This window comes from Simochromis diagramma, unplaced genomic scaffold, assembly GCF_900408965.1.
Source record: "Simochromis diagramma unplaced genomic scaffold, fSimDia1.1 OVJJ01000321.1, whole genome shotgun sequence".
Taxonomy (NCBI): domain Eukaryota; kingdom Metazoa; phylum Chordata; class Actinopteri; order Cichliformes; family Cichlidae; genus Simochromis; species Simochromis diagramma.
Genome location: NW_024386772.1, coordinates 12,523,230 through 12,582,489, shown reverse-complemented (window position 1 = coordinate 12,582,489; position 59,260 = coordinate 12,523,230). Strand labels below are relative to the sequence as shown.

At 41.9% G+C, this 59,260-nt stretch overlaps 4 protein-coding genes across 4 annotated transcripts; 3 read left to right on the top strand and 1 right to left on the bottom strand.

The window, feature by feature from the left end:
• The first annotated feature begins 6,845 nt into the window (after positions 1-6,845).
• LOC120739276 lies at positions 6,846-36,478 on the top strand. The gene is made up of 18 exons (XM_040040995.1): positions 6,846-7,140; positions 7,240-7,402; positions 7,486-7,635; positions 8,688-8,848; positions 9,194-9,373; positions 9,457-9,598; positions 9,694-9,878; positions 9,979-10,120; positions 10,202-10,386; positions 16,741-16,947; positions 17,482-17,641; positions 17,730-17,879; positions 22,502-22,662; positions 23,274-23,453; positions 23,537-23,690; positions 24,543-24,724; positions 34,243-34,384; positions 34,500-36,478. The coding sequence occupies exons 1-18, from the start codon at positions 6,946-6,948 to the stop codon at positions 34,685-34,687; spliced, it is 3,027 nt and encodes a 1,008-aa protein (XP_039896929.1). The 5' UTR covers positions 6,846-6,945; the 3' UTR covers positions 34,688-36,478.
• On the bottom strand, positions 34,980-40,408 carry LOC120745012. Its single transcript, XM_040049634.1, has 4 exons — positions 40,296-40,408; positions 38,814-39,449; positions 38,552-38,662; positions 34,980-38,175 (listed from the first exon to the last, which is right to left on the bottom strand). Exons 2-4 carry the CDS (start codon positions 39,426-39,428, stop codon positions 37,204-37,206), a joined length of 1,698 nt encoding a protein of 565 aa, XP_039905568.1. The 5' UTR covers positions 39,429-39,449; positions 40,296-40,408; the 3' UTR covers positions 34,980-37,203.
• Positions 40,409-40,463: 55 nt separating this feature from the next.
• LOC120745033 (RNA-binding protein with serine-rich domain 1-like) lies at positions 40,464-45,484 on the top strand. The gene is made up of 7 exons (XM_040049643.1): positions 40,464-40,567; positions 42,544-42,690; positions 42,786-42,965; positions 43,074-43,179; positions 44,562-44,715; positions 44,809-44,950; positions 45,061-45,484. Coding segments are annotated over exons 1-7 (837 nt in total). The 5' UTR covers positions 40,464-40,565; the 3' UTR covers positions 45,167-45,484.
• A 735-nt stretch (positions 45,485-46,219) lies between these two features.
• On the top strand, positions 46,220-58,605 carry LOC120745023 (arf-GAP with dual PH domain-containing protein 1-like). Its single transcript, XM_040049637.1, has 11 exons — positions 46,220-46,580; positions 48,294-48,424; positions 48,869-48,960; positions 50,716-50,798; positions 55,331-55,443; positions 55,647-55,793; positions 56,114-56,197; positions 56,636-56,698; positions 56,815-56,886; positions 57,180-57,408; positions 58,521-58,605. The coding sequence occupies exons 1-11, from the start codon at positions 46,490-46,492 to the stop codon at positions 58,547-58,549; spliced, it is 1,134 nt and encodes a 377-aa protein (XP_039905571.1). The 5' UTR covers positions 46,220-46,489; the 3' UTR covers positions 58,550-58,605.
• Positions 58,606-59,260: the final 655 nt, after the last annotated feature.

Below are 59,260 nucleotides of genomic sequence, written 5' to 3'. Positions count from 1 at the left end.
GAAACTGAACTTTCCTCTGTCTGTGTGTAATGAGCACAGTGGCTGGCTAGCTCTCCTTTCCTTATTAAACCAGCCAAGATTTGAGCTTCCAGGGAAACTTTATTGAACAGGTTAACTGCTGCAGTTTCACTACTTGACAATAAAATCCCCCCCCCCACCTGTCCCGTTTGGTTCTTTTGCCATCAGAATTATTGTCTAAAGGCAAAGAAAGATGCCCAACAGATTTACTTTACCAAATGGACCATCCCAGCCTTGCCGTATTGGTCTATTTGATTCACCTTTGCTTTTATTGTTTATTTTATCTTATTTTCACTTGCTAAATATGGGACAGATTTGACTGGGGAAAAGAAAGGGGAGAAAGAAAGAGGGAAAGAAAAACAGCGGGGAAGAGGGACGGGGATAAAGGGCAAAAAACAAAAACCAACAAAATAAGCAGACAAAAAATACAAATATCAATCACCTGGATCACCTGTTGAGAAAGAAAAAAGAGAAAACAAGCAAAAAAAACAAAAAGAGCGCAATATAATAAACAACATCATCGCGATGATCTATGTGAATATAACAGTAAATACTAAATGTTGAATATTATTGTGCAGCACGTAAGATCGACAGCACACAGTGTGCTTTGAGGTAGGAGCCAAAAAGGGTGTAGTTTGTGTGTGTGAGCACCCGTGTGTACACCTGTGAGCATGAGCGCGCTTGTTTTTAAAAGGTTCTTTCATGTAATGATCTGTTAGAGGGTGTGGGGAGCCATAGCCCCTTCCCCCAGGGCACGAAGCAGGTATGGAGGAGATCCAGGCTCCAGACATTCAGAAGCCCTCAGTGCACAAGAGACCAAGGAAGACCAACAAAGGGGCAGCCGCGCCACTATCCCAGAAAGAGCTGAGGAGAGCCCCAGATGAGGGGTCATTCAGCAGCCACGGAGCAGAAGCCAGGGGGGGTTGCAGTGACGTGCCCGTGAGCTCCGCCAGCAGCCAGCTGTGTCAGAGTGACTGAGCCTCAAGCTGAGAGGCCGAGGGCACCCTACCCCCGAAGGGGCCCGAGTGAGCCCCAGGCTCCAGGACCCAACAAGCAGCGACCAGGAGTGAGCCGGTGTGTACCTGGACGCCCATCCCCAGACACAAAACCCACCAACGCACCGATGTCTGAGGGCGCCTGCCACTGGCAGGGGAAGTGGTGGGGGGAAAATAGGCCTCCATACCTTGGAGGGCCTGAGATGTCCCTAGAGAGGTGGCGTCTGATACCCAACCTGACATATAGACACAGACAAACAGGCACACACAGATACAAACATCCATTCCCACCCTCATGCTCTCATATGCAATTACTAAGCACTCACCCAACGTGGAGACAGACATAAAGAGACACTGTACACACAATCACACTCCCCAAGCGTACTCTAAGCCCCAGGTCTAGGTACCCTTGCCCCTGGAGGGGGAAACTGCACCCAAACCCAGGTAGTGTTACCCTCCTCCCTGGGGTGGAGAGAAGCAGACCGCCCCGACTCTGCAGCAGCAGGGAGGCCCCACATTCCAGATCCCAATCAGACGGCCAACTCCTCCTTCAGGGAGGCAGCTGGAGATGGGGAGGGAAGGAAGGGAGGGGCCAGCTCCCTCGCTGACACCAGTAGGCACCCCCATACTCTTCAACCCACCAGGGCAAGGGGGCCCAGGCCCATCCGGACCGGGGCCCAGTTCAGCAGTGCTGCCCGGCCCCACCACCCGACCCCACCACAGAGAAAACTGCACCCACCCCGTCATCCACTCATCTTCCAGACTACACAAAACAATAGATACCCAGGCTGAGTTCGTCCTCCACCTCTCCTATATCTCCCCCACCTGCAGAGTGAGTTCCTGGAGTTGTTGTACTATACATATTGTACTATATTTTCTATTTCCATGGACTGTTATGGAATAATTTTATATTGTTCTGGGTTTAATATTTATAAAAAAGAGCTCTATCATGTTAATTGGATACTGTAAACACATTTGGACAAAGTAACTCTTCTAATGGCTTTTAATTTTCGTCACTTTGGGTATTTTGTGTTTAAAAATAATATTGTTAAGAAAAAATTCCAAACACATTCACATAAATGATTAAAGTATTAAAGATGGAAAAAAGCATGTTTAATCTACTTTTGAATTATGATTTTGTAAATGGCTATTAATAACTATGTTTCAGGAAAATAAAATTACAAATTCTTGGCATCAAACTAGAATTTAATGTATAAAATATCAGATAAAATATCTGATATTAGGCCAAATTGAAGATAAAAATTGATTTGGCTAAACTTACAAATGCGTCTTTTACATTTGCAGATCATTCCAGACAAACGTCGAGTTGGTGTTGAATTCTCTTGAAATAAATAAATAAAGTGAAACTTCTGGTATTAAAATTCCTCACGACACCGTTCAGCCCAGCCAGTTTTTATTCTCTGCTGAAATAAAGAAAAGGCAGAGATCAAATTTCTGATGTTGAAAAGGGACATGGTATACAATTAGAGCACTTGTGAGTTTTCTTTGTGTTGTTTTCTTTCCTGTCACCCTTTTGAATCTATGAATCATTAAAATGAGTACATCCGGACAAAACAAGTGCATTCCATTTCTTCTTTTTTTTTAGATTACCCTTTACTGTCTCTGAATTTATCTTGGACAAATGTTTAAAACACATCACATAAGATAACACACACACACACACGCAAGCCCGTTCAGCTATCTTAGTGAGGATCTTCATTTACATAATAGTTTCCCTAGCCTTTTTGAGAAACAAAAAGGGCTTCAAACTTGTGAGGACCGGTGAGTGTGTCCTCACAAGTGATTGTTGGTTCTCACAAATATAGTAGAATGCAGATTTCGGTCCTCACAAAGATAGCTAGACAGGAACACGTACACACACACACACACACACACACACACACACACACACACACACTTTACCTATTGCCATTGAAACATTTTCTTGATAATACCACTGGAGAAAATTTACACCTATTTAACTTACAGTTTGGTACCCTATACTTTCTTTTGAACAGGTTTAAAAAGTTTAAGTTTTTCCTCTTCTCTATTTGCAATTTTGTTAAATAAATGGTTAAAAAACCCCAAATCATTCTATTTTTAGAACAGTTTTTCTTCTACCAGCTATTTATTTGTAGATGCTGTGTTAAACAGGGTAGAAGATTTGCTTATCCAAATAAGAGTGCCATTAATTTCCACTCACAGTGTGACTGGTGAGTTTGGTCTAGTCTGTAACGTCACCTGCGTTAGTGTGTATGGAACGCCAGGACTGCCATAATGAATTAATTAAATACACCATTAAATAATTAATTAAATGTGGCAATAATTAATTAAAATTGGAATTAATTAATTAAATAAATAGTTATGACACATGTAATTAATTAATTATTGACACATTTAATTAATTATTTATGTATTTCACATTTTAATTAATTATTGGCACATTTAATTAATTATTTATGGATTTCACATTATTAATTAATTATTGGCACATTTAATTAATTATTTATGTATTTCACATTTTAATTAATTATTGACACATTTAATTAATTATTGACACATTTAATTAATTATTTAATGATATATTTATTTATTTCATTTTGGCAGTCCTGGCGCCTGGCTCTCATCATGAAATAATTTTATCTGTCAGCCTCACCCATCAAACTCAGGGGGCGGGGTTAACGCTGATCGAGTCAAAACCATTGCTTTGGCCTGGTGGCCATTGTTTCTAGCACACAACAACCGGCATGTGGAAGCTAACAGAACTGAACTTTGAAAAACCCTGTTTGTGTGTCACCAAATACCATTTTAATATTTTTTTAGCCGAGAATGTAGTGGTTTAATCTTCATGTGTCTGGTCGGTTTGTCAAGATACAGCCTCTTTGCAAAAGTGCTTCGATGATTTCGGAGATGTCTGCCCAGTCTCACGGCAAAGCGTGGGATAGACCCGCTCGCCTCGCAAGCAATCCCACCGACAAAGCGCAGGCCCCGGTACACAGCTGTAGTAACCCCCGCTGACTTCTTTTACTGAGGTTATATTTATCGGTGTTTTATTTCCTGATGTTCTTATGTGTCCTACGTGTTTCAATCGCCAATTCTGAATTATAACTAACATTAAAAACATGTTTAAGGAGGAGAGAGAGCAAATAAATCTGTTTAACATCTGATCTTTGGGTTTTTGTTCAGTAATCAGCGTGGCCTGTGTATAAACGCATAAAAGAGATAACGTTGGTGTTTCCGTCATGTAGTAACTGCTGGCTTTAACTGTACAAAGGTTGTTCGACACTATGAAACACATACAGACTTCATGATGTTCGGCTAATATTTTTATTGTGAATATTAATCATGAGGGTAAACGGCCCTGTACACCACGGAGCGAGGTCAGCATGTCCACGATATCCTCAGCTCCATGAGTTAACACAGAGTTTCCCAGCTGACTATCTAACTGCCAGCTATTCCAGAGACGTGAAAATATACAGCATAAAGAAAAGTGTAAGAGACTCAGCAGCAGATTAGAATAACAGTTATACATTTAATAAATCACCAAATGAATCCAAGAAACGAGCAAACCTGTTCCGACAATTTGAGTTTGTATTCCCTCAGCTGCAGACTCGCTGCTGTTTAAATGTTTGAGAGGAAGATTAGATATAAACAAACGTCAAACATAGACTCAGTCTGCCTTCACATTTGATATGAGGCCAGCACGTATAGTGGCTGTGTCCTGTTTTAAGATCATACATGTAAAATTGTTGTCTGACCTCCGTCGATCCAGCCGCTCAGAGTCCGTGGTTACCATGGTTACTGCATAAGCAGCTATAATGTTAACAGCTGGCACTGAGGAAACCTACCGGCAGCATGGGTGTTTATGTTTTTCATTGCAAAAGAACTGTCTGAATGGTTAACTGAAGTTAACTTGGATAAATTATAGTTAAGGAGTATCACAGATAACGCCTACGTGAGCTGTGTGACTGTTCACCGCTACACTGAAATCAGCAGGCTATTACTGAAATACATGTGCTATATCATAAACTATGATATAAATAGGGAGGTCCTATTAACATGTTTAGTTTTAAAGGACACCTTCCTGCCTTTAGTCTCCTTCATGAGCAGTATTAGTTTTCTTCTAACATCCAGAAGTCTGCACCATGTGTTTCATAGTTTGTAACAAGCCTTTGACAGGTAAACATAACATGACCGAAAAAGCAAAAAAAAAAAAAAAAAAAAAAGAGAGAGAGAGTGTTGACATAAGAAGAGAAAATGCTCTCAATTATGGAGACAGGCAAATGGTTCATTTATGTCTGATGTGTGTTTATTCCTCCCTAAATATCGTCGGTGAAGTTTGCCATGCACATCAGATTTTCCTGCGCATTTTTTATACCTCTGCCAACAGAGAGAGAAAAAAAAAAATCACATTCTAACAGACAGCTGGTGCTTAGAATACAGTTGAATAACTATTAAAAAACAGATGATATTTAGATGATAGTTCAGTCTAACACATGTTCCAGTGAACCATTAAACGTCTGTGAAACTATGCAGTTATGAAACGTAACTTTAACCTCAGCCAAACCGATTTGCTCAGTTGTAAATAAAACAGCGAAGTAAACGTGACCTGACAGACAGAACCTGAGTGAATGAAGTCCAGCGTTTAACCACTGAGAGCTAAAACTCAGCTGAGGTTTCAAAGCTGTGTGCTGGTGATTGGACATCAGCCGCTGATGAAGCTGGTTCGCCTATAAAGTGCTCTGTAAGCAAACAAGCTCCAGCAGCTCTGCGCTCGGGGAAAACACTATATTAACTTATCTTGTGCAGAAAAATGCGCTGACATTGCTTTATATCGAGCACCGGCTGCCCAGTTAAACTGTGACTATCACCAGGTAACGTAGGCGTGTTTCTTGAATTAGCAGCAGGTGCTAAACAGCTGACAGATGAGGAGGAGGATGCATGCAGGTAAACTGAGGGTCTGTTGAGCTGATCGCTGCTTCGTGAGAAAAATGTCAGCTCGTTCTTTATGTTACAGAAGCACAGAGACACAAGACCAGGCGGAAAGAGACGATCGTTCGGTGAAAATGAGAATCTGCGAATGCAACATGTGGAACACGGAGAGTGGAATATGTAAACAAACCGGTTAACGTAACCCCCTGGGTGCACTCTGCATGCTAACTGTTAGCAGAGCTAGTGAAATCTCTGAAAACATCTGAGCACTTTTGCAAACATGTTCTATGTTGACAACCTGACCAGACATAAGTCGCGACATTCGCGGCTAAAACACTGTTAAAAGTGTAGCTGGTGACAGAAAAATGGGGTATTTTAAAACTACACCACCACCATTGCTGCCTGTGATTTGATCTGCATTCTGGGATACCTGGCTGCCCCAAGTCTACACAAGCAATCGATTATCTAGGATCGACCTGTTTTGACTTACTTTGCGCGGCAACCAACCAAATGTTTGAGAAGCTGCATGGGCAGCGTTAACCCCGCCCCCTGAGTTTGATGGGTGAGGCTGACAGATAAAATTATTTCAAGATGAGAGCCAGGCGCCAGGACTGCCAAAATGAAATAAATAAATATATCATTAAATAATTAATTAAATGTCTCAATAATTAATTAAAATGTGAAATACATAAATAATTAATTAAATATGTCAATAATTAATTAATTACATGTGTCATAACTATTTATTTAATTAATTAATTCCAATTTTAATTAGTTATTGCCACATTTAATTAATTATTTAATGGTGTATATAATTAATTCATTATGGCAGTCCTGGCACTCAATAAAAGTGTGGGGCAAAATTTGCAAAACAGGAAATTCTTGTTCTGACATGCCAACTTGCTGCCTGGCGTTTCAGTGGGGAGTGCTTTACACTCAGTGTTAGAACACTTGTGAAAGTGTTTATTTCTGAAAAGCAGAAAAGGAAGCTTCAAGGATAATGCTTGAAGAGCTTTTTAAGTCCTCCACTTCCGTTTTGCTTTTGGGGGTCATCATTGGCCTGTTGATCATTCAGATTCTTTTATCCAGCTTCCGCTCTAAAGAAAGGAGAGAGCCTCCAGGACCCAGACCTTTTCTTCTGCTCGGTAACCTGCTGCAGGTTGATCTCAAGAGGCTCGACAAATCTCTCTTTGATGTGAGAAACTTAAAAAAAAAAAAAATCTTAGACAATACAGTTTTGTCATTGTTGTTTCGGATTATGAATCTCACCTATGTGCACATGATTTCTGTTCAGCTTTCTAAAACATATGGACCAGTGTTTACAGTCTACTTTGGACTAAAGAAGGTCATAGTCATAGCAGGTTACAGGGCAGTCAAAGAGGCTCTAGTAAACCATGCTGAAGAGTTTGGAAACAGAGAAGTCACGCCCGTCTTCTATGACTTTAACAAAGGACATGGTAAGAAAATCCTCTTTGAGTTAGTGACTTTATTTATTTTCTCATTTTCTTCTTGTTAAAAAGACAGTTTTATCTGCTTCCAGGAATACTATTTTCCAATGGTGACTCGTGGAAGGAAATGAGGCGCTTTGCTTTAAGTACCCTGAAAGATTTTGGAATGGGCAAGAGGATTAGTGAGGGAAAAATCATTGAGGAATGTCACTATCTGATCCAAGAATTTAAACAGCATCAAGGTAACATGAGCTCTACTGAACAATTTGACAAGTTCAAACACAATCACATTGGTTAAACAAGTGACTCAATAAACAAAATACTTAGTAACCTTAGCAGAGAGGAATATAAATATACCCACGGCCATTTCATTAGGTACACTATGCTCGTACTGGGTTAGAGACGATTTTGGGCTCAGAAGTGGTTTAACTCATCATGGCACAGATTCAACAAGGTGCTGGAAACATTTCACAGATTTTGGTCATTAACGGGACGGCATCACTGTTGTAGATTTGCCAGCTTCACATTGTGGATTTAAATCCCACATCCCACCACATCCCAAAGGCACTCTCTATTGGACTTTGATCTGTTGACTGTGAAGAGCATTTGAGTACAGGGAACTGTACTCAAACTGTCTGTGCAATCTGTAGCCTTACTTTCCTGTTCTTATCTGACAGGAGTGACACCTTGTGTGCCCATCTCTCGCTGTTAGCCCATCTGCTTCAATGTTCAACATGTTGTGCATTCAGAGATGCTCTTCTGCATACCTTGTTTGCAACACGTGGCTTTGTGAGTTACCATTGCCCACCTCTTAGCAGTTTGAGAACTGGTGTTTGCTGGATATTTTCTCTTTTTTGACAATTTTTTTGTAAACCCTTGAGTAGGTTTTGCTGGAAAATCAGAGTAAAAACGTCATCCTTCATCCTCATTCTGATGCTCATTTTGAACCTCAGCAGGTCTTCTTGACCATGTCTACATGCTTAAATGACAGTGAGATTGTTGTGTTGACAAGCAGTTGAACAGGTGTGCCCAATAAAATGGTCAGTGAGAGGATATTAACATTATTTTGTTCAACTAACAATACATTTACATTTTTGGGTTATGATGTCTAACACTTCACAATAATCCTACTTTAGTTGAAAAAAAAAAAAGTAACCTTAACACTGAGTCAGAACAGCCAGTATGACATTAATGCTACATTATCTCAAAGTGAGCCTAAACTGAGGTATTTATAATGTGTGGCAGTTCATTATATATTTTATATCTAATTATTTCTAACTATTTTTTATTACAGGGAAAGCGTTCAACAATAGGCAGACACTAGTTTATGCTGCTTCAAACATTATATCAGCTATAATGTTTGGAAAGAGGTTTGAATACAATGATCCTGTCTTCCAAGCTATGGTGGAAAGAGACAATGAGTCCATCCGTCTGACGGGCTCAGCTTCCCTTCTGGTACTTATGTAATTTAATGCTGACATGGAAAATCAGTACAGATATACATTTCTTCTGAAATTAGAAATTGTAAGATTTTCCTTATTTGTCTAATGAATTCCTTTAAATGTTAACAAGACAAACATGTTCAATTAGTAGCACAACAATGTGTAGAAAAGCATCATTACACCTCTTCAAACATAACGAAAAAGGCAAATATTCCAAGATTATCAGCATCAGGATGAATATGTCAAAATTTGAAACCCATGTTCAAACAATAATAAGTAAATGAGGCTCAAATGGGGCTCATGATTTTCATAGTTATGTTTTCTGGCTATAATTTATTTGTATTGGTCACTCTAACAGATATACAACATAGTTCCGTGGCTGGGTCCATTTCTTAAAGACTGGAGGGATTTGATGAAAAATGTTGAAGACAACAAGGCGGAGATGAAAAGGATCATAGGAAACCTTAAAGAGACTTTCAACCCTGAGATGTGCAGATGCTTTGTTGATGCGTTTCTGATTCATAGGCAAAAACTGGAGGTGAGGTATCAGCGGTCACTCCAGTCCTATACTGTTAATGTTGTTCATTAACGGCATTTACTCTTCTCCATATGTCGTGCTAGAAGTCTGAAATCAAGGATTCACACTATCATGACGATAACCTGCTCTACAGTGTGATAAATCTGTTTGCAGCTGGAACCGATACCACAGGAAATACACTTCAGTGGTGTCTGCTGTACATGGCCAAGTACCCTCATATCCAAGGTGCAGAAATTCCTCGCCAGGCTTGTTTCAATTTACATGAACTTAAAAAAAGGTCACATATTGTTAAATTTGATTTATATTTCATTTACATGCAGATCGGGTTCTGGAAGAGCTGAACAGGGTGGTTGGAAGTCGACAAGTTTGTGTCGAGGACAGAAAGAACCTGCCGTACACTGATGCTGTTATCCATGAGTCACAAAGACTTTGCAACCTTGTTCCCATGGCTATTCCTCACAGAACCAGCAGAGATGTTTCCCTTCATGGCTATTTTATCAAAGAGGTTTGCTGCTAACATTTATTCCAATGAACACAAATTCGTTTTTCTTTCTTTGTTATATATTAACTTACATTTTGAACATTATGCTTTACTTCTGCTACAGGGAACTACTGTATTTCCCCTTCTCACTTCAGTCCTATACGATGAGAGTGAATGGGAGAACCCGTTTACTTTTACCCCTTCTCATTTCCTTGATCAGGAGGGTAAATTTGTCAGGAGAGATGCCTTCATGCCATTTTCTGCAGGTGCCATTAAAAAAACCCCCAAATAAACAAATATGTTACGCTTGCATATACCTAAGACTATTTTCACCTCTGTCCTTGCAGGGCGCAGGATGTGTCTCGGAGAAGGTCTGGCCAGAATGGAGATCTTCCTGTTCTTCACGTCTCTCCTTCAGCACTTTCGATTCACGCCCCCTCCTGGAGTTTCAGAGGATGAAATGGACCTGACACCAGTTGTGGGCTTCACACTCTCTCCTTCACCTCAGAAGCTGTGTGCTGTCAGACGCCAATGAAAAAGAACCAGAAATTTTTGATAACTGTGTGTTTTTCTTATGAATTAGCATTAGTCTATAGAGTGAAGTACCCGTAAATCTAATGCACAGTGATGGTATTCTATGCACTGACATCTACTTTAGTCTACATATCCTCCTTGATTAATCCTTTCTAAAGACAAATTAAGACCAATAAAAAGACTACTGCTTTCAAAACAGCAGTCTTTTTATTGGTCTCAATATATCTACGCTTATGTTTGTATTGTAAATAAAGTAAATTCATGCTAACACATACACAGTTTCTGTGTTTAACTACTGAATGATATTTTGCAGAAACAGGCTATGCAGAAATGTTGCCATGGCAATATTGCTGAAAGATTGCATCAAGCCTCTGATTTAGGCCAAAGGTTACTACACAGTTACAGAATAGCAGCCTATTATTGCTAAAATCAGCACATTTCAGCTGGGGCCCTACCTGTGTCTGCAGAAGTTCCCCTGCCACTGTTTACTTAAATTACAGAGCCCTGACCATGTTTTTCTCATGACTTTAACTCCAATCCAACAAGCAGAAATGAAGACCACACTAATTCAGAGTTTGGACATTTAAACTGTATCAGTCCTTGTTACAGCATTCGCTTACTTAATAACATAATAACATGTAAGCCACAGACTAAAGTCTCTTTTACTACAGGGAGTGCAGAATTATTAGGCAAGTTGTATTTTTGAGGAATAATTTTATTATTGAACAACAACCATGTTCTCAATGAACCCAAAAAACTCGTTAATATCAAAGCTGAATGTTTTTGGAAGTAGTTTTTAGTTTGTTTTTAGTTTTAGCTATTTTAGGGGGATATCTGTGTGTGCAGGTGACTATTACTGTGCATAATTATTAGGCAACTTAACAAAAAACAAATATATACCCATTTCAATTATTTATTTTTACCAGTGAAACCAATATAACAGCTCCACATTCACAAATATACATTTCTGACATTCAAAAACAAAACAAAAACAAATCAGCGACCAATATAGCCACCTTTCTTTGCAAGGTCACTCAAAAGCCTGCCATCCATGGATTCTGTCAGTGTTTTGATCTGTTCACCATCAACATTGCGTGCAGCAGCAACCACAGCCTCCCAGACACTGTTCAGAGAGGTGTACTGTTTTCCCTCCTTGTAAATCTCACATTTGATGATGGACCACAGGTTCTCAATGGGGTTCAGATCAGGTGAACAAGGTGGCCATGTCATTAGTTTTTCTTCTTTTATACCCTTTCTTGCCAGCCACGCTGTGGAGTACTTGGACGCGTGTGATGGAGCATTGTCCTGCATGAAAATCATGTTTTTCTTGAAGGATGCAGACTTCTTCCTGTACCACTGCTTGAAGAAGGTGTCTTCCAGAAACTGGCAGTAGGACTGGGAGTTGAGCTTGACTCCATCCTCAACCCGAAAAGGCCCCACAAGCTCATCTTTGATGATACCAGCCCAAACCAGTACTCCACCTCCACCTTGCTGGCGTCTGAGTCGGACTGGAGCTCTCTGCCCTTTACCAATCCAGCCACGGGCCCTTCCATCTGGCCCATCAAGACTCACTCTCATTTCATCAGTCCATAAAACCTTAGAAAAATCAGTCTTGAGATATTTTTTGGCCCAGTCTTGACGTTTCAGCTTGTGTGTCTTGTCAGTGGTGGTCGTCTTTCAGCCTTTCTTACCTTGGCCATGTCTCTGAGTATTGCACACCTTGTGCTTTTGGGCACTCCAGTGATGTTGCAGCTCTGAAATATGGCCAAACTGGTGGCAAGTGGCATCTTGGCAGCTGCACGCTTGACTTTTCTCAGTTCATGGGCAGTTATTTTGCGCCTTGGTTTTTCCACACGCTTCTTGCGACCCTGTTGACTATTTTTTTTCCCTTTTTTTTTTTCTTTTTTTTGTGTGTCCCGTTTGGATCTTTAGCCATCAGAATTGTTGTCTTGAGGCCAAGACAGATGCCAAGCGGATTTATTTTACCAAGTGGATCATCATGGCCTTGCCATATTGGTCCATTTGATTGACCTTTATTATAATTATGAATTTATTTTATTTTCAGTTGCTACAAACGGGACAGACATGACTGGGGGACAGGACAGGGAGAAAGAATGAAAGAAAGAGAGGCAGAGAAAGAAAACCAAAGGGGAGAAGAGACGGTGAGAAGGGGGGGAAGGAAGAAAAAAAAAGAAAAAAAGAAAAAAGAAAACAAAACAAAACACCTGGGTCACCTGTATGGAGAAAAAAAACAGAAGAGAAAGCAAACAACAAAGAGCAACATAATAAAAAAAACAGCACCATCACAATAAACTAGCTAGCAGTAGATAACAGTAGATACTAAATATTAAACGATATTGTGCAGCACGCAAGATAGACAGCGCACAATGTGCTTTGAGGCAGCAGCCAAGAAAGGTGTAGTCCGCGTCTGTGAACACCCGTGTGTACACCTGTGTGCATACCTGTGTGGATCAGCATGCTTGTATTCCAAAGGTTTCTCCATGTAACGATCTGCTAGGGAGTGTGGGGAGCCATAGCCCCGTCCACCAGGGTATGAAGCAGGTATGGAGGAGATCCAGGCCCCAGATATCCAGAGGCCCCAGAGTACAAGGACCCGAGGAGGACCACCAAAGGGGGGGGAACCGTGCCACCCTCCTGGGAAGAGCTGAGTAGAGCCCCAAAGGAGAGGTCACCCCGCAGCTACGGAGCAGAGGCCAGAGGGGGTTGCAGTGGCGTGCCCGCGGGCTCTGCTGGCAGCCAGCTGTGCCAGAGAGGACCGAGCTTCAGGCCCAGAGGCCAGAGGGCATCCCACCCCCCGGAAGGAGCCCAGCCGGGCCACAGGCGCCCGGCCCCGCCAATCGGCCACCAGGAGTGAGCCGGTACATACATGAGCGCCCAGCCCCAGACGACAAGGACCACCAACACACCAACGTCTGAGGGCATCAGCCACCGGCAGGGAGTGTGGTGAGGGGAGATAGACCTCCGTACTTTGGAGGGCCTGAGATGTACCCAGAGAGGTTGAGTCTAAGACCCAACATGACATATAGACACAGACGAACAGGCGCACGCGGACACAGACATGCATTCCCACCCCATATGCACAACCAAATACCCGGCACTCACCCAACGTGTAGACAGACACAAATAGACACTGCACAGACAGTCGCACTCCCCAAACATACTCTATATCCCAGGTCCAGGTACCTCCGCCCTCAGAGGGGCAAGCCGCACCTAGACCCAGGAGATGTAACCCTTCTCTCTGGGGTGGAGGCAAGCGGACCACCTCCTTATCTGCAGTAGCAGGGAGGCCCCGCATCCCAGACCCCAGTCTGACGGCCAGCACCTCCTCCCAGCCCCCCAGCCCTGACGGCTAACTGAACCGGGGTGAGTGAAGACCTCAAATCTGTTGACTATTTTGAATGAAACGCTTGATTGTTCGATGATCACGCTTCAGAAGCTTTGCAATTTTGAGACTGCTGCATCCCTCTGCAAGATATCTCACTATTTTTGACTTTTCTGAGCCTGTCAAGTCCTTCTTTTGACCCATTTTGCCAAAGGAAAGGACGTTGCCTAATAATTATGCACACCTGATATAGGGTGTTGATGTCATTAGACCACACCCCTTCTCATTACAGAGATGCACATCACCTAATATGCTTAATTGGTAGTAGGCTTTCGAGCCTATACAGCTTGGAGTAAGACAACATGCATGAAGAGGATGATGTGGACAAAATACTCATTTGCCTAATAATTCTGCACTCCCTGTAATTCCATGAGAAATTGACTTTAAAAGACAAAATCACTTTTGGCAACCAATAATAATGCCCACTGATTTTGCTTTTTCTCCTGCACAGTGACATAATAGACATAAGCCGGGTGCTCAACAAAGTAGCAGCTTAGAATCAACAGACATGTGATGAGGAATGTGTTTCTGTGACACCACGGGCACACAAACAGCCTAGTGAACTAGAAGCTGATACCATGCAGTGGTTAACCTCCAAAACCACCAAATCGCCTGCACACGTCTTCATGTCCTCATCTTTGCTACATGTTAATAAGATGTGTATGTGGCAGCACGAGGTGAGAATAAAGTAAATACTCTTCACAGTTTAAAAGACAACGCCACTCTGGGAATTTCACCCAGAGAATACTGGAAGTAACACTAATCACCAAGAAGGCAGTTAGGTTTGTTATACTCAGTACAGAGACGAGGTTCAATGATAAAACAAGTTGACAATTTATTAATAATTATTTAAAACACTGTATAAAAACACAATCATAAATATCCATGTACAAATATGCTTAAAAAGGTATTCAGAGCTGAGGCTTACCAGTGGAGGGGCAGGGATGCAACGCACAAACTCAAAAAAAGAAAACACACCAAGACACAAGTGCAACACAAAATCACACACTCACACTAATAAACTAAACAAGGCTGGTGTGTACACTCAAAGGATCCCACCACCAAGGCACCCTAGTCTCCTCCACGTCGGCACTCCGCATCTGAATAAAAGAAACAAAGAAATGTTAATATATTACAACAAAAATAATATGTAGCACTGGGGGATAACCCAACTGCAGGACCACACTGGTGATCTGCAGCTAGAAAAAGGGCCTCCCACCAGTGACGTAACAAAAGTCCAAACTACAAATCAAAACAACAGAAAAACAACATACAATCTGGATAAAACTTTAAAATCAGGAGCAAATGGAATCGCCGTATTGCTCCAACTTGCCGTCTGCCCGACTATAAGTTAATCATCCGGTCAATTAACATGTACGCCAGCTGACTCTCATAACCGGCATGCATATGGCCGCTGTCCACGCCGACATCCACTTTAAAAAGCTGGCAGCAGCAGGAACAGAAACCTCACAACGGAACAGACGGTAAAAGCAAAGCAGCAGCACTTCAGTTAGCGTGGCGTTGCGTAAAACTAAGGCCCACACTTCCGAGTAAAGCGCGTCATGAAACATGAGCAGAGTGGCTCATAGGAGGCTTCTACAGCTATGACCAGCCGCGATGGAGGCTTCAGAATGATTTCTGCAACACCAAAGGGAAATCAGGTGACCAAAAAGGAGATCACAGGTAAGCGATCCAGGAATGCTCAAATGGCCACTATTTATACTAGCGCCCCCTAATGCGCCAGGCTGAAAGTGGGTTGAACCAAGGAATAACATTCATCCTGCCACATGTACATGAAGTGTTCCTGAGGTTATCCAATTAATTCATAGTTTCAGATGACTGTGAAAATAAATACGTTCATGTTCATTAAAGGCATTAAGCACAGGCTAAACTGTGTGGCTACAGTAGGCAATATTGTGATTGTGGTCCATGTAACTCATGATACTCAAAGAATGCTTTAATTTAAATAAAACAATGTTTGATTCTGGTGTTAATCATCACTTTTGCACTCTGGTTACTATACTCTTAAAGGATGTGTTAAAAATGTTAAACTAGTAGCTGAGTAATTGTGTGTTGGCCCTGTTTTCAGCTAAATAAATTAAGTATTGTATTTTTACTATGCAAACTGAATCAATGTCATATCTAGTTTTCAGTCTTTTTCACAATCTTGCCTTCATTATAATTTTACCAAATCAAATATTTCATGACTGAACTAAGGCAATGCATTTAAAGTGAAATTAGATAATGAAATAAATGAAAACACACAATAATCAAAATACACATGTTGGAAAAATGAATCAAATTCTGCCCAGCAACCTGACATACCAGTGGCAGGAAGCGGGAGTCTTTTGTTCAAGACAATGAGTCAAATATAGGATGCATGGCACTGTATGTTGGCAGGCCCTGCAGTGATGGCACCCTCTGCAGGCACAGATGCTCTACAAAAGGGGTGTCGAACTCGAGAGCCAGTGTCCTGCAGGTTTTAGATCTCACCCTGGGTCAAAACACCTGAGTCAAATGATTAGTTCATTACCAGGCTTCTGGAGAACTTGTTGAGGAGGTAATTTTGCCATTCAAATCAGCTGTGATGGATCAAGGACACATCTAAAAACCTGCAGGACACCTGCCCTCGAGGTCTAGAGTTCGACACCTGTGCTCTACAAGAATTGTCACTGCTGGATCCATGCTGCAAACCTCAAACCCCATGCTCTGAATCTGATCCAAACAAGTTCAGACTGAGCTCACCTAAACTGCCCTCTGATCACTCAGCATTCCCATGGCCCCAGTGGCTGGGCCTGTGTGTGAATAGCAATAGTCTCAGTAGGCCAGGGTCTGACTGGCTGTTATCCAAACAAGGCGTGTCTGTGTTGTTAATGTTTAATATCGGTTTGACAATAACCATAAGGTCTGTTGAAACACAAGTGTAAGGCAGACTACTCTTGTTTCTAGGTCAGTATGGCTGCAATGGAAGATTTTTTACTACATACTCCGAATGTAACATCTCTGCTCATCACAGTTGTGATCCTACTTGCTTTCTATCTAATCTGCACCAAACTTGCTTCTGAGAGAAACTACCCTCCAGGTCCCACGCCACTGCCGCTGTTTGGCAATTTGCTACAGTTGAATCGTCAGCCGCTTCACATTGCGCTCCATGAGGTATGCAAAAAATCAAATACAGTGCTTGACAAAATTATTAAGCCACCACACAATGTAAAGATTATACTTCAACTGCTCTAAAATAACAGCATTGGCTATTACCAAAATCTTTTTTGAATGTTTCTGTAATTAAACTGACATTCCATGCTAAACTATAATTTATTATATATTTTTTTAAAGCAGATGCTAATTTACGATTATTTACTTGAATTCCTGAACAAAAAATGTTTGTGCGGTTGAAAGTTCTCTTTGAACAATTTCTGACTTTTCCGAGGAGTCCAGTGTGCCCGCTCAAATTTTGGTATAAAACTTTGAATTGAATTTGCCTAATAAATAACAATTGAATTCTAAGTTTTAAACAAGTTTTTGATAGACTTCTAAAATTTAAAAAAATTCACGACATAAAGTTTTTTTGTTTGACGCAGTGTTTGTTGGCAAAGGCTAACAGATTTATTATTAAATGCTACAATTTATTTCCACTCAGATGTGGAGAAACTTAAAAACTTTTGTCTCCTTGTGTTTTACTCACTTCAGCTGTCCAAGAAGTATGGCCCAGTATTCACTGTCCATTTGGGGCCCAAAAAGACAGTGGTGCTGGCAGGTTACAAGACGATCAAGCAAGCTCTGCTGAATGTTGATGCCTTTTCAGACAAAGAAATACTTCCAATTATTAGTGACTTAAAATTAACTCATGGTGGGTGGAAAAAATGTTTTTCTGTGTGTGTATATTGAGGTTTCTTTTTAATATTTGCTTTTCTTCTGGTACTTGAAAAATTCTCTAGGAATTGTTTTTGCCAGTGGAGATTCATGGAGAGAGATGAGGCATTTTGCATTAACAAACTTAAAAGAGTTTGGAATGGGAAAGACGGCAATCGAAGAAAAAATCATAGAGGAGTCTGAGTGCCTGATTGAAGTATTTGAAGAAAAAAAAGGTAACACACCTCTTGACACATTAACTTTTGCTAATAGCTCTGTTTTTACAAATCAGTCTTAAATTTGTATTCATTCATTTAAAATTGTAATTGTAACTCCGAAATGACAACACAGGCACAGCTTCTTCAAGCGCTTCGTTGCATTTATTGAATGCCGTGAAAAAACACAAAGGCTTTAAGTGCTTCAGTCTATCAAAAGTAAGACTTGTGTTTTAACAACAACAAAAAATTACCTTGTGGCCACCTGCCACTTCTAAGGGCCACTGGAAAAAAAATCTGAGAAAAAAGTCAGAATTCTGACTTTAATTTCAGAATTCTGACTTTAATCTCAGAATTCTGACTTTTCTGAGAAAAAAGTCAGAATTCTGACTTTTTTTCTCAGAATTCAGGAAAAAAAAAAAAAAGACGTGCCCACTTTTGTTTTTTCCCAGTGGCCCTAATCCTCTTCTGTAAACTTCGGAGGCCCCAGAACAATAACTTTACAGTCCTATGCATTCTAAATAAAAACATAAAATAATTAGAACACCATACATAACAAATTTTCACAATATTACAATACAATCAGAAGACCCTTATGAAAAGAATATTGAGGGAACAGTTTACCCTGCCCGGGATAGGGTTACCGGGGCCCCGCCCTGGAGCCAGGCCCGGGGAGGGTGCCCGAGGGCGAGCGTCTGGTGGCCGGGCCTTAGTCCATGGGACCCGGCCGGGCACAGCCCGTAGAGGAGACATGGGCCCATCCTCCCGCAGGCCCACCACCCGCAGGAGGCGCCATAGGGGTCGAGTGCATTGTGTGCCTGGTGGCGGCCAGGAGCAGAGGCCCTGGTGGACTGACCCCCGGCTGCCAAGACTGGCAATAGGGACATGGAATGTCACCTCTCTGGTGGGGAAGGAGCCTGAGTTAGTGCGTGAGGTTGAGAGGTACCGGCTAGATATAGTCGGGCTCACCTCTACGCATGGCTTGGGCTCTGGAACCAGTCTCCTGGAGAGGGGCTGGACTCTGTCTCAATCTGGAGTTGCCCCTGGTGAGAGGCGGCGGGCTGGGGTTGGTATTCTAATATCCCCTCGGCTTGCTGCCGGTACGTTGGGGTTTTTCCCGGTGGATGAGAGGGTTTGTTCCCTGCGCCTTAGGGTCGGGGAACGGGTCCTGACTGTCATCTGCGCTTATGTGCCGAGTGGCAGTTCGGAGTACCCAGCCTTCTTAGAGTCCCTGGGAGGGGGATGGGGGGGGGGGTGCTGGAAGGTGCTCCACCTGGAGACTCTGTTGTCCTGCTGGGAGACTTCAATGCTCACGTGGGTAACGACAGCGAGACCTGGAGGGGCGTGATTGGGAGGAACGGCCTCCCTGATCTGATCCCGAGCGGTGCTTTGTTATTGGACTTCTGTGCTAATCACAGTTCGATGATCGATTTTGTAATCGTATCACCAGACCTGCGACCATATGTTCTGGACACTTGGGTAAAGAGAGGGGCTGAGCTGTCAACTGATCACCACCTGGTGGTGAGTTGGATCAGGTGGCGGGGGAGGACGCTGGACAGACCTGGTGCACCTAAACGCGTAGTGAGGGTGTGCTGGGAACGTCTAGCAGAGGCCCCAGTCCGCGAGATCTTCAACGCACACCTCCGGCAGAGCTTCAACAGCATTCCGAGGGAGACTGGGGACATTGAGTCCGAATGGACCATTGCCGAAGCTGCTGCATTGAGCTGCGGCCGCAAGGTGGTTGGTGCCTGCCGTGGTGGTAATCCCCGAACCAAATGGTGGACACCAGAGGTGAAGGGAGCCACCAGGCTGAAGAAGGAGTCCTATTGGGCTTGGTTAGCCTGTGGGACTCCGGAGGCAGCCGACAGGTATCGACAGGCCAAGCGGAATGCGGCTCGGGCAGTGGCTGAAGCAAAAACTCGGGTGTGGGAGGAGTTCGGAGAGGCCATGGAAAAAGACTTTCGGACTGCCTCGAAGAGATTCTGGCAAACCGTCAGGCGTCTCGGGAGGGGAAAGTGGTGCTCTACCTGCACTGTGTATAATGCTGGCGGAGCGCTGCTGACGACGACTGAGAAAATTGTGTAGGGCTATATGTTGTAGGGCTGTCCTGGTTGACACGCCTCTGCAATGTTGCGTGGAGATCAGGGGCAGTACCTGTGGACTGGCAGACCGGGGTGGTGGTCCCCATCTTTAAGAAGGGGGACCGGAGGGTGTGTTCCAACTACAGGGGGATCACACTCCTCAGCCTCCCTGGGAAAAGTCTATGCCAGGGTGCTGGAAAGGAGAGTTCGTCTGTTAGTCGAACCTCGGATACAGGAGGAACAATGCGGTTTTCGTCCTGGTCGCGGAACACTGGACCAGCTCTTTATCCTCTCGAGGATACTTGAGGGTGCATGGGAGTTTGCCCAACCAGTCTACATGTGTTTTGTGGACTTGGAGAAGGCATTCGACCGTGTCCCTCGGGGTGTCCTGTGGGAGGTGTTGCGGGAGTATGGGGTGTCTGGCCCATTGCTACGGGCCATTCGATCCCTATACAACCGTTGTAAGAGCTTGGTTCGCATTGCCGGCAATAAGTCGGACTCGTTCCCGGTGGGTGATGGGCTCCGCCAGGGCTGCCCTTTGTCTCCGGTTCTGTTCATAATTTTTATGGACAGGATTTCTAGGCGCAGCCAAGTGGCGGAGGGCTTTCGCTTTGGTGGCCTCAGAATTTCATCTCTGATTTTTGCGGATGATGTGGTTCTCTTGGCTTCATCGGGTGAGGGCCTCCAGCTCGCACTGGAACGGTTCGCAGCCGAGTGTGAAGCAGCGGGAATGAGGATCAGCACCTCCAAATCTGAGGCCATGGTTCTCAGCCGGAAAAGGGTGGAGTGCCCACTCTGGGTCGGGGATGAGTTCCTGCCCCAAGTGGAGGAGTTCAAGTATCTCGGGGTCTTGTTCGCGAGTGATGGGAGAAGGGAGCCGGAGATCGACAGATGGATTGGGGCTGCAGCTGCAGTAATGCAGACGCTGCACCAGTCCGTCGTGGTGAAGAGGGAGCTGAGTGTAAAAGCAAAGCTCTCAATTTACCGGTCGATCTACGTCCCTACCCTCACCTATGGCCACGAGCTGTGGGTAGTGACCGAAAGAACGAGATCGCGGATACAAGCGGCAGAAATGAGCTTCCTCCGAAGGGTGGCTGGCCTCTTCCTTAGAGATAGGGTGAGAAGTTCGGCCATCCGGGAGGGGCTCAGAGTAGAGCAGCTGCTGCTCCACATCGAAAGGAGCCAGCTGAGGTGGTTCGGGCATCTGACATAGGATAAGCTGGAGGAGGTGGCTGGGGAGAGGGAGGTCTGGGCCTCTTTGCTTAGGCTGCTGCCCCCGCAACCCGGCCTCGGATAAAGCGGATGAAGATGGATGGATGGATGGACAATACAATTATATGAAAATATCTTGAACAGCTGGTAGACTAACCAGGCTTTTGCAGATAGCTCGCTGAACTCCTTAGTGCGATTATTAAACGTGGGCTCACAGCCTATATTATCACGCGCAAAACCTCGCGATAATAGCGGTGTAACAAAAACTTGTTCTTTGTGACAAGATAAACATGTCTCTTGTACAAGAAAATGCACCTTTACAATATTGTCCACAGAAATGTACAAGCAAGAACATTTTAACTGCTGGAACCATCTATTAAACATCTTTATACATAAGCCATTTCTGTGACACTAGCAATTACCATTTAATCAACACATTGCAGCTACAGGAACAGCTTGGCCATTGAAACTCATGCCATGAAACTCCCAGCGCACACTTTTGTGCTGGTGTTAATGCCGTTATGAAGTTTGGAACTCTGTACTTATTGAGTCGGCACAAGGCAATAACTAGCATTTTTAATGATTTTTACGTACTATGTAACTCAGCACTCGCATTGTGCAACCACATTCTGTAACATTCCCCGATAGTCTAAGGAGCTTCAAAAGAAAAGCGTCTTGACTTATGACCCTTCCCTTTATGCAATACCCGACACTGGGCAACAGAGGCACCAGATCCCGATTTATTTAACTAGATTTTCTCAGGCAAATTAGTCGTTAACCAGGGATGTTGGTACACATTTTGCTCTTCAAACTTGTACACTTTAACTTATTTGAACAGGTTGTTGGCTTTAAATTCAAGGTTCAAGGTTCTTTATTTGTCACATGCATAGTTATACAAGTATAACACACAGTGTAATGTAGCCTGACACGCTCCTTGACATGTGCAAAAATGGGGGGGGTGAGGGTAGAGGAAGAACATACACATATATATATATGAAATTCAAGACAAATATGTTTATAAACAACATCGAAAACAATTTCAGTTTAATGAAATGTGATTTGTAATTCACAGCAATTAAGATTGTGTGACTGAATGACTGCAAAATGCCTGACTGCATTTATTTTGTTATTTTCATTTTACTCATAGTCCCAACTTAGCGCTTTCATAAAATGGTAGTTATACATTCATCCCTGGTTGGAGACCTTGAGCAAACATATCAGGAAGGGCTGTGTTGTAACACACAAAACAAACTTGTTCCTGCATCCTGCCTTTGTGAATGTTTATTACCTGAGGCTTCTAGTTCTTACTGTGTTGGTCCTTAAATAAAAACACCTTTCTTTTTCTGTCAGGTAAAGCCTTTGACACTGCTGAGGCTGTGAATGCTGCTGTTTCCAATATCATCTGTTCGATTGTTTATGGTAAAAGATTTGAATATGATGACCCAGAGTTCAGAGTGATGCTGAGTCGAGCTATTAGGAATACTCAACTCCTGGGCTCTGCTTCAGTGCAGGTATGATAACAATCTGACAGAAACAGTTCTTCACATCCTCATTCCCCTGTCACTTGTCAGGTTGTTTTGCTGCTCACTGCTACTTACTACTACTCCTTTACATGTTTGTAATTATTTGTCTTTTTGTTTTGTTTTTGTCTTCTTTCTAGTACCTAGTCTAGTTTCCATTGCTTATAACCTGTTGGAATGGTTTTAGAACCCTTCTTATTGTCTGCCTGTTTGCCTTTCCGACTGCTGACCTCATGAGCCTGATTAACCTTTGATTAAAAATGTAGATTTTGTTTTGCTCTTGTCTCCTGTGTTCTAAGTTCAGTAGATCAGCATTACTATTTACCTTTAGTCAAAATGCAGTTTTAGTGTAAATTCAGAATGTTAAAAGAAGACATTAAGGCCAATAGTATTTAGTCATTACAAAATATCTGCAAAATCATAACCATGTCATCCATGCCCTGCCACGAACAGGATTTCAGGTTCTCTTATCTAAATCGAAGATTAATAGCAACAGGATATCATGTCCAGTTATGCAGTTTTCAATAATTAAACATATAAATACAATGTATTTGTTAAACTGGTAATGTGTGGTGAATCTAACTTTCTTGTTTATTCAACAGTTGTATAACTACTTTCCAATGCTGTTCAGTTGGGTTAAAGCCCGCAAAGAGCTGATAGAGAACGCCTTTGCTAATAGAAGACAGATCGCAGCATTGATCAAAGGTTTAGAGGACACCCTTGATCCACAGATGTGCAGAAGTTTGGTGGATTCATTTCTCGCTCGGAAGATTCAGCTTGAGGTAAGACCTAAATTTGATTAAATACCTTTCCAAAGTAATCTTATTACTGAGACTCATTTCTTCCCTTTTTTTCTACTTGTAAGGCATCTGGAAATATAGATAAAAATATAAGTTCTCACTATCACGAAGACAACCTACTGATTACTGTTGTCAACCTATTTACTGCTGGCTCAGAATCTACATCTGTTACTATAAGATATGGCTTAATGCTCATGGCCAAGTACCCTGAAATACAAGGTAAGAAATATAATACACTTATTTACTGGTGATGCTTCATTCACCAGATATCTGGGCAATGTGGAAATGAAACAAAGGTATTTTAAGTGAAAAGAAAGCAAAATCAAAAAACAACATTTTCATAAAATTTAGACCGGGTTATGCAGCTTTTTCTAACAGGGGAAGAAAAGATGGTGAGAAACACTTACGTCAAAGAAAAAGCAAATGTGAGAAATGATTTAGAACAAAAACACAGTCCTACCCATGGGCAAATAGCCATTGTCTAGTAACCCAGAATACTGTCAAACTGGCTCTCTGGCAATACTCATCATTTCCACTCCCTGGTCTATTTACTTATTAGATTACTACCTACTACTGGGTAAGAATAAGATGGTGGCAGATAAAGAAGGTCGGAAAAAACAATACCAAACACAAAACCAATAACAAACCACAGTAGGCTTGCCATGGCTTCACCGGGAAGGAGTTCACTGTATATTGTGAGGATATATTAGCAATCAAGAAATTGAAGCATATAAAACATAATCAAATGTTTCTCTTTTAAAGTATGTTCTTCATTTTATTTATGAAAGAACTAAATCTCATGACTTCCAAAAACTTATACGATCACATTTGGATATAATTTGTCCAAAATCTGAATTTTTGTTCGACCATTAGTCATTGCTATTCTGACTAACATAGGTTTGCTAGATGTCCCTTTTACTTAGCTCCAGCAGTGTGCAGAATACTGCAGATATAAATATGAACTCAAACCTAACAGCAAATTAATAAATTGCTCTTAAATAGAATAATTTGTGTAACAACACTACTACAGTTTCAATCATTACTTGGTTTGTATTTTTGTTCTTTTTGTAGACAAAGTCCAGGAGGAACTGGATCAGGTAGTAGAAAATCGCCAGGTCCGAGTGGGAGACAGAAAGAGCCTGCCGTTCACTGACGCTGTCATCCATGAAATACAAAGAGTGATTAATACTACGCCTTTTATTGTACGCTGCGTTTCACAAGATGTCACCTTTCAGTCCTACTTCATCAAGAAGGTAAAACAAAAGTCAAACAGTCCCAGTTCTGAACCAATTAGTGACACTGTACACGTCTACATTTTTATTTTTTTTTAAATGACACGTGAGTGCAGAACAAACAGCATCAAGAGTAACATGAAATGAACACACTGGGCTCTATAGGACCCTCACCAAGACGTACAGGCTACTATGTAGGATAATGACTTATGTTCAGACTTCACTGTAAAATCTAATTAGTTCCCAGAACTCAAAAGCATTAAGGAAACTCGTTGCCTCAAAAAAATTGAGTAAAGCTTAGCTAAAAATGACTAAATTAGGACAACTTATTTATTTTGAGTACTCTGTACAAGCTCATTTGTTCCCAGAACTCAAAAAATTGGATCAAGTTTACGTAAGATGACCAAGTTAGGGCAACTTACTCATTTTGAGTAACTGTACAGCCTTGTTAGTTCCCAGAACTCAATAAAATTAAGGAAACTCGTTGCCTCAAAAAAACTAAGTAAAGCTTACTTAAGCTGACTGTTAGCACAACTTATACATTGCAAGTCTGCAGTCTTAAGAATAACTTGATATTTCTGACTGTACAATACTAATTGTTTACCTACTGACAAACATTTCAAGTTCAACTAAATGAAAAAACAATTTGTGGTACCATGAATATGATTAAAAATAATTAACAACACTTTTTGTGATGATGTTAAAATGAACTTTTATTTTCAAACACAACAAAGTATAACAGCCAACATATTGGATACTGTTCTGCTGAACAACAAACAATTATATTGCCATCACGGTTATAATCTCACAATGAAACAAAGTCTCAGATGTAATTATTCTGAAAATGAGTTTAGGCCTACCACAAGTTTGTTTTTTACTTACATTACTTATATAATCAAAATAAAATATTTTTTGTTCTGTCACAAATGCAGTCTCTAATTTAAACAACACATTTGTTTTGCATTCCAACACATGAGCTGGAATGTTGTATTATTTTAAGGATGGCTTGTTTCCAGTCCAGGCCTGAATGACTATCATGGATCGAGGTGATCCAAATGTAAGGTGCAGAAGAAAGTCTTTAACTTCCCTTAAGTACAGTGGATGTGGGTTGGAGATGCAATGAGCTTGAACCTGCAGGCAACCATCTTCACTGACCACACCATCTGTGACGGAGGACTCATCTCTCCTGGTGTCCTGCAAGCAAACAATCATATTTTTGGAACATGAACTTAATTGTTTTCTTAAAACATTTTTTTCTGCATTTGGTAAAAAACAGACACTGGGTAACAGAGGCAATCTCAGGCTCCCTCCCCACCGGAGAGGTGACATTCAATGTCCCAATTGTCAGTCTGGATAGCCGTGACCACCACCCAACATACAATAATGTCATGAAAGCATCATTTTAAAAAGGGCTATGCAAACATGGCCAATAACTTTAATTCTAATGATGTGCAAAATGATTTGGGCACAAAACAAATGTTGCTGTTAGAAAACTTGCAGACTTCACTATATACAGTGTAGACCCTCTAAACTAAGTTTGGGGGATGTGATCTTTCAAGAAATGCAGACCAAACTGTTTGTTTACTTACACAGCATGTCTTGTAGAATTAACTGGAGTCACCAGCAACAGCATAGTGCAGTCATATCTCAAGTCTAATAACAGAAGACATGAAAAGATCAGTACAGAAACTTCCCCAAACCAAAGCACAAATAAAACAATAAGTAAAACGGGTTGATCTAAAGTATGATTTAAGTCCAGCCTGATTAATATAAATGTCACTGACAGTTGCTAATATATTGGAAAACCAAAATGCTTACCACTGAGTTGATGTCTTTCTGTCCAACAACAGGAGTGCTGGTCCCAAGCCTCAAAGACAGATGAAAAAAATGGACGTCTCCGAAAACGTCTGAGCATTTTTGCAAATATGTGATGTCTTGATAAATCGAGCAGATATTTGAACTTTACACAGTGTTGAGACAACGCCGGTCTCTGCGATTCTTTTGGTCCTGGTAGAGATCACGCTGAGATGTTTCCATGTTTTACACAATCCTTTTATTACCCATTATTCTTACAGATCCATCTGGAGATCAGCACACTGCATTCCTATGCAGTCCTATGCTAAAGGCTGATCTAAAGAACTCCACACAACAGTTATAACCTCTGGTCTCCTCCCCCCTACAGTAAACACCCCCACAATGGAAATACACTAGTACAGTGGCCAAGGGTGCTGACACCCTGACCCCCACCTCCTTTTAAGGTAGTGTCCGTTTGTCTGCCCCTCACCCTCAGTAACTCTTGCTTCATGCCCTGGGGGTGGGGGTTGATTGTCCTTCTGCCCTGCACCTCAGTTCTTTGTTCCCATCCCAGGCCTATTTTCTATTTTGTATCCTTACACCCATTACCACAATATTATAATGTTGCAAGCAATCACAACTATATTCTCTTTAATGTTGATGTACATTTGTCATGGTCTGGAGTCTGCGACTCCGTGTTTATGTTTAGTTTATTAGTATTCTGTGGTTTTGGTTACCTTGGGTGTTTGTACTCTTCTGTTTCATGGTTCATGTTCCTATGTTCTGTGTCCCCCAGTCTGTGTTAAGTTGGTGTGTTATGTCATTGCGTGTATGTGTTTCCTGTTTTATTGTGAAGGTCTGCGTCTTATGTGAGTGTTTTCAGTTTTCCTCCCTAGTCTCGTCACGTTAATCACTCCCAGCTGTGTTCCCCACCTGTGTGTGATCTCCCTGTGTTCTCTGAGTGTATTTAAGTTGTGTCTTCTGTCATGGTAGTTGCTGGTTCGTCTGCGTTATTTCCCCTCCGCCATTCTGTGTTTATTCCTCCGGCTTCCTGGTCATTCTCCCTGCAAGGTACCCTCGCTCGTGTTCTGGTTTTGTGTTTAGTTTAGTTTTCCCAGTTTAGAGTTTTTACCGTTCTGTTTCTCGCCACCCTTTTTTGTTGTACTTCTCCGGTTGTAATTAAAGCTCACCCTCCACTTAAGCAGTCTGCATCTTGGGTCCGTTATTAATCCACACGGCCTGCCTCGGCACCCCGTGACAACATTAAGGAATCTATTCTCAACAACAGCTACATTCTCACCTGAAAATATCTCAAAAGTTTATTTTGTGACCCAGAAAAAATAAGTTTTTTAGCCGCGCTCCTCCGCCATTGCCTCGCAACCGTGGCCGACAAATGCGATCTGCCTTTTCCCCAGACTACCCTTTCTGGGTCACAAAATAACCTTTTAAGATATATTCAGCCGAGAATGTAGCTGTGTAATGCTCAAATATCTACTTAATTTATCAAAATATCACATATTTGCAAAAGTGCTTCCACGTTTTCGGAGAGCTCTGTTATCCACCAGAGCAAAAGCTGACCGGGAGGTCAAGGCTTGATAGAGTCCGCGAGCACAGCTAACTCCTGGCATATTGTTTTTAACCCCCCCTGCGGTCTTTTGCTACTCAGGTTAAACATGAGAGAGAGAGAGAGAGAGAGAGAGAGAGAGAGAGAGAGAGAGATAGATAGATAGATAGATAGATAGATAGAGATATATACATATACAGTACATACATACATATATACATATACATACATACATATACACCGGCTAACCAACCGGACATAGTGGTGGTAGACAAACAGAAGAAGACGGCCGTAGTGATCGATGTAGCGGTTCCGAATGACAGCAATATCAGGAAGAAGGAACACGAGAAGCTGGAGAAATACCAAGGGCTCAGAGAAGAGCTCAAGAGGATGTGGAGGGTGAAGGTAACGGTGGTCCCCGTGGTAATCGGAGCACTAGGTGCAGTGACTCCCAAGCTAGGCGAGTGGCTCCAGCAGATCCCGGGAATAACATCGGAGATCTCTGTCCAGAAGAGCGCAGTCCTGGGAACAGCTAAGATACTGCGCAGGACCCTCAAGCTCCCAGGCCTCTGGTAGAGGACCCGAGCTTGAAGGATAAACCGCCTGCAGGGGCGTGCTGGGTGTTTTTTTATTATTTTTTTTATATATATATATATTGTGGTGGACCACTAGAGGGCTCCACTCACACCCAGTGTATAGGAAGTGTGTTCCTGTGTTTTGTGGCGTGAAATGCGCAGTTGATGTTGGAGACGAATAAAGAAGGAGTGAAAACTGAGAGCTCTGTGTCGTTGATGCTTATCTCCACATTGGTGACCCCTGACTCGAGCATACAACGGGCCGCAGATAACGCAGACTCCGCTATGGATGCATCAGCGGCCGCCGGACCTCTGCCTCCTGTTGCAGCTACGTTCACTGTGGCGCTGAAACTGCCGGACTTTTGGCTCCATGACCCCCCGTCATGGTTTGTACACGTGGAGGCTCAGTTCGCCCTTCGCGGCATCTCGGCTGACGACACGAAGTATCACCATGTGGTGGCCTCGCTCGACCCGCTGGCCACCCGTCGCGCGATGGCGCTCCTCCGGGACCCACCCGCCCGAGGGAAATACGCCGCCCTCAAAGAGCTGCTTCTTCGGCGCTATGCCCTCTCCGACGCTGAACGAGCCGAAAAGCTCCTCAACCTGTCAGGCTTGGGTGGCGGTACCGCGCTCGAGCTCATGGAGAACATGCTATCGTTGCTCGGGCCGGATGACGGTGGTTTTCCTCTTCGCCCACCTCTTCTTCCGCCAACTACCGGCCGCCGTGAGAGCTGTCCTCGCGAACTCTCCGCTTCTGCCTGCGAAGGATTATCGCTCCCTGGCTGAAGAAACGGATCGCATTCTCCTGGCTAGCCGCACTTTCGACGTTCACGCCCTGGCTACGGACACGCCGGCGGCACCTTCCACGCCTTGACCTGCCTCCCCCGGAGCATCCGCCCCCCTGCTGACGGCAGGGATTGCTACACGCCGGCACCGCGGAAAGAGCATCTGTTTCTACCATCAGCGTTTTGGCGACAGAGCGTGTCGCTGCCTGCCGCCTTGCGCTTTCACGGCCCAGGGAAACGGACCCGCCAGCGCGCCGTAGCAGCTGCGACCGCTGGCAATACAGAAAGGCTGCTCTTCATAGAGGACTTGCGCTCCGGGAGAGGTTTTCTCGTGGACTCCGGCTCCCAGAAGAGCCTCCTTCCCCCTACCGCTGCCGACAGACTAGCAGCGAACTGTGGGCCGCAGCTCATTGCAGCTAATGGCTCTCCCATCAAAACGTTTGGGGAAAGGTTGGTGACTGTTTGTTTTCATGGCCGGGATTTCCAGTGGAACTTTGTTGTTGCCACTAGCTCTGTACCTATTTTGGGTGCTGATTTCCTGTGTGCTCATGGACTGCTTGTCGATGTTGCTAACAGACGTTTAATCGATGCTCTCTCGTTTTCTTCGCTACCCTGTTTTACTCGGGCCGCCGAGCCCCTGATTCGGGCTAATGTAGTGACCTCCGGGGATGCTTTTCAGCGTTTGCTTTTAGAGTTTCCATCGCTGTCTGTCCCTAATTTCTCTTGCACGGTAACGAAGCATGGGGTTGAGCATTATATTCCCACGGTCGGGACCCCGGTGTTCGCGCTCGCGCGCTGCCTCGACCCCGCAAAACTGTCCGTCGCTCGGGAAGAGTTTGCAGCCATGGAGCGCCTTGGCATTGTACAGTGTTCGAACAGTGCATGGGCCTCTCCGCTTCACATGGTGCCCAAATCGGACGGTCGGTGGCAGCCATGCGGAGATTTCCGCCGTTTAAATAATGCCACGGAGAATGACCGTTACCCCATCCCCCACATTCAGGATTTTTCTGCCAATCTCGCCGGAACGTCGATTTTTTCTAAAATTGACTTGGTGCGGGGGTATCACCAGGTTCCCGTGCGCGCCGAAGATGTTCCTAAAACCGCTGTCATTATCCCCTTCGGCTTGTTCGAGTTTTTGCGCATGCCGTTTGGCCTGAAAGGTGCCGCCCAGACCTTTGCGTGGGCTGCCGTTCGTTTTTGTTTATCTGGACGATATATTGGTGGCCAGCTGCTCAGCGAGCCAGCACGAGTCCCATCTGCGCCAGGTTTTCCAGCGTTTGGCAGAGCACGGCCTGATCATCAACCCTTCCAAGTGCCAGTTTGGGTTGCCTGTTCTGGATTTCCTCGGGCACCGCATTTCCGCTGAAGGTGTGGTTCCGTTGCCCGACAGAGTCCAGGCCGTTTCGGCTTTTCCGCGTCCCACATCGGTTAAAGCGTTGCAGGAGTTCTTGGGGATGATACATTTTTACAACTGCTTTCTCCCCAGAGCTGCCCACCTGCTACAGCCACTCTATGCTGCCTTAAAAGGTAAAACAGCCAAAGATCCGGTTGACTGGCTGCCGGAACGCGTCCGTGCGTTTTCCGCAGCCAAGTCTGCGCTGGCTGACGCCGCCCTGCTGGCCCGCCCGCTTCCGTCAGCGGAGATCGCATTGACCACCGACGCCTCTGACGTGGCAGTGGGTGGGGTGTTGGAACAGCGGGTTTCAGGTCTCTGGCAACCGCTCGCCTTTTTCAGTCGTACGCTCCGGGATGCTGAACGCAAGTACAGTGTTTTTGACAGGGAGTTGCTGGCCCTGCACCTCGCGACACGACATTTTCGTTTTTTCCTCGAGGGTCGCAACTTTACTGCGTACGTTGACCACAAACCTTTGACGTTTGCAATGTCCAAGGTCTCTGACCCATGGAGCGCACGCCAGCAGCGCCGGTTGGCGGCCATTTCAGAGTTTACCACAGACATTCAGCATGTGGCTGAATCACGTCGTTGACTGTCTCTCACATGTGTTGGTTTCTCCGGTGTATGTCGGCATCGACTACGCTGCCATGGCCGCCGAGCAACGTGCTGACCCGGATGTCCTTGCCCTTCAGTCAAGAAAAACGGGCCTCGTGCTGGAGGACACCCCGGTGTGGGACGGCGGTCCGCACCTTCTTTGCGACGTTTCCACCGGCCACCCCCGCCCGGTGGTTCCCCTTTCGTGGCGTCGTCGTGTTTTTGACTCGGTGCATGCCCTCTCTCATCCTGGCGTCCGTGCCTCGGTCAAGCTGCTCAGCGCCAGGTTTGTTTGGCCGGGCCTTCGCAAGACGGTGAAAGAATGGGCGGCGGTTTGTATCCCATGCCAACGCTCAAAAATCCACCGGCACACACAGGCACCCCTCGAACCTTTCCGTGTCCCGTTTCGTAGGCGTTTCGATCACGTTCATGTGGACCTGGTTGGTCCCTTGCCGCAGTCACAGGGTTTCACGCACATTTTGACTGTGGTGGACCGCACAACCAGGTGGCCGGAGGCGGTGGCCAGGGCGACGGTGGCCAGGGCATTTTTGTCAACGTGGGTTTCACGTTTCGGCCCCCCTGCTGACATTACCTCGGACAGGGGCCCCCAGTTTGTTTCCGAGCTTTGGTCTGCTATGGCTGACGGCCTGGGAGTCAAGGTCCACCGCACCACAGCATACCACCCGCAAGCTAATGTGATGTGCGAACGGTTTCACCGGTCACTTAAGGCCGCGCTCCGGGCTTCCTTAACAAGTGGCGACTGGGTCGACCGTCTTCCGTGGGTTTTGCTGGGATTGCGTAGCGCGGTTAAAGAAGACCTCGGGGTTTCCCCGGCTGAACTGGTCCTCGGCCAGCCTCTCCGGGTCCCCGGGGAATTCTTACCTGAGAGCCCTCCCCCATGTTTCGATACCTCTTTGTTGCCTTTTCGCCCCCCAAGATACTCATTTCCTGTTCCTGGTCCTGTGCACCACTGCCTGCCTGACACTTTTGTTCCGAGTTCGTTGGACTCTGCTCGTTTCGTTTTTGTCAGGCACGATGCCCATAGGACTCCGCTGCGTCCACCATATGACGGGCCATACAGGGTTCTTAAACCAGGCAACAAACATTTCATTTTGGACTTTGGCGGTCGGCAGGAAGTTGTCTCTGTTGACAGACTTAAGCCTGCACATGTCATGCAAGAGGATCAGGTGGTCCCGGCCCAGGCCCCTCGCCGCGGCCGCCCACCTGCCGGCTGATGGATTCTGTTTTTTCCCCCAGGAGCGACCCAAAATCAACGGAGTCCGAGTCGTCTGCAGCTTTTTCTGACCGCCAGTGCCAGCCTCGCTCCCGGGCTGGGTTGCCCTCTGTCAGTTCCCCACCCCCCCAGTTCAGCCGTTCCGGCCATTTGCTTAAGCCCCGGGTCCTGGACTAGTTCTGCTGGGTGTTCGGGGGGGGGGGGGCATGTGTGGTGGACCACTAGAGGGCTCCACTCACACCCAGTGTATAGGAAGTGTGTTCCTGTGTTTTGTGGCGCGATATGCGCAGTTGATGTTGGAGACGAATAAAGAAGGAGTGAGAACTGAGAGCTCTGTGTCGTTGATGCTTACCTCCACAATATATATATATATATATATATATTAGTTATGGCTATGGATTGAAAATACCCCCCACCCCTAACGGCTGCACCTCCTGAAGAATTTCGTCTGGGCTCTTATCTCACTTTTTTATTTCAAACAATCAACAGAAAATTTCAGACATATTTTTATGTAAGGTTTTTAAGTAACATGAGCCCAGCCGCAGCAGCAACGCTAGGCTAACACTAACTAGCTAGCAAGATTATAAACCTGGTGCTAAACTAAGAGAAGCCACAAAATCAGTTTGAATAAGAGTAAACATTTACTCACCAAGTCAGTGTATCAGGTAAAGATTCACAGCAATGAAAACAATAATATCTTGAGCTGACGCTCAACAGGTTTGCTCAACATATTCCATAACAAATGCTGGCACCATGAACATGCGGACTGATCCGAGAGGGAGGAGGACGGTAGTGACCGGGCATTTTCAAAACACATCTTTCATCCTTCCGCACTGAGAAGCAAAACTTCCATCTTACTTAGTTTTTCTAAGTTAAGACAACTCAAATAAATTGAGTTTTGCCTAAAAAGTACTGGTAACTTATTTAAATCGAGTTCTAATAACAAATTTATAAAAACTGAGTTCAGCCTATTTAATATTTTTAATTAAACACAATATTACATTTTACAGTGTTTAAGCTGTCGTTGTTCTCAAACTATAGTAGATCTTAGTCTGTTTATTTGGGTTTTTTTTAAATTTTCATATCCATAAATTATCACAAATTGAAATTCTAAATAAGATTTTAGTCTTAAAAAATCACTGAAAACCATGGGTGCTTTAATATATTAAGTTATTTTTTTATTTTTTTATTTAACAACAAATGTGCTGAAATAAACAGTTACAATATGAAAACAATAAGGAATGAATATATTGTATAACATTACTGCACAAAAGATACAAAAGGAACACAGGGGGAGGCTAAAATAACAAGAAAAACCCCTGACAAATGCAACTTGCTATAAATGTTTTTTTTTGTTTTTTGTTTTTAAAAAAAACAAACTATGTAAAATGTACAACAAGTAATTAAACTCAGGAATTTTTTGTTGCCTAATATAGAAATGAACAATTAATGAATACATATAAAGGAAGAAATTAGCTCAGCATAGACATTATTGCTGTTTTGGTAATTTACAATATGAGTTAATTTTCGGAAACTTAAGTAAAATTTATTTCATGAGTGCTCTTAAGACAATGAGAAAGCAATCTTTTCCATATTTTAGGGAACCCCAGTGATTGGTCTGCTTTCATCAGCTCACTGTGATGAGAATAACTGGGAAAAGAGTTCTGCTTTTAATCCAGCCCATTTCCTGGATGAGAAAGGCAATTTTAGAAGGAGAGAGGCCTTTATCCCATTCTCTGTAGGTAAGTGTGTGGGTTCTTTTTTTTTTTTAACACAAAGAAATATAAGACTAAGACATAAAATCTAAGACAAACATTAAGATGGCTTAACAGTTTGCAATTCCCTGATTTCTTGCAGGATCGAGGGTTTGTGCTGGAGAGAGTCTGGCCAAGATGGAGGTTTTCATTTTCTTCGCCTCCCTCCTCCAGCGCTTTCGATTCACTCCTCCACCTGGAATGACTGGAGATGACCTGGATCTGACACCAGTTGTAGGGTTCACCCTCACCCCTTTACCTCATAAGCTCTGTGCCATCAGCAGATTTTAAAGATTAAAAGTGTAGAACACACAAGTGCTATTTTTCTTTAACCATTTTGGTTACACAAAAACGCAAACAACAAGCTGTAGGAGTTTGATCTGCTTGTTCTTATTAAAGGTATTGTTATCATTGTTAAAACCAAGTTTGCTGTTTTTAAACACACCTATCATAAATCCCCTGAGTGAAGTTTTTAAAATTTGGCTACAAACACCATGGAATCAGGGATGAATTAATTAGATTTTGGTGGTCTAAAGCCACTGTAACCTCATGAAACATTTTTGGCAATAAATCAAGAATTCAATAAAGAAGCAAGGATATTTTTATTATCCCTAAAGGACAATTTGTTGTTCAGACAGCAGAAATTACACAACCATCAAGCAAAATGCAATAAATGTACAAAAAAAGCAGGAGTAAGAACACAGGCTGGTATTCAATGTATTTGTCCTGTATAATGTTTGCAGTTAGATGGAAGCAACGTAAAACTGTCCTAACTTCAGAGTCCTAATCTTATGTGTACAGCTCAGAAAGGTCATTCAGGGTCAAATGGAAGCATATGTACAATATTTGGTTAATTTGACACATTTTACTGCATCTATTTCTACTTTCATTTAATTTTTCTCTCTTAGCTTTTCAGGTTGACCTTTTGATTTTTGTTTCCTCATGTGTATCAATCAATTTTTACACACCGAACTCTGTTCAACAAGGTACATGAGCGCACGGTGAAGGTAGTGGAGGGGCCCATATTTGCATTGGCCCAGTAGGTAAATGCCACAGCCCTAGATTCTGTGACCCTGTACTAGCTGATCAAAGAGATTATAATGCCACTCCCCTCAGCTGAGTTGTAATGGTGGCTATTTGTATCCCTCTGTTGGTCTAGAGATGTACAGTTATGGTCAGAAATGTACTCATCATGGGGATGAATGTCATGGTAAATTTCGGGTTTTAAGGATTTCTTTAAACTTTCCGTTTATACATTATTATAAATTATTGTCTATTTTCTCTAATGCACACAGGGTCAAATATATGCATATAACCCAACTAATATTTAGTTAAATATTCCTCAGGAAGCTCTATTTCGACCAGATGGTCACCATCAGCAGAATTCTGGCATAAATGTGGCTGGTTATTTGACCACTCTTCTTTGGTAGAAGTAACTTTAAATGATTAAACTGGTTAAATTGCTCCATCTTTTTCTCCTCATCTAATTCAGGGTTACAGGGGCTGGAGCCTATTCTAGATGCCATAGGGCGAGAGGCAGGGTATGCCCTGTACAGGTCACCAGTCTGTCGCAGGACCAACACAGAGACAGATTTACGCTCACATTCACACCTACGGTCTTGACGAGCTGGCAGATTAGAACCCAGGGCCTCACTTCACTGTGGATGGTGACGCTGGCGTTCCAGCAGTTTCCACTTAATGGCAGACTTGAGCCGTTGTAGTTTCTGAACATCCTAACCAATTTCCTCTCATGTGGAGGGGGACAGTTTGAGTATTCTTTCACTCTGGCAAAGTGGTTACACATCTGAATAACTTACAATTATTTAAACTATTTAATCTTGGAATCTGCATCTATCCATCTATCTGCTACACAAAGAAACTGCCAGTTGTAGTGAAACATGATCACTAGCAAGAAGTTAATAGGAGCTGGCCTTGTCAAGTTAAAAGACATTTGGTCCTGTGTGGATTAGAGAAAGTCCAAGATAAATTCAAACGGCAACCAATTCTTGTTTTTTTTTTTTTTTTTTTAAAGTCATTAAAGATGTATGCATTACAATCATTCCACCCTGGAAAAAAAAAAAACACACTTAAAAGAAATAATTAAAAGCCCAATTACTACCCATTTATGCCCACAACAGTATACAGCATGTAAGGCTAAAAGCACCAGATTTTTTTTCTGTATAACAAAAAAAATGTTTTACAGAAAGAAGCATTACCATTACTTGTCTTTTAGCATAACAATGAAAGTGTTGTCCTCTTCCTTTATATTCAAAATAAGGCCAACACCCAAAACTCGTCACCAATCTAGATGGATAAATACAAATACCACAGAAAAAAACATATACACACACGTGATTTTTTCCTGAATCGCCCCTTTTAAGAATCACGTTTTCCTTTTTGTTTTTTATTTAAGCATTCTCAGTTTTATATGAGAATGGCTTGTCATCTCTAAAATAGTGAGATGGAAGCATGCTTTGGATCATAATAAGGTCCTTGTGTTTTATAATCAGTTTGCCCAGATGTATGAAAATTAACAGTTGATAATGCCAGTAATGGTGATATAAGATAAACATGTCATTTAAAATGTCTTAATTATTTGTTGCCTGTAGCAAATACAAATTATAATATTTACTAAAAGATTGTAGTATCCTATTGCTGATTGTACCCTCTCCCTTTGGGAAAAAAAAAAACTTGCTACATTGTTTATTGTTATATTTGAAAACATGTTCATAATGCTACAGTCACTCTAAAAAAAAGTACATCAAAGCCCTTGTGGTCCTCAAACAGTGTGTGGAATCTAAAGCCATCTATGGTCCTTCCACTTTGATAATATTGATCTGCTGGTCCTGTGAAGAGTGGTCTGAGTTCAGCACTGGTTGAGTGGAAACGCTGCAGTCCTGGAAAGTCCTTGTTGAGCAGCTGCTTTGGAATTCCGATGTTTTACTCTCCAATGCTCTGAAAGTCTGAGGATGTGACTGTATGCTGTATGTGGAGACATATGATTGCGTGTAGGGAGGCATGAGTGCTTGACTGGTCTGCTGAATATATGCAGCTGAATAAGGTTGTGTTTGAGAAGGGGTGTGAGTAAGAGGAAGGCTTTCAGTATTGCTACATGGTGGAAACCCATTCACGGTTGTAGGACTGAGTCCCGGCAATTTAAAGGCCTCCACATTTTCTAAACCTTCTAAAGAGCTGTAGCTAGGCTGGGTTTGGCTACACTGAGTGTAAGTGCCTTGACTAAAACTGAAGGTGTCTTGGTTAAACGAGGTAGAGGCAGAAGCTGCTGCCAAAGCAGAGGGTGAAGGAGTCTTGTTTTTCTGCTTTTGAACACTGCTACCATGACCCATTTTGGTTGCAATGGTCTGTAGAGTGTTGAGGATCTGCTTCTGAATTTGGGTCTGTTGCGACTGCTCCCTCTCCAGACGGCACTGCTGCTCTACAAGCATCTTCACTGCCAGGCCCAAGCTGCGCACTTCAGAGCCCAAACTCTGAATCTGATCCTGGAAACCGCTTCTGACTCCAGCGTCCTGGGCTGCCTGCTGTGGACTCGGGTTCCCTTCAGTACGAGGAGCACCCTGACTCCCAGGGGCCTGTATGCGGATAACAGCGCCCCCGGGAGACGCAGATGTTAAAGGTGCTTGTGGTCGGTTAGAAAGACGAATCCCAACTCGAGGAGGAGGATGAGGGGGAGGAGGAAGGGAACGAACAGATAGCCCTGGTCTCTGGGTGAGAGAACGTCTAGGAGCGCTGCTACTTCCAGGCTGATTCCCTGTAACAGTCTGTGTAACATTGAAAACATTTCATTTAAAATGGTGTTCACATTGCAGTCGTACTAACAAAAAGCTCAACAACAGATGGTGTTTGTATGGCCAGGCTCCCAGACTCAGATCAGAAAATAACAAAAAAGATTTTTTTTTGGGTCAAGCAAAAAATTTACCAAATACAAAACACAGAAATGTTTTAAAAGAAATAAAAGTGGCGATAAAGAGTCTAAAGACCCAACCATATCACTCCCATGAGGTGACAGCTAAAATTGTGTAAGGAGAAATAAAGCCTATGATTTAACAGGTACTCTCTGATGGTGATAAACTCACGTCTTTGTTTAGTAAAAGGGATTCAAAAGCTAAGTGTTAGCTAAAGCTAAATGTATCTCACCTTTTCAGTGGTCAGATCGTAGGTTTCAGGTGGCTGTGGCACAGCATTCCTCATGTCAGTGCCCTGGACACTTGACGGATCTCTCCTTAACAATGATGCCACTGTTGAAAACTGGTGAAAAACAACGTATGAAAGACTGAATAATATTTGGAGGCTAGTTTATGGTAAATTACACAGATTCCATGCACCTGAAGAGTAAATATAAGAGGTACAACTGGGATTATGACACTAAGTACACATCAGTACACTAATGCTTAGGTACCTTCAATCTGTGTGACAATGCTTTATCCAAAATTCTCTTTCGAGCTGCCAGCATTGAACTAGTGGCTGGAGAAGGTGTGACTCTCCGCCTCACTGCTGGTGTGGAAGTCATAGCACTGGTTTCTGACCTTGGTAGAGTGGACTGGGGAGCTCTTTGTTGGCTCTGCTGTGCAAGTGACGTGACACTGACAATCTGGATATCATTTTCATCCTTATGTTCTTCAGGTTGCTGTTCTTTCCTGTTGCCTCCACTGGTTTCCCCGGAGGAAGAGCCCTCTGAGCTGGTGGGAGTCTGTTTAGCAAAGTCAGCAGCAGCTGCAAAGCCAAGACGTTGAGATGAATCCCGTAATAGGTTTCGGATTTGAATGTTACTCCAGCTCTGCTGTACTGCTCCAGTTTGAGCTTGCACCTGGGCTGGTGATGTGCTACTTCCAGGCTCTACAGGTCTCACCCTCCCTGGCGGCCTCCCCTGGAACTCTCTCAGGAACAAGTAGATGGCCTGAGCGGAAACCTTAATGTTCTCCAGCTCCAGCACAGCTTTGATTTTACGGAAACTCAGGCCAGCCTTTCGCAGCTCTACCACTTTGTGCTTTGCAGCATCATCGAGCCGGCCCATGGTGAATTCACCTGTTCTGACCTGTCATAAAAAAAGTGAAATTTAGAGTATCTTTAATAATATTATTATTATTATTAATAATAATATGTATAATAATATAGGAAAGTGGGATCTCTGTAACAATGTTAGAGTTGTAGGGTAATAGCAGCCTTGGCAATAGCTTTGAAATTAAAAAACTAAAAATCCACATATTGTGAAAAAGTATTTGCCTCCTTTCTAATTTCTTACAATCAGGAAGGGGGCAAATACTTTGTCATAGCACTCTTCATAGCACAAATGTAATACACATGTGATAATATAGTAAATTGTAATTATCCTCTTTGGAGCTAAAAGAGGCCACCCAAACATGTGAGATATCGATGGAAAGCCCAGGATGTCCAAAGTTTAATACATTAGGACTTAGTAGGGTAACTCAAATAAGTCAAAAGACATGTCATTATGAATTCTTCCTGCTAATATAAAAGAGATCATCATGCCAAGCTAAACTACAAAATCAGGAAATTTCTTTGGAAATGTGGCTGTCATAACAAAAAGATCAACTTACTGGCTAAACGGAGGAAACTGAAAACACTGCCAATATCTTACATTATCATATAAATATGAAATACAACCAACTATAAATCCAGCGCATAAGAAACCGTTTTTTTTTAAAATTTCTTCTTTTTGAAAGTTCTTCTAGGAACAAAGCTGTGTGCTTTTTAAATTTCATTAAAATTTCCTCAAGAAGAAAAACATATTATTGTAGGATTATTTTTTCAAACAATGGCATTTTATTGCTGAGTGCGAAGGTAGTGTTGTACAGTAACTCCGTGTTAGCTGGGTAACCACCTCAGCTAGCACAGTATCCTTAGAAAGTGATGCACTCACTTGATCTAGAAGAAGGAAGCTCGATCGATGTTTCCTGTTCGGTTATTTCATTTCACGCAGCTCGATCAAACAACAAGGTTATTCCACGAGTGCGCTGGGTCGCACACGCGCTCACTTACAAACTCACATTTTGTCGTCAAAAAATGTAAAATAAACAAATGAGTTGTAAGTGGCGCTCAGGTGGTCACGTAACTTCCGCTTATCGTCATCACCGTGCGACGTTTTCTCAGGCCGCAAGTGGTTGGACTGCGCCTAGCTCCTTTGGAAATCATGTAAGTTTAACCTTTTATTTATCTTTAGTTGAGCTTTTTTTAAACCCGAAAACGTCGCATAATTTTCCGCATAAGCCTAAATACATTTTCTAATCGCAGTTGAAGTCTGTTTTGGGTGAAACAGCAGCTCGTGCGTCGCTTTCTTCTTGTTTGAATGAAATTCAATGGCGGCGCGTTCGTGCTCAAGATGTTAGATGTGAAGTCAACTAGTTTACTTTAATGATTATTTTCCCTTGATAAACAATGTTATTATGGGAGGTTTACTATAAAAATCTAATAAGAAGACAAATAATTCTAAAACTATTTAAATAATGTCCATTAATTTCTGTTTGTTAATACAAGGCAAGAGGCTTTGTTCTACATATATATTGGAGATTTTCCCCCCCCCCACAAAATTTTGCTTACATCATAATAATGTAATCTGCACGTGACAAATACCTGCCAGATTATAAAAACGTAGAGGAAGTGATGGTGGATGAGTTTAAAACCCCGGGGTCAACAAAATTAGACAGGAAAAGAGTAAGACCATAAAGAATGTTCATAGATGTAATGAAGGAGAACATGTAGACGGTAAGAGAATGAAGAAAGCTCAAATTAAATTAATAGGTATATTAAACATGCAGACATACCCAGGAAACCTAAACTAAATTAAACGGAAAACGAAAATAAAAACTGAAGAAAACTGTAGTAGCAAAACATAATGAAAAATACAGAACCTGAATGATTCTGATGGTAGTAATATAACATTAACCTGCATTAACCTGAAAACATTCAAGAAAAGAAGACATCCATAGACACCAAGCATTTAAAGGTTCCAATATCAGACCGCTTATTACGTAGATGTATAGGGAGAATTAAATTCCATACTTGTTAATGAAAACTAAATGGACACAGAAGTGGCCGCACAGAGGTGCAGTGGTTAGCACTGTTACTATAAATAACATAAAAGCAATAAATAAAGGGTGGCTGTAGCTCAGGTGGCAGAGCAGGTCAGCCACTAATCAGAAGGTCGGTGGTTTGATCCCAGGCTGCCTCCTGGCTGCATGCCAAATATCCTAACCTATCCTAAGATACTAACCCCATGTTTGCCATGTTAGTAGGCAACCCCATGTTTGGGCCAGGGCAGCTGTGGCTACAATGTAGCTTGCCATCACCAGTGTGTGAATGAGTGAATGACTGAATGTAGTGTAAAGCGCTTTGGGGTCCTTAGTGACTGAGTAAAGCGCTATACAAATGCAGGCCATTTAAGATTTTACCATTTAAAGTCCTGCCATTGAATGCGCTGGCTGGGGCCTTGCTGTGTGAAGTTAGCATGTTCTCTCCCCATGTCTGAGTGGGTTCCTCCCACAACCAAAAAACACAGGAAGGCGTTTTCTTGCATACATGGCCGATGTTTCTTAATCGGCCATAGATGTGAATGTATGAATCGGTGTCTGTCTCTGCCCTGTGATAGGCTTTCTAGGTGTACCCTGCCTTTTGGCCTGTAACAGCTGGTATGGGCTCCAGCAGTTGGAGGCAAAAATTAAAGCTTGTAGAGAAAATGGGCGAATTAATACAAATTTAAACATGTCAAAAGGATGTGTAGATCAAGAGATTTGAGGCTGCTGCTCGTTACGAATTGTTCAAGTATTGTAAGTTTAGAAAAACTTGTATTATTTCCTCAGTACAGTTAATTGTTATTTTGTTCTGAAACAGTAACTACCTAACAGAAAACATATGACCTAAAATACAATTTATTTCCCGGATATGTTCCTGTTAAACAAAGACATAGCTGTTAACATAAAAACCTTTGTGTTTTAAAAAGCTTTTATCTTTAGAACCGTGAAATATGTTGAGCTCTATTTTCTGTCAACTTTTCAATTAAGCATTTAGTAAAAATATATTTATTTGCAGTGAAAATAATCTTAAAGTGGCAAACTTTGTGCTATTCTTAACGTAAACATATCAAAATAACAGTGGCTTTCCTCTCATCTAAGGGCACCCTCACCTACAAAGCGGAAGGAGGATGAAAAAACAAAAGACAGAGGCAAAGAAAAGCCTGGAACAAAGGAAGGAGAGAAGGAGAGAGGACGAGAGAAAGCAAGGAAACGCCGCAGCGCATCCACTGGCAGCAGCAGCAGCAGGTTTGCTCTCTTAATGGGATCCTTTATCCCAGTGTTGAAAATAAAAATCTGTCCTCTTTCCTCATATATTTCTCTTTTTTATTGATTGTCACCAGATCTAGCTCTTCTTCGAGCAGCAGTTCTGGTTCCAGCTCAGGTTCTTCAAGCGGATCCAGCTCGTCTGGTTCCAGCCGCTCCGGCTCTTCTAGCTCCCGATCCTCTTCGTCTTCCAGCTCCTCGGGTTCTCCGAGCCCCAGCCGCAGACGCCACGATAACCGTCGCCGCTCCCGCTCTGTGTAAGTCTCTTCATCCAATGCAACTGCTTGGTAATTGTGCACAATGATGCGTTGTATGTTCTCTTGTTTGAGTCTTGGTTATTTAGTGTTTTGCTTGTGATTTTCCAGCTCTAAAACACAAAAGACCAGAGATGACAAGGAACGCCGGAAAAGAAGCCCAACACCCAAACCAACTAAAGTTTACTTGGGGCGACTCACCAGGAATGTCACCAAGGTTGGTTTTTATAGGAAAAGGGAGACCTGAGGACCACTCACACTGGAGGGGAAAACAGGCGATAACACACTATGCAGCTAAGGGTTGAAATTACTTTAAATTAAATTTATTTAGCACCAAATTACAACTACAGTCGGCTCAAGTTACTTTATATTATAAGGCCTAACAATAATAGATAGAAAACCCCAATAATTAGACGACCTTCTGTATATTGATTTAAAGAGGGGGTATATTGATATCAGTATAAATATACTGATATATTGTGTTGGTGTTTGACATAAATGGAGACAGAGGAAACGTCCTTCAAGCATGTTATTACTGTTGGGATTAAATAATTTGTCCACCAGAGGGCACACTGCAACTTTCCTATTTGCAACACATTAACCAGGCGATCTAGAGTCCATTAGAGTGTAAACAGGCGACAACTTGTAACAGTAAAACACATTTGTGACTGCACTTTTCTTAGTAAGGATTTTAAATCGCCAAATATCAGTACTGATCTGACAAATCATACATTGGTTGGGCTTTAAAGCTGTGGCAACATGTTGTCACTGATTTTTCTACATTCCTCTGTAATACCAGCTGCACACCAGTACAGTACTTTAGCTTAACTGACAGATAGTTGCCTAAAAGTGAAATTTGGGTGTTTTGGGGCATCGCTTATTAGTGACAAAATTCCTGATGGAAAAATCAGAACACTAAGTGTGTATGTTACAGCTGTCAGATTGTTCCGGGTAAAAGCATCTCATGTTTTACTGCCCATTTCGGCTTTTTTCTCTAATAAGGTTTAGTTCTTATTTTCCCTAGGCTTATCTGGGTTTCTTCTTCACTGGCTTTTCTCCCCACCTGATATTTATACATAACTCTGCATTTAGTAATTAGTTTTTATTAAATAACTGCTCTCCTCCACAGCATGTTCTTGTACTGTCTTCCTCCCCTCACCCACAACTGGTTTTGGCAGATGTCTGTCTTTCCCTGAGCTTAGTTCTGCCATAGGTTTCTTCCTGTTTAAAGGGAGTTTTTCTTTCCCACTGTCACCAAAGTGCTTGCTCATAGGTGGTAATCCTATTTCTCTATATTTTTTATAAGGTCTTTACCTTGCAGTATAAAGCACCTTAAGGCAACTGTTGTTGTAATTTAGTGCTATGCAAATAAGAATAGAATAGAATTCTACTTTATTGTCATTGCACATGTCACAAGTACAAGGCAACAAAATGCAGTTTGCATCCATCCAGAAACTGCTTTAGCCATATTAAAGATATATTACAAAAATGGAATTGAAAATAAAAACTTTCCCTACATAATGTAATTATTTTAATTTAAATTTTATATTTTTAGAACACAAAGGTTTTTATGTTAACAGCTATGTCTTTGTTTAACAGGAACATATCCAGGAAATCTTTTCTACTTATGGGACAATCAAAGGAGTCGACATGCCAATGGACAGACTCCACCCGCACCTGCACAGGGGCTGTGCTTATGTGGAGTTTGAGACCCCCGAGGAGGCCCAGAAGGCACTCAAACACATGGACGGAGGTATGTGGGTAGTTCTGTGGCTTCGTCATGGAAGATTAATCTAGACAGACTTGCGTTCGTGTTGGGTAACTCTTTGTTGACTCTTACGAATAGGTCAGATTGATGGACAGGAAATCACCGCTTGTGCTGTGCTGCCTCAGCGAGTCCGCCCTCCACCCCGTAGACCATCTCCACCCCGCAGAATGCCCCCGCCACCACCTATGTGGCGTCGCAGCCCACCGCGCATGAGGAGAAGGTACTATGAATGATTCGACCAGTTACTGTTTCCATTCGTGTTTGACATTTGTGTTTTTTATCAGGCCTACATGCCTTTCCACACTTACTTATTGATTTATGTTTTTGCAGGTCCCGCTCCCCAAGGAGGCGATCGCCAGCACGCCGCCGCTCTCGCTCCAGATCTCCCGGTCGCAGGCGTCACCGCTCTCGTTCCAGCTCCAACTCCTCTCGATAGACGGGTTTTCGTACTGTACGCGATCTCTCATGGTGCCGAATCGGCTTCGTTTCTTGATTCCTCAGTATTCATGTGGGCTCAACAGAATTCACTCATCTGCATTGTAGCCAACATGGACATTTCTTTAATAGTGCTCTTTGTGCAACATTTTTTTTTTCCATGTTTTGTATAAGTTTATTTTGGAAAGCTAGACCAGTATGTGTCTTTTTAGGTTGAGCTTGCTCTGCATACAGATCGACCAGTCTTCGAGTGTGTCTTCTTTTTACCTTGTCTTGAATTTTTAGACATTTTGAAAAATAAAACTTTAACAATGTGAAAGGCCTTGTGCCATACTGTTATTGATCATTTCCTAATGGTTCCTGTTTTAAGAGCACAGGCCTTACAGCCACAGGAAAAGAGAAAGGGACAAAGGAAAAGAGGCCTTTGCTGACATTCAGGGTGTGGTGGAATAATCAGTTTTGCTTAGGAGGTTCCTGCCTGAGTGACATCACCCAGAAGCATCTATGTGACAACATTGTAAAGTCAAAATTTCTAAATACTGAGGAAACTTTCCTCATTACTTCCTTTATTACCTCCTTTCAGCATATAATTCCTGGTATAGTTGGATGGGTTTGTAAAAAAAATAGGCTCCTTCTTCACATATTTCCCTTTTCCCATGAAATTTTCTATCACGATTATAGTAAATTTCATGCAGTCTTAATCTTCTTTAACAGGAAATGGTTGGGTGAAACGAATTTTATTAATGAGGATGTCCAGTAAACTGTGCCAGTGAGTCAGCTTACAATGTACCTCTGTACAGTCTAATGGAACAGATCTAAAAGAAATGCAGTTATTATACACAGTAAAATCAGTTTGTCCCTAGCATATTTAAATTAATCAAACCTTGATCTAAAATGTTCTTTTCTGTGTGACTGTGCCTGCCGAGTTTGTTAGTAGATTTGAATGACTGATCTGGCAGACTACATTTTGTAGTGAAGTGAAATAGCGAGGAAGAGGTCAAATATGGGTGGTTCCATTCTCTGCGTAAGTCTCCATTATGACCACTGGAGGTCTCCCTCCAAATAAACAAAGAAGAGTTGTGTTTGCATTTGCTGTTTCAGTTTTAAAGCATCTACACAACGCTGAACGTGCTTCATTTTTTTTCTTCTTCTCATCGAGGCACCACCTAAAATCGACACCGCTCCTGTTTGGCCAAGCGCGCTCTGACGCCCTGCGAATTTACTTCAGTTCGTCCGGCCACAGTCTCTGGGCTACTTTCTATGCAAGACTGCTGGAGGATTTTAGGGGTTGATCAGGCGTCGGAGCAAAATAGGTTAAACTTAAATGACCTCCGATCACGAAATGATCAGACAGCGTGTGAAAGCGCTTCTGGACAAACCTGGGAATGGGAACTGTGCCGACTGTGGAGCTGCAGGTAGGCTGGAGGAGTGGAGTCACTCTCAGATGCTGGACATCCAGTTTTAAGAGTGTTCATTCATTCTGTGGCAATCCCAACTGAGACACACGAACGTAACTGCTTTAGTTTCTCTTCTCGGACAGTTATGACACCTGTGCGATAGTTGACACAATGAAGATTTTCACACTGATGCAATACGTTTGTGAGTTCTGCTAAAAAAAAAACAACAACAACAACCAATACTGTCAGTCGGAGGTTTTCAGTAGTTTCAGTAAAAAATTTTTTTTATTATTATTATTTTTTACTGTTCATGCTAAGTAGCCAAATAGGTGTTTATGTCCGTGGTTGGTTTTGTTCTTCAGCTTGCAGACATGTGGTCACACACCCTGAGGAACACACCTAGTTGTTTAACATTAATCAAATCTGCAGCTCAGTATATGAGAGCATGCATGCATTTTCAAAAAGGTGTTGCTTGTGAAATTTACTTTCACTTATCTGCTCTGCAGCCTTCAAGATTCTCTTGTGTGGAAGGCGACAAGCACATGAGAGCATCATATTAAAATACCAGTAATAAACACGGCTGCAGTTCTCTTGGAGTCCTTTCTTTCAGCTCTAAGTTTTGAACACACTCATACATTTTTAAATATATTTTTAGGCTCTGCGTGCATTACACTTTCTGTGTAGAATGACTTCAGTGTTAGACCGGGAGGGTGAGTCGGCGTGGGACTTGCTAACCACGCGCCAGCATCTTGTCTCAGTGTTACAGATACACGGTTTCGCATGTGCACAGTTTTTAAATTATGCTCGAGGAAGTAATCGAGCTCTTTGTTCTCATGCTCTCTTGCATGTGTGCGGCTTTGCCTTCCTCAGAGACGGTTTAAAGGCTGCTGAATGCTGACACCAATCTTGTAGCCCCAGTTCTGCGGTTCAGTTACAAAATAACCACAATGGCAGGTATAATATAGCCTCACGCTGGTCAGTGCAATGACGCTAAAAATTAAACTTCGAAATATATCTGCATCTCCTCACACCTTCACTGTATTATAACCCTGCTCAGCGTTTGTTCTCTGTACTAAATTTAAAAACATTTAGTGCAGCTTGTCATACTGCATGAGTTAAAAAAAAAAAAAAGAGAGTGTGTGGTATATATAAAACTCTGTGAAGTTTTTTCTTTCCCTGCTTTTCAACTTTTAAACCTTTGCTTAAGCATTCATGTTAAAGGTGAATGTGATGTGTATTTATGTATCTATTCCTGCATACAGACGCTTATTAAAAACACGGGGTTTTGATATAAATACTGAAGATTTAGGCTGCCTAAATTTAGGTCCTAGAAACAAGCTTATTGCGCACTAGTAACTTCCTGTGTATACTATAGTGAGCATATGTGGAAATCTATTTATGCGGTGCGCTGATCATCTGCTTATGTTAAAGACGAAGAGGCAGAATGACCGAGAAACAATCAAGCTTTTATCCTTAGCTTGTCTTAATCTTGTTATGCTTCTGCCTGTGCTGATTTCTGTTCTTTCTCAGGCGACATTTGTAACATATTTGTGTTTATTTGAAATCTTAATCAACTACAGCAATGGTTGTTCTATTTGCCTGTGATAACCACTTTTCCCAGTTACTATTTGGAACCATTAGTGTCTGTCAGGAATTTTTCAGTGTGGCAGTTACGTAAGGTAAAATATTTTGTGTGTGTGTGGTCATATTCCTCTTTATCCTGCATTACAGGCCCAGAGTGGGCATCGTACACCCTTGGCGTGTTCGTGTGTCACAGCTGCTCAGGCCTCCATCGAAACATTGCTCAGATCAGCAAGGTCAAATCTCTTATTCTGGATCCCTGGACCCCTTCTGAGTTGGAGGTGAGAAACCCAGTAGGAGATCCTCTAGTAAGAGGGGATCAGCAATCAGGCTTGAAATCACATCTGCACCCATCTCCCTCAAGCATCTATGAGCAGCTATCTTTCTGTCTCCCACTCTTCCCCCTGCATCTCTGCTTGAAAAAATAATAAAGGTCATCTATATGAATTAAGCTTGGACTAAAAGAAATGGGCCAGCAGCTGACGGACACAACCAGCTTCTTTGTGTACTTATGCAAAGACGTGTCTGTGTATACTTCTCTGCGTGCTGAGCAGCGTCCTCAATTTTAAATACGAAGACACAAAAGTGCAGCAGTCAAACTTTGGGCAAAGAGTCAGCCAAACTAACACTGAGCTCCAAACAGCAGCATTTTGAATATCTACAGAAAGCTGTGAACACAAACAGATATTCCTTATAGAGTGAATGTTTTTTCCCCTCCTCCACAGTTTATGGACTCTGTTGGTAACAATGCTGCCAAAGCCATATATGAACAGCTAGTTCCTGCCTTTTATTACTGCCCCACCTTCAAGGATTGCACGTAAGTAATCCATCCTCTTTTGTTCCACTTTATGTTTGAGTCACCTCTAAATACGCAGTCAAAATGTAAAGAAAGTACACCCTCTTTCACTTCGAAGGTTTTACACATTAGTACATAATAAAAAATATTATGTTCCTCAGCAAATCTTGAAATTTGGTAAATACAACCTCAGACAAGCTACAATACATGACATACTGCACTGTGCCATTGTATATTTAACAAAGATTAAGCCAAATTGCAGAAGCCGTGTGAAAGTATAACCTTAGGGATTGAGAGGGAAGGTAGCACACAGGTTCTACTAATCAAATGGACTTGATTGATTGATCTTCAGTAAGTGTGAGCACCTCAAACAAAGAAGTTTTGGCAGCTTGTTGTTCTGGATCATTCAGATACGCACTGACACAATGCCCAAGATGAAAGGCATTTGCAGTGATGTTATAGGAGCAATTGTTGCTGCCCACTAGTCTGGAAAGGGTTATGAGGTCATTTTCCAACAATTTCAAGTCCATCTTCCTAGAGTGAGAAAGATTCTTCACAAGTGGAAAACATTGTAAGACCTCTTGCCAACCATGTTAAATGTTAAAGTACATGACAGTAGAAAATTAGAAAAACAAAAGAAATATGGCACTTTAGAAGGGTCGCCTTGATGCCGCCTTCATGGCTTATGTTTGCAAAGTTGCATCTGAGCATACCAGAAATCTTCCTGAACAATGCCTTTTGGACAGATGAAACCAAAAGTCAAAAGTCTGGCCATAATGCCAAGAACTATGTTTGGTAAAAAAAATAAACGCAGCACCTCAGCACAAACACCCCAAACCAACAGTCGAGCACAGTGACAAAGGGGTGATGATGATCATTTTAACACAGGCTAAGGACCAGATTATTTTTTATTATGTCTTGATATGTAAAACCTTTAAATTGAAAGAAGGTTTCCTTTTTCTTATTATGACTGCAACATGGATAAGCACAAAGCAGTGGGATATGACAGAAACTGTTTTTGTTTTTAGTAATAAGTATTGAAAACTATTAACACTAGTAAATTTCTCTCTATATATACTCTAAATTAATTGTTATTTTATGCAGTAAATATTAGCAATGGTGCCTTTAAGCCTGCAGCTGTTGGGAAAATGGATGTCTTCATTAACAAGTGGTTTTGGTTTGGCAGGATGACATTGATAAGAATGCCCAGTTCCTGTAGTATGAACAGGAAGCAGCAATTCAGCACGAGGGTTTCTTCTTAACTGTTCAGTGATATAAATAACAATTTTGAACAGCACCACAGTGACCTGTCATGTCAGAAAGTCTAAACGGGCATGTGTTGTGTTTTGGAGGGGTGACTGATGAGTGAAGAAAATAGGGATGAAAAAGGCAGATCCATTTACTACAGTGAAGAGCTGTACACACAGTAATACCGCAGCAGTTTGAACATACTGAGAAGATGCATACAAGTGCAATTATTACGATTATTATTATTAAGGGAACCAAAAAATACAGAAAATGGGAAAAAGGAGAAGAATATGACGCTAAAGTACATCACACACCATCTAATCGTTATTATGTTTGAAACAGGACAAGGGAGACACAAATGATAATTACAAGATGATGAGGTTGTATTTGATAGATGTTTGCACAAAATGAATCCCCGAGGGTCGGCATCTGCGCAAGTTAATGAGATGTTTACAACAAATTAGCTGAGGCATGAAGTACACATCAAACCCAGGCAAAGCTGAGTGTCTAACAGCCTCCGTTCTGCAGGGTCCTGCGGGATCAGTGGATCCGAGCCAAGTACGAGAGGAAGGAGTTTTTGTGCGTGGAAAAGCAGGAACCCTACTCGGCAGGTAAGAATACAACATACCTGTGCACAGTTATATGCATATAGTTATACCCTTTTACATGACCAAAAGAAGATGTATTTCTGCGTCTTACGCTGCACCACCCATTCAGTGTTGATTGAATCAGCGAGAAAGCGTCATCTATTAACCCAAACAAGGATCGAGGACAGAAAGCACGCCACTTTACCGCCTCCACTTCAAGTAATAATTCAGGATTTTGGGAATAAAGAAAATAATTGAAGGGCATAAAAACAGAAATGAGATATATCAGCTTAATTGGTGAGATGTTGGCAGGTGCAGTTGCTGCAGGAGGTGCTATGTGACTTGGTAATGGCATCATACTTTCAAAGGGTGTAATAGGAAATAAATAGTCATGGTCCACCAGGCACCATCACCCAGTGCTCATTTACATAGCCCAGCTTAATTAGTCAGCTGTTTAGAGATAGATGGTGTGTCAGCATGGCTTATGTTGCAGAGACAATGAGGGTTTGTCATCAAGTGAAGAAAACGGTCTTTTTCTGCCCTACAGATCCTTTTTATTCTCGTTTGTCACTAATTACCAAAACACCCTTTTCTCATTTTAGTTTATCTAAACTCAAACTTAATGTGTACACTTATCTATGCCTTTTGTGCTGAATCATGTCCCTTTGATAATGGACGTCTGGCTAATTGCCCAATGCAGTCTCATAAGAGACAAAGAAGCACCAGTGGAAACCAGACTCAGTTAATCAATAACGGATGCCTCTGCCACTGACTGGTAATGAGTGTGCAAATGCCAAGACTGGACTACTATGAGTCTGCCTGTTATGACTATCGGGATTTTCGCATGACACAGCTAAGAATATGATGCGAAGATTATGTAGCGTTTCCAAAACAATCTTCTCTTATTCACTTCTCTGAATAATATGGACACACCCTCATTAGTGGACGTTACATTTAGAGTTCTCATTTCATATCGTCAGTATCGTCTGTTGAGTTGCACAATGGCCATGATTGTAAAATGAGGTGCATTGCATCGCTGGGTGTGTAGCAGAAAATCCCTATGCTGTTTAAATCATGGCATAAAAATTGCTTTTTTTCTACAGTCGTAAGGGCAGTATGCAGTCGATTCAGAAAACCTAAATAAAATAGCAAACAGAAAATGTATTTGAATTGAATCCATGCTAAAAGCAATAAAATGCACTTTAAGATATTTAAAGTAGATGATATATTTAACATCGATGACAGGAGAAACTTTATTTATATAAAAAAAAAAACTCCAGTTATTTGATTGTTATCTTTATACATCTTTATTCTTTCTAACCAATGTCTGAACTGTTGGTAACTATTTATTTATATATTGTTTTAAGACCTTTATACACAGTGCATGTATGGTTTTCACCAAACTCTATTAATCGGTGCCAAAAAGATAGGCGTAGTTGTATTAATGACAATAAATTATTATTTATTTTAATATTTACAACTTTTTTGGACACTGTATGAAACGTTTAGATACAGAATATAAGTGCTGAAAATGGGCAAAAAGTTGAGGTTAATGTGTGAATAGTTAACCCGGCACTCTTTGAGATAAATAATTTAGTAGAACGGAGTAATTTGAAGTATTTTTATTGTGATTAGACCTTTATTTCCAGAGCAGGCTGTCTTGTTTTTCAGGGCAATGGGGATCTTGTGTTGTGGGTTCATACCTATTCATAGGATTTTATTTAAAAGAGCCACACATAAAGGATAGGCCTACCCCACAATGTTACAATGCTGCTAAGTTCTGAGAAATCCACTCTTCTCTTTAGCAACTACTCAGAGTTGAGCAAAGTCTGAGGAAATGGGAAGCTGTCAGACGTGTGTATATGTTACCCAGATAAGAAATGATGGTCACAAACCATACATACTATCAAGCTTGAAAGACTGCTTCCCCTGGTAACGTCTGTTTGGAAAACAGGAAACAAGGCAAGTTAAATTTTGTTCAACCCGACAGAAAGCAGTTTAAAAAAAAATTGTACATTATATAATACAATACTTTGTTACTCAAAACCACACCTTCAGAAGGTGTGTATGTGTGCGATTGTGTCTTAGAATTTGTAGTAGCGCAGCATCACAGATGGTAGGTTCACATGCTGTAGTCCACATGATGAGGAAGCAGAATGTGATGGGTAAAATCAACACAGTTCCCTTTTAACTAAGTCGTATGAGGTTGTCACTGGGTGTCTCTGAGGAACCTCGTGCATTTTAAAATTAGCATAAAGCTTAAGATTTGCTTTTGTTGTGCGCCAGTATACAATCTGAAGTGTATTGTGCGTTGTATTGTTAGTGCTGCAGAGTAGATGTGCAAGGCAAGCAGGACGGTTTGTAACTAATTGCTCTGGTCTCGTGTTAGTCAGGTCAGCTGAACATATTTAAAATGTAGACTGCAGATTTGAGTCTGGGCTAAGATCCTGCCACACATATGGATGTTTGCATGCAGAAACTAAAAGTCTTCTCAGTTGCAGGTAGAGAATATAAAGCCCTGTTATCATAGTCTCATGACAGTCAAACTTTGTCTCTCTGTCAATGCTCCCTTGTGTTGTGCTGTGCAGAGGTTTAGAGCATGTGAATATGCGTGCCTGCCGTGGAGGAAGAATGCCCTCTTTTGTGCATGAGCATTGTATACAACAGCGCACATAGATTTTATGCCAAAACATCCAGTATTCATCTGTGCAGGATCTGGAGAGAGACGGACACTGCCATCCGAAACTCCCTTTGCTCTACCAAGTGTTTGCAAATCTTTAACTTTCTGTTATCTCAGTGAATCATTTCTCTTCTTCTCCTCTGTTCTGTCGTTGTGGAAGGTTTGACCCCATCCCAGAGGTGGAAGAAAACAGGTTCAGGTTCATAAATTATTGATGAAGCTATTGCTCAGCCATAGCAATAGGTTCTATTTGTGACTCAAAATGCATATTTAAGTAGGAAAGTGAAGAAAGATGCAGGTGTACCATAATTCCAGGTACTATAAGTTACTGTATAAATTTCTGGCACATCCTCCTCTTATTTTGAAGCCTCTGGCCTCTATAGCAATGTATTTAACCTCATGCAGCAGCAGCAATTAAATGAGGTGCTTTTTTTTGTTTGGTACAGTTTCTTGCGGGGGAAGTAGTTTTCGTTGTTTCTGACGAATCAATGTAATATATTACTAGGAACACATGCAGCTATTCATATCCAGTCAGATTTCCATTTAATTTTGATTAAGACCATTTGCTCACGTAGTATGCACCCTTAAACACTTGGCTGCCTAATTAGCCTTTTGAGTGCTACATGTAAAAATGGGGAAACTTTGTAGTTCACGTGTGACTGTGGCGATTGCGTTGTAGCATCACAGTGTTGGTAGAGTAACAGCTGAGGAACAATACCCAAGTGTTTTTTGATTTCGTATCAACTTCAGCATCAGGATCTAGCTCTGTTATTTGGGTGCATTTTATATTTCCGTAGTGTTTCAGTTTTAATTGTCTGTATGAGAATAATGTTATTACGGTTTTGTGTGTGGCCATGGTCAAGAATAGGACCATCTACTACTGTGTGTGTGTCTATGTGTTTGTGGGGAGGAGAAAATAGGTGAATGATTGACATGATTATTTAGGTATGACTAAAAATAAGTGGAGTCATTCACTGCTCCCGATTGTTCAGTTACAGCTATGAAACAAACGTGCTTAGTGTGTGTGCTAGCATATTTGTTTCAGTCATTTTCAGGCTTGTAGTTCAGTAGAAGCTTAATTATTTATGTATAGTAAAAGCCATTACTGAGGTTCTTAGAACAGTGGTCACAAATACTAAAAGGGTACACACACAAGCACAAGGTCATCAGTATGTCTTTCAGTGGACTCCACCAATGTTGTTACTGGTTAGCTCTTCAAGCGATTGTGTAATAGGCGTTTAATTCACCGGATGAGTAACCACAAGACGTGGTTGTGCAATAATATAACTTATGTTTTCTTTAGCATTTGGATTAGTTTAAACCTATTTAGCAAGACAATGTGGGTTTAGGGATTTCCGTACTTGCTTTCTGGAATTAAAGTGTCAGCTATGAGTGTAAGGCGGCATGAGTCAATTTTTTTTTTTTTTTTAATGGCAAGTGGATATAAAAGCTTTGTGTATTGTGCAATTGCTGCAACTCTTCAGAACAATTTCTGTCTAAATATATCAAAATAGTAGGAGTTAACTGGCAAAGCAAAATAAACCATATAATTTTAGATTTTATTTGAAACATAGCATGAACATAAGCGATGGGAACTGAACACTGAACAGGGTCAGAAACAAAGGTCGAAAACAAATGCTAATGCTACAGTATATGCAGAGAGGCTATCATTGTTTTATAATGTAAATGGATCAGCCTTAAAAGTGACAGTTTTCTTCTTGCTCTAAATCACCCAGTGCACATTTATCTATCTGATTATCAAGTTAATAACAGTTTGTTTATTTGTGGACATTTCTTAGATGTGTGTCTGAGATTTTCAGCATTAATAAAAGTTGTTTTGCTTTCACCCCAACCTGTGTTTCTCTCCTCCTGGCAGGCTACAGAGAAGGGTTTCTGTGGAAACGTGGCAGAGACAATGGACAATACCTAAGCCGAAAATTTATTCTGTCCGAGCGAGAGGGCGTGCTTAAATACTTTAACAAGCATGACGTGAGTTGTGTCTGTTTTGCTTACACTCTATCACTTCATACATGTCCTGATTTTTCTCTTTGTAATATATGAAGTTGTATAAATAAGGAGCCTGTGTGTTTTGGCAAATGTGGTTATCTCCTAGTCTACAATTGGTTAATAATGTGCAAAAACAGCCTTGATAATGGCGAGAATGTTTAACAAAAAGTCTTTACTTTCTGCAGGCCAAAGAGCCTAAAGCGATTATGAAGATCAATACTTTGAATGCCACTTTCCAGCCATCCAAAATGGGCACTGCCCATGGCCTGCAGATAACCTACTTAAAGGACAACAGCACTAGGAATGTCTTTGTGTACCACGAGGATGGAAAGGTGAGTTGACACGCCCCGTTTGGTGTTTCAGATGGGAAATCGTGAGCTTGGGAAAGTTAATGTGTCCCTCTAGAGGAAAAGCTTGGCAATTACAATTCAACATGTAACAAATTTACTTTGGTAAGAGCATCACAGGGATCTGTTTAATTAAAAATTGTGACCAATATATTTGCCATTAGCTTAGTTTCAGATGGTTTTCTTACAAAGCATTTTTAAGAAGTTACCTTGTTGGTGGAGTTAATTGGGGATGGGACCAATGGTTTAAATGACATGATAATGTGTAACTTAGCCATTATACTTCCTTATGTCCTTCTCTTAAGGAAATAGTGGACTGGTTCAATGGCATCAGAGCAGCTCGATTGCGCTACCTGCAGGTGGCTTTTCCTCTAGCTCTAAACTCTGAGGTGAGTAAGTGCTCTCACGTATGGGCTCCTGCATGAAGGCAGCTACAACTAAGGTGGCTGAAGACAAGTTTTTCCTTTTCTTTTGAACTTGTCATTATGAAGGTAATATTGCACACAATAATGGCATCTTTTGTGCTTCAATCTGGTTGCTGTACTCATGATTTAAGCTCATGTAGAGGTTTAATTTAAACCTTTTGCAGGTGTTTTTAACTTCAGTACAGCTCGGTAAACTGTATTTATTTTTAAAATGTCAAATTCAATTCAATTCAGTTTTATTTATATAAAACACTAAATCACAACAACTTCTCAATGTGGTTTAACTGCAAACCAGTAGTCAGTTTAATATAAGCATGCGCACATATACAGTTAAAAAAGAAACGAACAACAAATCAAACGTTTTCCTGAAATGATTGAGTATGTTTCTTCTTCTTTGTGCAGCTTCTGCCAAAGGTAACCAGAAACTACCTAAAAGAGGGCTACATGGAGAAGACTGGTCCAAAGGTGATTTTGTTTTGTGTAGATAAATTGTCGATCATATATCACAGGAGAAAAATAAAAGAAAAAAATCACAGTGATGCCGTCAAGATGACTTCGATGTCTTGTTTTCTGTCCTGCAGCACACAGAGGGCTTCAAGAAGAGGTGGTTTACGATGGATGACAGGAGGCTCATGTATTTCAAGGATCCACTGGTAGTAAAGTTTCACCAGTAAAACATATGAAAAGAATTTTAATTACACACCGTGACCAGCAGATGGTGCTGTGATGTTTCTCTACAGTCAATTCTTGTTTTTAAGAGACCATGACCCAGAATTTGTGCAAGTAGCCTTTAGCACAGCGCCTTTGATTTTATTCACGCGTTTTGTGTGTTTTTATACTTTAATGAAGCAATTTCCATATCCATTAACTCTTCTGAATTTAAGTTTGATTCAGGTACATAAAACTACATTACATACATTAAAACTGCTTCTCTCTCTGCTTGTAGGATGCTTATGCACGTGGTGAGGTCTTCATCGGTAGTCAGGAAAATGGCTACATTGTGCTTCCCAACCTCCCTTCCACTATCCAGGGTTACCATTGGCCATTTGGAATAACAATAGTGACCCCAGATAGGAAGTTCCTCTTTGCATGTGAGACCGAAGTGGAGCAGAAAGAATGGATCACTGCTTTCCTTACAGTTATTAACAGATCAATGCTGCCTCAGGAGTATGCAGGTTAAAATAAAAAAATAAAAAAATAAATTACAAAACACATACAGTGCTGTGCAAAAGTCTAAAGCCACCCCTCATTTTTTAATATTTTGCTAGGAAATGTGCAAAGATACAAAAAAGTGCTGTGTAAATAGTTATCAGGAATTGTTCTCAATGCTTCTTTAAGGATGTTCAAAGCTCTTCTTTGGATGTTGGCTGGCTTTTGTTCCATTCTTTGTTGAGATGATCTCACACTGATTCAGTAACGTTGACCTCCGGGCTCTGGGGAGGCCAATCCATGACTGATACTGTCCCATTGTGTGTTTTCTATCAAAGGTATGCTTTTACTGCACTTGCAGTGAAAAATGAAGCTGCTGCCAATCTGACAATTTCTAGATAGTATTGCACAGTGGATCAAAATCAGATACTTTTCTGTGTTCATAATTCCATCGTCCATCCATCCAAACATCCTTTTCTGCTCATCCTTATTAGGGTTGTGGGTGGACTGGAGCAGGTATAGGGCAAGAGTCAGGGTACACCCTGGACAGGTCGCCAATCTGATGCAAGGCTCATATTTCCACCAATTTTGACAAAATCTGACACACAACTGGCTGAAAACCATGACAGAGCTTGGTTGTAGAAACTTACACTGTTGTGTACACTTTTTAGCTCAAAGCTCTTTGGGAATCACCTTATTAGTACATAAATACTATTTTGTACCTGTCAAACGGTGTTATCTTTGGCAATTGTTAAGATTCAACAAAAGAAATGGTAACAAATTTTAAATTGGTTCTAGTCTGTTATGTGCAGAGACAGCACTGGCTCATGTCCTAAATGCCTTATAATGCTTGAAAGAGTAACAGGTTAGTCTTGAATGGTTTAGCGAAACAAAACATAAGATATTCTTCAGGTCAAGAACAAGACCTGGACTTAAAGTGAGTGAAAAAGCAGCTGATGTCAAAAGAAGATCTTTAGAAAGAATGAAACAAAGTCGGGTCCTTGGAAGCAAAATATAAAGAAATAAGGAGCGGCTCAAGACTTTTGCACAATACTGTAAATCGCTTTTTAATACATAGAAGAACGTGCCACTATTTTGTTAACTCATGTGGCTCTATTTTCTTTCTCCTTTTCTACAGTGGAGGCATATTTTAAGCACAAACCGTGATGAGGACGAAGAACTTGGTGCAGGGTGAGGAATATAGAAACTGCCGCTGGAAGAAGAAAAAAACCTTGACATCTTGTAATAGAAGCACTTACGAAAACTGAAGGCTCACATAGAAAACAGCCTCACGGTGACACAGCTTTGATTATTTGGCATTCCAGCAGTTACCCTTTTGTCTCTGCCTGTCGTCTTCATCAGCCTCACCTACATGATGTGTCAGACACGTTTCGTGGGGAGCCATGAATGTTAGCTAACTCATCTGCTATGTGGTCTGACTTACTTTCATACTTGAAACAGGACATTTACACTGAATGTGCAGATGTGTGTGTGTCTGTAAACTTGGAGTTAGAACGGTTGCTGCTCGCGAGATTTCAGTGTAGTGTTCTGTCATCAGTAACAAGATTACATTTCAGATGTATGAACTGCAAACTTCTGACCAATTATATGCAGACCAAAACAGATTTATCTGACATAAAACTGCATGTCAACATCATTAAGGTGGTATACATACATTATTTTATATTAGACTTTCTGTAAAAATATGTGTAATTCTGAATGTATTTATTTTTTTTAAACTGTCTAATTTTCTATGTGCCACACAGGTAGAATAAACAATTTTTGCTTTTTTTTTGTTAGCACAGATGTAATCAATGTAACAACTAAGTACTGCCTAGCCTTATTGCTTCTTCTATATATACAACTATTTAAATATTT

What these genes read in the sequence shown, in the direction of transcription:
- LOC120739276 (XM_040040995.1), top strand. Translation starts at nt 6,946, where the DNA reads ATGCTTGAAGAGCTTTTTAAGTCCTCCACTTCCGTTTTGCTTTTGGGG. An exon ending in CTTCATGCCATTTTCTGCAG is followed by an intron (nt 10,121 to 10,201) that starts GTGCCATTAAAA and finishes CTGTCCTTGCAG; the next exon opens with GGCGCAGGATGTGTCTCGGA. An exon ending in AGTCCTACTTCATCAAGAAG is followed by an intron (nt 24,725 to 34,242) that starts GTAAAACAAAAG and finishes TCCATATTTTAG; the next exon opens with GGAACCCCAGTGATTGGTCT.
- LOC120745033 (XM_040049643.1), top strand. An exon ending in CGTCGCCGCTCCCGCTCTGT is followed by an intron (nt 42,966 to 43,073) that starts GTAAGTCTCTTC and finishes GTGATTTTCCAG; the next exon opens with CTCTAAAACACAAAAGACCA. An exon ending in ACTCAAACACATGGACGGAG is followed by an intron (nt 44,716 to 44,808) that starts GTATGTGGGTAG and finishes TCTTACGAATAG; the next exon opens with GTCAGATTGATGGACAGGAA.
- LOC120745012 (XM_040049634.1), bottom strand. Translation starts at nt 39,428, where the DNA reads ATGGGCCGGCTCGATGATGCTGCAAAGCACAAAGTGGTAGAGCTGCGA. An exon ending in CATTGTCACACAGATTGAAG is followed by an intron (nt 38,663 to 38,813) that starts GTACCTAAGCAT and finishes GTTTTTCACCAG; the next exon opens with TTTTCAACAGTGGCATCATT. An exon ending in ACGATCTGACCACTGAAAAG is followed by an intron (nt 38,176 to 38,551) that starts GTGAGATACATT and finishes AATGTTACACAG; the next exon opens with ACTGTTACAGGGAATCAGCC.
- LOC120745023 (XM_040049637.1), top strand. Translation starts at nt 46,490, where the DNA reads ATGACCTCCGATCACGAAATGATCAGACAGCGTGTGAAAGCGCTTCTG. An exon ending in GCAGGAACCCTACTCGGCAG is followed by an intron (nt 50,799 to 55,330) that starts GTAAGAATACAA and finishes TCCTCCTGGCAG; the next exon opens with GCTACAGAGAAGGGTTTCTG. An exon ending in TGTACCACGAGGATGGAAAG is followed by an intron (nt 55,794 to 56,113) that starts GTGAGTTGACAC and finishes CCTTCTCTTAAG; the next exon opens with GAAATAGTGGACTGGTTCAA.